This window comes from Papaver somniferum, unplaced genomic scaffold, assembly GCF_003573695.1.
Source record: "Papaver somniferum cultivar HN1 unplaced genomic scaffold, ASM357369v1 unplaced-scaffold_132, whole genome shotgun sequence".
NCBI lineage: Eukaryota > Viridiplantae > Streptophyta > Magnoliopsida > Ranunculales > Papaveraceae > Papaver > Papaver somniferum.
In genome coordinates, this window is record NW_020622381.1 from 13589157 (window position 1) to 13661245 (window position 72089).

General features: G+C 36.1%; 2 protein-coding genes and 2 pseudogenes across 2 annotated transcripts; 3 read left to right on the forward strand and 1 right to left on the reverse strand.

Annotated features, from left to right (window-relative positions):
* The first annotated feature begins 15041 nt into the window (after positions 1–15041).
* On the forward strand, positions 15042–15900 carry LOC113332837 (annotated as a pseudogene).
* Positions 15901–26388: 10488 nt separating this feature from the next.
* On the forward strand, positions 26389–27249 carry LOC113332838 (annotated as a pseudogene).
* A 4267-nt stretch (positions 27250–31516) lies between these two features.
* On the forward strand, positions 31517–32637 carry LOC113333378 (nicotianamine synthase-like). Its single transcript, XM_026579889.1, has one exon. The coding sequence runs from the start codon at positions 31634–31636 to the stop codon at positions 32495–32497; it is 864 nt and encodes a 287-aa protein (XP_026435674.1). The 5' UTR covers positions 31517–31633; the 3' UTR covers positions 32498–32637.
* Positions 32638–33489: 852 nt separating this feature from the next.
* On the reverse strand, positions 33490–37275 carry LOC113333363 (homeobox protein knotted-1-like 1). Its single transcript, XM_026579868.1, has 5 exons — positions 36585–37275; positions 36362–36502; positions 36082–36274; positions 34200–34450; positions 33490–34016 (listed from the first exon to the last, which is right to left on the reverse strand). The coding sequence occupies exons 1-5, from the start codon at positions 36840–36842 to the stop codon at positions 33804–33806; spliced, it is 1056 nt and encodes a 351-aa protein (XP_026435653.1). The 5' UTR covers positions 36843–37275; the 3' UTR covers positions 33490–33803.
* Between the last annotated feature and the right edge of the window lie 34814 nt (positions 37276–72089).

The following is a 72089-nucleotide window of genomic DNA, read 5'->3' on the forward strand; positions in this document are numbered from 1 at the left end:
AAATTCGTCCTCAATCAATGATCACCTTAAGGAATACAGTAACTCGCTTACAGGAGATTCGCGAGTGTTTCGATGGACTTACCTCTCGTACCAGACGGGGGATGAACCGTTGAAGTCGACTCGGGCCACGACTCATATGTCATGTACGAACCCGAGGGGCCGAGACGATATAGTAATCGTCGTCCTTCCCTGCTCACAGTTTATATAAATTTTTTTTTGTTTTGTTTAATAATACCCTTCCGTAGGGTTAAAAAAAAGTCCAATTGTTTAAAGTCCAAAGTCTAAAATAAATAAAAAAAAATTACAGTTTTCCTCAAACACTCTAAAAAAATTAAAAATTAAAAATTAAATCCTAAAATTGTCCTTTTTTCTTCTCTTTTCGCTTTTCGCTTTAAGCTTTTTCCTTTCCAAGTCCTTAGTGCTCCACTTCGAACCTGTAAAGTAAAAAGGAACAAATAATAAAAAAAAAACCTAAGAAAATAAAAATAAATCTATATACAAGTCCGCGTCGGCGGCGCCATTTTGTTATAGTGTTGAAAGTGGTAGTAAAAGTTCGTTGCTCGGACTTGTAAAGATTTAAAAATAAAAATATATACAAAAAATATTAACAATATGGGCAAGAGTACTGGGACTAATGATTCGGCCGTTTTTTTTTCTTCAAATGGTTCAGAAATTAATTCTAGCAATTATAGTTCAAAAACAAAACAAATATTAACTCTAGTTTATTGCCAAGATAGATTTTATAAAATATTACTTGTATTTCTTAAGCATGGCATATCAAAAATCCCTAGGACTAAGCATACTCCATCAAATGAAATCACAAGTAATTAATTTAAAATCTTAATTCAATTAAAATTTGTGCAAAAAGTAAATAAAAGAATTAATGAAATTACCACATGGATGAAATTCGACCTCCTCCGTCGTCCCAGTGTTGGGTTTAGCTCATCATGATAAAAACACGCTCAAAATATTTATTTATTGCTCAAAGGGTGTTTACAAGGATGAAAATGGAGATGAAATAATAAAACAGTGAATGTGCGACCCACAGAAAGCGTTCAAAATGAACGACACAGAAGAAGTGCTATTGTTACTGTAGCTCTAAGACCCACACCTACGACCCACGATAAACGACTGTTGGTACAAGTCCGTTCTTCGTGTTCTTGGTGTTCTTCATCAGCAGCAGCAGCAGAAAAATGGCAGCTCTGCTACTCGTGAGTTCTTCATTCTGTAGCCTCCAAAACTTCCTCAAACTCTCGACAGCCTTCTAGTCGACCCAAACATCTTATTTATACCCAACATGAGCATTTAATCTGTCACAATAACTCATAGTGATTTCTTTTTATTCGGCTTTGAAGAAAATATTATTTTCCAGATTTTCTTCCTATTTTTTGCTCCTGCACGCGTCTGCTTGTGTATATATTCCTCTGTTAATCTCCTCCACACTTCGTACAGGTCCATACACGTTCCAACATGTTCATCGAGTCATCAAAACACGTTCAAACTCTGAAAAACCCGTGAAATATTCTTCCCGAGAAAGTGTTGCTTTGTTCACTTCTTGTGAGTTATTTAGCCAAATTTGATCAACCTTTCCCGCCAAAATTCAGAATTTGAATTTTGGAAGAAGGTTGTTCTCCCCCTAATCCATTCCTGGGGTCCCTTTAGCAATTGGGGTGGAAATAGTAATTTTTCTGGATTCCTCTGGTACATTTCTGGGACGTTTCCGGTGCATTTCTGGGGTGCCTTTAGTAATTTTCTCCGGGGTGTAAAACACTACTTTTTGAGCCCATTTCTCCGCAAGGGTTTATTTCTCTAAAATTTCCTACAAACACATAAAATAACACAATAAAGACAAAATCGAGCACTAACAATACATACAATTGAGACAAATTAGACACATAAATGTGTTTATCAATACCTTATGTGGATCGGAATGACATCCAAATTACTAAGGGCTTGTTATGTTGATTTGGTCTAACAAAATGACCTAGTTAATAGTAGGAACCCACCAAATAACCGAAATTATATAACTCCCTTTGATGACCACCATGTTGAATAAATTTCCTCACTAAAACCTTTCCAGTAAAACCCAATTGGAAATATTTGGACGAAGTATAAAGAGCAAAAATATCAACATTTTGAAAGAAAATTAAACTTCAACAAGATGTTTCCTCATTAAAACCTTATCAGGAAAACCACATGGGACAAAACCTCAAACGAATGAAAAATAGTACAACTTTTGACTTGAGTATGGATGCTAACCCAACTATATATGTATTACAAAAAGAAACCATAAAAGTAGATACTTTAATCTATATCATATAGATATAGATAAGTAAAGTTTACTCGAGCATAAATTTGAATTGCAGATTTGAGAAAAACATATATACATTACAAAAAGCGTAGATGTGAGTATTTTTTAAGGACTCTTCAAGAGACCTATAAAGTTGTTATCATCAACTAATCCAGATTGTGTTACTTTGCAAAAAAAAAATTTAAAAATAAACACTTAAAGGATTGTTAAACCTGATATGATCGAGTCAGGAGTCTGCCTGAATATAATCTGAATCAGCCAAGGATTACAAATGGAATATGTTCTCTGACACATTTATTGTGTGAATGCAATATGAGTCCTTCAAAGACTACCACGCCAAGTGCATTATATAAGGAGAACAATTATTGAACCAATCCTAGGGTCTGAGAAAAAATAAAAATCTCAAGTCGTTTTTACAACGAACAAATTTCTCATATGAAGACGCAATATGAATACACCGACCTGTAATTAATGGGATTGGTATGTTTAAGGTGTTAACTTTGGATCCAAAATTGCATCAATCAAGAAATTAATCCAACCTGACATGGATTGTATTCCAACCTATCACATATGTCGATATTTCTTTGCTAAGGGATTCGAAACCACCATTATTTATTATTTCAGTAGTTATTGTAAATGAATATGCGACAATCATATTAGCTTATCATGATCCTACACAATTCACAAGTATCTTGGAAAAAAAAAAATCACAAAAATACGGGTACGAGCGCCCAAGACATTATAATCTCCCCATCTAGCAGTGAGGAGATATGAACTATGAGAATGTGAATTTTGTTTTTATAGACTCTATTGAAGTACTATCTGTAGCTTATTCTAAAATGCTACTTTTTTTATACGTGACTGGATTTGCCTTTCAAGAGGCAAAAACTTATATAAAACCAAAATGAGACATTTCACACCAATTGAGACATTTCGCTCCAATTGATAGTGACGATCCTTTTACAATTTGATCATGTTGGGAGATAAATTGATATAACTTTTAAGTTAATTAACATAAGCTTCTGATAGTGTATGATCTCCCCCTGGTGATGCTGAAAAATTTCTTTTTATCTCATATACGACAACTTCATGTTTCGTAGAGTATTATCCGGTTAATTCGAGACCTATACCCATTCTGAAATTGTGTTTTGACATAAAAAATAATGTACTCTTAATAAACATACATATTTACCATCAACCGTGGATTACTTTTGGAACAAAACCAAAATAAAATAAAAATGATATGTCAAAACCAAAAGCATTGAAAATGTGCAAACAATCTTCAATAACATCGTGACCTCAACGACCAACGAGATAATGATTTAGAATGAATATGGACATTTTCTTTATCAAAAGAAAATTAAATCAAGATCAATATAATCACCACAAGGACTATTGATATTGTCTAGCAAGTCGGGTGCGCACCCATTGATCTTTTATGTCCTACGTATTCCAACATCAAGTTGAACGATCTCAATTTTGGGGATTAATACTAAGAAGAATTTTTCTTTTTTTGCTAAATATCCCCAGGAATGCAGCAATTGGTATTTGCAATTGTGAATACTATAATAACCATATCGCATCCTTTTAGGATTAATAGAGAACGCCACTTTCAATTGACTTATATAATTCGTTTAAGAAAAATGGCTTTAGAAAAATCCACTTTGTGGTTGATGAAAGATTTCTTGCATAAATAGAAGCCAATAATTTAAACTAAACCATATTTGATGGTAAATGCTTCTTATAAAAGAATAATCCATGTTTTTTATCTAAGACTAACGGGAATTCCCAAGTTTAAGATTTCTCATGAAAGATAGAAATCTATATATTCCATGTCATGTAAAGATTCACAAAAACTGATAAGGTAGTTTAATCCTTGAAACTATATATATATATATATATCCATCGTGCTTATTTATAATTTCCTTTTAGAGAGATTCAAGTTATGGTTAACAGAAGGTTTCTTGTAATAAAGATAGAAACCCTAGCTATCAATCACATGATTGTTTCCCCAATAGACAAAGATACCAAATTCGGTCGTAGGTTTTTCAACCATGCATATGATCATTGCCATAAAGGTAATCGAGTTAGAATTTGTACCGTTTTTAGTGACGTACAATTTCATCAAGGAATGGAAATTGTACATAAACCATCTTTCGGTGGATATTTTTATTCTTTCTCTATGAAAAAGATAAGAGAAGAAAAGAAAATCAACTTATACGGGAAAATTGATTACCCCTGTCTAGATATGGATCATGTACTTTTAAGATTACCAATAGATATTCGTAGCACCAAAATAAATATTCTGGAAATGACTCATGGTCGGTGCCAAGAGATAAATAAAATCCATCTTTAGGAGATGCACCATTATGCTTTGGGAAAATGCTCGAACTCGAAGAGGTAAAACACCCTTAGGTATACATATACACCACATGAGACTAATATCCAAAGCCTAAAGTGACTTGATATTAATTCATAAAGACAAGGTGCTTAAAAAGAATAGTAAACAAACTGTAAAAATAATAATCAATCAAACTAACTTTACTGATCCAAGGCCGGGAAATGACTATTATCGTTGCTCTTACCGCGGTCGAGATCTTCAATAATAGTTTATACCATTGATTATGTAGCGTAAACAATGAGTGCCTCTTCGAAGAATGCACATAGAAAGCTATTGTGAATTGATCGACTCAACCACCACACGCATGGATATGGACATGTGGCCTGATTTATAAGTTATCAGAAAATAAAATAATATATATATAATATATATATATATATATATATATATATATATATATATATATTGTCAGAACACTGTTCGGTCAACCTTGCAAGCGTTGTTATCTCAAACTTGTTTGTCAATGTTAGTGATCAAAACTATAAGTCTTGATTTCTAGTCTACTTATAGTAATGTCTCAGACTAGGATAAATTGTGTAGTTGAGCATTAGACTTCACGGCGTTTATCATTCGAAGACGAAGAACTACTAAGGAGAGATTGTGGAACTTCATCAACAAAAGGTATATGGAGATTAAAACTCATTTATCACTTGGAAAGTCTATTTCTACTCTATCTCCTATATTGAGACAAAAGTCGTATTACTATATAGTATTCGATTATACGCATTTGAGATTTCGAGCTGAGTTTCACTAGCTTACATATTTCTCGAAATATGTGTTGGTAAGCTTTTTCTTGAACCAAGTTCATCTTAATTTCTTGACGAAAGTCAAAAGATGATCATGTGAAAATCTCCGAGTAACATCTTACATGGTTTGTGTAATACAATCATTTGATGTAGACTTGGAATGTTTCGCAATGATTATTTCAATACCTTGAAAATTGCTTTGATGCTAATAGTTCGTGAAAACAGCTATTGTCATCCTCTAAGATGTTTCAATGATTGAAATAGAGTTTAGAACACTTAACCATTAATGGATTATAAACATAGTATGTGTTCTTTCATATATTTAATCCATGTCAAGGAACCATAGTATGCATACCCGTATGTGTACCTGTTAGTTTGAGGAAGTCCGGGTACCTAAGTACACATACTGGAACGCGTACTGGCGTAAGGTAAAGGTCCGCGAATTTCTGCTGAGTTTGGAGGTATGTGTACCCGTTCTCATACTGGCGAACCCAAACTTGGTCCGACTACTTAAGTATGCATACCCGTTTGCATACTTGAGTGGTTAAAGTTATAGAATCGGTTGTGTCATGAACAAAATACATTTATATAATAAAAAATGCATTATTTGCAAACCGTGGCTATAATGTTCATGAATTAATTCGAGTGAATCAAACCGATTTTGCTTCAATTGTGTTCTTGTATACTTCTATGAGAATATAGGAATTGAACAACTCTATAGATAGTTTCATTTGAGTCATTTGAACTAGTTGTGGTTAAGATGGATGAGGCTGATGAGAGTGTTCATATAACTAACTTCGGTTAACTACTGTTGAGCCAACCTAGTGTACACGTTTAAGTACGGTTACTCAACCCTAAATGAAGGTACATTTCATTTGTGTATAACAAGTTAAGCTCGATCTAACGATTGAAAGATATTAGCTTGAGCCTAATCAGGTTTTCATCTAACGGTGAATATTGAATGCTTTGTTGCCAAGGTAACTTAGATTGCAAACCCTGATTTGAAAACTATATAAGGGAAAACTCTAGCAACTGCGAAACCTAATCCCCACACCTCCTGTGTGATACTAGTTGCGACTAGATTCGATTCTCCTTTAACCTTAGGTTTTTCACGAAACCCTGTAGGTTAACGACTTAAAGACTTCATTGGACCCAACTATTTTCTCTGTAGTTGCGTGTTCTGATCTTACTTCTACTATCGTGATTGAGTATTATCTTTGCTAAGATTTGTTTGGAATTTATCTCTGATAGGTAAGATTACAAGTAATCACAAACATCTTCGACTCATCGTTTGTGATTCCACAATATCTTGTTTCGCTTCCATACGATTAATATTATTGTGAGGTGATTGATAATGCTAGGCTGTTCTTCGGGAATATAAGTCCGGTTTATCAATTGGTTCCTGTGCACCTTGATTTATCATAAGATGGAGCAAAACTCATAGGTATTTCTGTGGGAGACAGATTTATCTATTCCAATAGACTTCAGTGTATGAGACAGATTTTTTTATCAAGTCTTCGACTTTTGGTCGTAGCAACTCTTGGTTGTGGGTAGATCATCTAAGGGAATCAAGTGCGTAGAATCATGTTGGGGTTCAGAGACGTAAGGAGCGCAATTGTACCTTGATCAATGTGAGATTTATTAGGGCTCAACTACATTCCAGTCTGAAGTTCATTGGTAGTAGGCTAATGTCTGTAGCGGCTTAATACAATGTGGTGTTCAAAGCTGGACTAGGTCCTGGGGTTTTTCTGCATTTGCAGTTTTCCTCGTTAACAAAATTCTGGTGTCTGTGTTATTTCTTTTCCGCATTATATTTTGTTATATAATAGAAATATCACAGTTTGTACGTTAGGTTCAATCAGTTCTTGAATTCGACCTTTGGGTTATTGATTGAATTGATTTACACTTGGATATTAGTTTGTGATACCATCCAAGTTATTTCTCTTATTCAATCGAGCTCACAAATTCCTATTTGTTTGATTGCGGATTGAATTGAGAAATTGAGATATAACTCTTTGATATACTTTTCTATAGATCGAGTCTGACTGTCTAGTTGATTCTCTTGAAAGTATATTGGAGTTTTTCTATTCAGATTGCCAAACGAAATATTGGGTGTGGTTGTTAGACCCCCGCATTTTCAATTGGTATCAGAGCAGGCAAACACATTTAAGACCTCATAAGTCTATGTTTGTGGCGATATGAATATGGACAAAAGTGTTATCGTTATAAACGTACCACCAGTCTTCGATGGCTCAAAAACGCGTGCCTTTCTACAAGCGCGTGATTTTCAATCATGGGTTTATGTTGTTAATGGCTATGATCCTCCGAAAGTTACAGAAGGTGATGTAACAGTTCTAATGGACATAAATATGATGCTGCCGAGATTCTTGCTGCAAAGAAAAATTCTGACGGATTAAATGCTATCATTTATGCCATTACTACAGAGCTCCCGCATCATGTGACCACTTGCACAAAGTCTAAAGATGCTTGGGATATCTTAGAAACTATATTTGAAGGGAATACCTGTGAAAAAGAAGCTAGGCTTCAAAACCTAAATTCTGACGAAGAAGATGAAGATTCATTTGATGAGTTTAATCACAAAGTGTCTGAAATTGTTAATGCTTTTTTTGCGTTGGGTAAGACTGTTCCTGAAAAGGACACTGTGATGAAAATTCTCAGATCATTGCCATCTACATATGATTCTAAGAATCATGCCATCGTTAAGGGAAATAACCTTGCAACTCTTTCCAGAAATACTCTGCCTGGGAAGTTAAAGATCTTTGATCATGAACATACATCCAAATATGGAAAGGATGTTGCTTTCAAAGCACAAAAGAATACTAAATTATTGACAAAAGTAAAAGTGTTTGTATCTCTGAAGATGATCCTTTTGAGGTTGTATCGTCAGATGAAGATCTTGACAAGTCGGTCTCTTTGATCACAAGACAGTTTAGAGATCTTCTGTTGAACAGAAGTAAACGGTTATCCAAAGATAATCCTAAGTCATCAGTTAAACCCCATAATCTTGTTCCTCCTAAAAACAGGGATATTGACGAAACTGATGACGAGGATATGCCACAGTACTTTAAGTGTAAAGGGTTTGATCATTTTGCAAATGAGTGTCTGAATCGGAGAAAATACACTGGGAACAAAGGTCTTGCTGCAACTCTTGATGAAATGTCTGATCACTATGATTCTAATGAGGGAGAAAAGTCAAGTGTTGCACTTCTTTGCGAAAATATTGATTTTGATAATTGTAGCAATACATACATCAATCTTGATATTCTTTCAGAAGAAACCTCAATCGTTCTGGAAGAAAAAATTGATTTATCTGTTTCTGCTGGAAACTCTTTGTCAGATTTTTCAGGTTCCATTATGTGTCTAGCTGCTTACACATCTCTGACGTCTGAACCATCTTCCACGTTGACATGTTCTTATTGTTTTCTCAAAGGTCATGAACTCTCAAAGTGTTTCAAGTACAAACATAAAATAAGATACGTCAACAAACTTCAACGAAGAGGAAATTGATTAGTAAACAAGCTCAAACTTGTTCAAAAATCACCTGAGGTATGTAAACTCATCTCATCTTCGAAGTTTCCAAAGAAAAGACTGGACGACTAGAAAGAAGGGTACGGTATAAAGTGTTGAAGAAACAGGGTTCTATGAATTCCTTTCAAAAAGGTTACGGTGGATAGATTATTGTTCACCCCAGCACAACTTGATTGTGTTGTTTGATGCATCTTGTCTCATGCGCCTGATAAAAAGGGACAAGATTGTGCAAACCTCGGGCTTTAGAAAAAGAGAAATGTTTTAGTCTGTCTTGTTTTTTCTCTTTTCGGTTTTTTTATGTTTTGCAAGTTTGGAATTCTTCTATGTTTTCATACTAATTGATATTGGAAGGAACTTCCATGTTTTGTCAATAAAAAAAGGGTTATTCTCGACAATTCTACCCTCTTTAGGGATGAGAATTGTGTGTGCGTGAACTTGTGTGTAAAGGTTCCGTAACCCTACATTCCTTTTTCCTCCTCTTGAAACTCTTTTTATCATAAGACTGCTTGTTGAGATTATCTTGTGATTTCCTCTCACAATTCCGTACGTATGGACAATCCAAGCATAATGTCTTCTGATGGAAAGGATGTTAATATGATTGTTAAGCCATCAATCATGAAGGGAAAACATAAATCTCCGTTACCTCCAACTTTGAAAAGAAAAATAAGGAATGTGAGGAAGCCAAGAGTTGTTCCTTCAAATTCTCAGAAGTTTTCTGATGTTCTTGAAGAGTTGAAGGAAACAAGGAAGGATATTCAGCAAATAAAGGCTATTGTTTTGAGAACTCTTTAAATTCAGAAGGCCTGGTTCGGCATCAGTCTAGAAGGTTTGTTGGAATTGACTCCTTTCTTCATGAACCCTATGTTCCCATGGCTGTTGACGACAAGGAGTTCGGGGACGATAAAGAATTTTTCAAATGTCTCAATGTCTAGTGAACTTGGTATGAGAATTTATTCTTGTGTTTTTAAGAAGGATAACTAGGGTTTGTAATGGCCATTATTGTGAGTACACATAGCTATTGCCAACGTTTTCATCTTGCAATGTTTTTAGATTTATTTATTTAAATTCTAAGTTATTTGGAAGATGATTTTTGCAGTATTAATCTTTATGGTTTCATATATTGTAAATTGTTATGGGATATGTTTTTTACGTCCGTGAACCTTGACTGTCCCATATTTGCTTAAAAGTTAACTCTATTATATGTCGGTATGAAAGTATTGATAAAAGATATAATGAACTTTTGACTACAAAAGTTAAGCCTATTATGTCATTATGCAAATATTGATGGAAGATATGATGAACTTTTGTTTACAAAGATTAAGTTTATTATATGTCATTATGCAAATAATTATGAAAAATAGAATGAATCTTTGATTATTCCACATTATTTGTCCTTCCCTGATCCACATCTTTGTGTGAATATTGTGAGGCTCCATAAGTTCTTTTATGTTGAGCATGGCCAATAGAATTGATCATTTTCCTTGTGGTTAATTCAATTGAGATTTTTGGATACAAATTCATGTTTCATGTGATTTATTAAGGTCCAAAGAAATCCTTCTTTTCTTGTAAAAGTAAGGTCGCTCTTGTTGTTCTTTCGAGAATGACATTTTATGGGGGAGAGTTCTTTTTGAACTTGTGCTTAATTTCCAAGTCTTTGTGGGGAGTGCGTCTGTGGAATATTGTAGGAGTTTTCTTGTATCTTTATAGACTCCTTGATGAATACACTAAGTTTCGACTATGTGAAATCATCGAAACAAGTTGATATGTTGTTCTCTTTTGGTCATGAAGTGTCTGTATGAAAATTTCATGAGGATCCCACTAGTTTTCTTACCTTTGCCAATTTATATTGACAAAAAGGGGGAGAATTAATGTGTATTTCACACTACAAATACATATGGTTTACTGATCATTATGTAAGGGGGAGTGGTTTCATTGTGAGATGAAGTATTGAATAAGGGGGAGTGATACATATCATCATAGTATTGTTCTCAAAGTTGTGATACAAATGGACTTTGATGCTGTGTAATAATACTATGACACTGTATAACAATGATTGAGAGCAAACGTTTTCTCATTGTTATAGCTACGATCTTCAACAACTATGATGCTGAGTTGAACATATTTAGAATCATTGGAGTACTTGGAAGTGATGAAGATTTCGAGTAATGTTGAAGAACTAAGGAGATCAAGCATTTGGATGAAAAGTTACAAAGTTTATTTATTTTGTAATCCATATGTATTGATAGTTTTGTCACTAAAATTGACAAAGGGGAGATTGTTAGAGCATTGCTCGGTCAACCTCGCAAACGTTGCTATCTCAAGCTTGTTTGTCAATGTTAGTGATCAAAACTATAAGTCTTGATTTTTAGTCTACTTATAGTAATGTCTCGGACTAGGATAGATTGTGTAATTGAGCATTAGACTTCACGGCATTCATCATTCGAAGACGAAGAATTAATAAGAAGAGCTTGTGGAACTTTATCAACAAAAAGTATGTGGAGACTAAAACTCATCTATCACTTGGAAAGTCTATTTTTACTCTATCTCCTATATTGAGACAAATGTCGTATTACTATATAGTATTCAGTTATACACATTTGAGATTTCTAGCTAAGTTTCACTCGCTTACATATTTCTCGAAATATGTGTTGGTAAGCTTTCGCTTCAACCAAGTTCATCTTATATTCTTGATGAAAGTCAAAAGATGATCATGTGAAAATCGCCGAGTAACATCTTACATGGTTTGTGTAATACAACCATTTGATGTAGACTTGGAATGTTTCGTAATGATTATTTCAATAACTTGAAAATTACTTTGATGCTAATAGTTCATGAAAACATCTATTGTCATCCTCTAAGAATGTTTTAATGATTGAAATAAAGTTTCGAACACTTAACCATTAATGGATTATAAATATAGTATGTGTTCTTGCATATATGTAATCCATGTCCGGGAACCATAGTATGCATACCCGTATGCGTACCTGTTGGTTTGAGGAAGTCCGGGTACTTAAGTACACATACCGGTATGCGTACTGGCGTAAGGTATAGGTCCGGGAATTTCTGCTGAGTTTGGAGGTATGCGTACCCGTTCGCATACTGGCGAACCCAAACTTGGTCTGGCTACTTAAGTATGCATACCCGTTTGCATACTTGAGCGGTTAAAGTTCTAGAATCGGTTGTGTCATGAAAGATACATTTATATAATAAAGAATGCATTCTTTGCAAACACAAAATTGGTTAAAAAGATCAAAATCAACAATTCCTGGGTGAAAAAGACATGTAAAATTTGATACTGTTTAAATGGACAAGAATGTAAAAATATCCAGGATGTAAACAGTTTCATCCTACCCATTTTGAAATACTTTTTCTTATTTTTAATTACCTAAGGATGTATCCAGTTTCATCCTCGCTCTTTTTTAAGTTTAAGCCAGGATGAATCCAGTTTCATTCTTACTAATTTTTTGGTGTCCATTTCACCCATACTAATTTTTACTCGTCCATTTAAACCATGTTTTAAAAATATTTGGACAAATGACCCATTTTCCGCTTTGCAAACCGTGGCTATAATGTTCATGAATTGATTCGAGTGAATCAAACCGATTTTGCTTCAATTGTGTTCTTGTATACTTCTATGAGAATATATCAATTGAACAACTCTATAACTAGTTTCATTTGATTCATTTGAACTAGTTGTGGTTAAGATGCATAAGGTTGATATGAGAGTGTTCATATAGCTAACTTCGGTTAACTACTGTTGAGCCAACCTAGTGTACACGTTTAGGTACGATTACTTAAACCTAAATGAAGGGACATTTCATTTGTGTATAACAAGCTAAGTTCGATCTAACGGTTGAAAGATATTAGCTTGAGTCTAATCAAGTTTTGCTTTCCTTCTTAGCTCAAAGTTTCCAACCTTATTTCCCCAGAAAAGTTTAGCGTGTTTTTCTGCAGAGCCCCTACTCATGTTAATATGAGTGATGACTTCCCCTATGATACTGTTTCCATATCTTTGTAAGTACATACTAAGATTGATTTGAGCAATATTAATAATTTTTCTACTATCTTCAGTGGGATCAATAGAAGCATAATCAAATTGGTTGGTGAGATGGTTGATATCTTCCGAGGCCATTACTGAATTTGATTTGAAACTATTATGAGCGAATAAGAGATTGTGAAGCCTTAAATTATTATCTTTAATGTATAACAGATTGTGAAGCCTTAATCAGTTCCCAACATAGTATTGATGCTAGCCTCAATGGGCATGTAAACAACAAACGGTCTCCTCCTATTAATAATGTTGTTAAGATAAATTTTGGTGCATCTTTTATAAGTGAGAATAACCCAAGTGAAAAGGACTAATATTTAAAAATAATGCAGGGAAATTTGAAGAAAAAAGCGAAGTAGATGAACAACAAGGTGAAGCTCTGGCTGCACTGGAAATTGTCAAATGGGCTATGGAGCAAGGCTTTAACAACCTCATGCTAGAGAGATGATAAGAATGTAAACAATGACATAAGTGACGATTTGAATTTTATTAACTGGACAACAAATAATGTAGTTCGGGAATATATTTTCTTTTTAAAAACCTTTGATAATTGGTCGTGCTCTTTTGTCAAAAGAGATGCAAACTCTGTTGCAGCACCATGGCAAAACATGCTAGAGCCAATATGGTACCGTCTTTGGTACTCTGAGCCACCGATTTTTCTTCTAAGAAGTTTGGAAAAGAACTCATCTTTTAATTTGAATCTTGTCCAACTAAAATATCTCTTATCTAAAAAAAAAAATCTTAAAAACGAGGGAAGCTAAGGATTTTAGGAATCAATTACAAGCACAATTAGCATCTTTATAATACAAAACAAAAGGGATTTTTAGCCACCTACGGCTGGATAACATTTGAGAGACAAACGGATGATCCGACCATCCCAGTTTTATCCTAGCAATAGACATTTGACGGTCATCGTGTTTGTAACCTTTTTTATTATGAATTTAATAATTAGTGGTTTTGTAGCTTCATTATAACTTTAATTTAATAATTAGTGGGTCATCTCATAACTCAAGATATTAAAAGGGATATTGAATGCAAAACCAAATAAAAAATATGTGTACCATATCTATTAATGTTACAAACACGATAATAAGATCTTTAGGATCATAATAAACCCGGTAATAAAATGTGCGTACTCTAGCTTTGAGGAAGTGCATAAATTTGCATTCTCAATACATGGTATATGTAGCGACTCTGCAGTTTTATTAATTATAAAATCATAACCTACAAACACAACTCAAATTATAAAAATGATATGTAGGTTATATTTGTGTACATGTGTGAATGTGATGAGAAGCGAATCATATGGGTTGATTTTTTGTGTATAGGTATTTACTTGATACGAATTTCTAAATTGTTTATGAATTTGAGTGATTGGAAAGAAAAAAATCAACAACTCTAATATCAAATCATGTTGGTGCTGTTACATCACGGGTTATTTCTAGTTTTCTATATAAGAACACCGCTCACCTATGCTACGACGACACTACTACGCCGAGCTACAAATACTGCATTTCAAGGGGGATTTCATTTACTTTGCTATGACGACACTACTACGATACAGACACCCATCCATTCTATTCGTTTGTTGTTGCATTACTCGTGGGGTATCATTTATGATATTGTAATGCATTTATTATTAGGTACTTCATGTTTATTCTTTTTTAGGAGTTTCATATGTCAACGGTCAACATGTGTAGGTGCTCGTTTGTTTATTTTTTCTGGCAAATTTCATTAGCCTATACAATTTTGCGGATGATAATTGTAAATATGGCCTCTATGTGGTGTCACACAGGTTACAATTACATTGTTCAAAAACCTAAAGGGAATATGTTAGCTTAACCAACTCTTCCCATAGCCCCCCAAATTGTTGTTCATAAATAGCCACCAGTTTGGAGATTGCAAAATCAAACAGTCATCTGAAATATTAAGAATTTTCTTCAAACTCAGTATACGTTGATTCTTAGCAACATTTTACTGTCAACTATGGGTTCATTAGGTTCATTGAATTCATGTAACGACGAAGAACTGTTAATTCAAAACATTTCTGAAATTTATAACAACTTATCAACCCTGGAGAGCCTCAAACCTTCAAAAGATGTAAACACTCTTTTCACTCAACTAGTCCTAGCTTGCATTCCACCATCTCCAATTGATGTCACCAAATTATCAGTCACAGACCAAGGAATCCGTTCCAATCTCATTCGTCTCTGTGGGGAAGCTGAAGGCCTCTTAGAAGCCCATTACTCAACCCTATTAGGTACTTACGATATCCCACTTGATCATATCAACATCTTTCCATACTACACAAATTACATCAAACTTGGTCGTCTTGAGTATACTATACTTAGAACTATATCACAAACCCAAACCCAAATCACATCGCTTTTATTGGTTCCGGTCCCTTGCCGCTTACATCCATTGTACTGGCTTCAAACCATCTAAGGAACACTACCTTTCACAATTACGACATCGACATATCTGCCAATGCGTTAGCTTCTAATTAACTTGGTCGCTCCAGATCCCGACTTGTCGAAGCGAATGTTATTTCATGATACTGACATTATGGATGTCACTAATGGCTTATACGACTATGAAGTTGTTTTCTTAGCTGCTTTAGTTGGTTTGAACAAAGTAGATAAATGCAGAGTTATTGATCATTTGGCTAAGCACATGGCACCAGGTTCCTTGCTGATGTTGCGGAGTGCTCATGGTGCTCGTGGGTTTCTCTATCCCATTGTTGAGCCTAGTGATTTACCAGGTTTTGAGGTTCTCGCAATTCCATCCAATGGACGAGGTAATAAATTCAGTGGTCGTTGCCCGTAAGATTAAGAACATAAAGTAAAACAGTACTAGTTCATACGGTAATTGATCAATAGGGTTGGACCACTTACCGTTGGCATAATAAGCAGGTACTACTTCATGCAGTTTTCTATCAGAAAGGGCTGGACAAATTACTGCGACTCTGTGATCTTATTGTATTTTCTTTTCTGTCAGTAGAGGTTGGTGTGAAAGTGGAGAAGGCCACTAATATAAACTTCTGTATTTTCTGTGTGTGAGATGTAAATCCTTTTTGAACTTAAATAAAATTATTGGGCTGACCCAGTGGAGGGCTTGAAGGGAGGGAGTCTCTACCACTTTTTTTTTTTAGTAAAATGATGAGTAATGCAAATATGCAATTTGATAAAAAGATTGGAAAAAATATTTCTAAAAGATTCTCGTCATAAGTAAAATTTTGGTTTTTACTAGAAAAAATTATCCCTTCCTTTTAATCCAATTACTAAAACTCTTTATATGCCATTATGAAATCAAGAAAAGTGATACTTTCACCCCCTTTTAGCAAAAGTGATACTTTCATGTTGTTTCAGGAAAATTGATACTTTCACTTTTTCAAATTAGTCTATTTTTAGGTAAAAATGAAACTGTGAAAGTATCTTTTTTTCTGAAACGTAAGTAGTATACGCTATCAATATCATTCAAACAAAAAAAGATGCATAACGAATCATGCATCCACTAAGTTGGTTATGCAACCACTAAAACGATGTATATGTCTCAAAAATAACATTCCAACAAAAAAAAGGATGTATAACGCGTTATGCAATCAGCGATGTTTCGTTTTTTTGCGGTCGGCCCTCCGACCCCTCTCCGCCGTGGCAACGGTGTTCTAGTATTCTGTGTCTTCAGATCAATTTGCAAAGTTTTAGAACATTACCCAAATATCATTGAGACTAAAAATCGCCTAAAATAAATGTAAATCGTTTGAATTAAAAAAGATCTTAAGTATCTGTTTCGCATAATGTTATCCAAACTCGCAGCCTAGTTTTTTTACTTGTGTTCACCATGTACCTAACAACCTATATATATGTCTGAGTAACAAATTTTATATGCAAGGGATTGGTACAAAACTGAAGTAAAAAATGAATCAGGATATACCTTCCTATATGTCCATCTATAATGAGTATTCCACCAATCCGTGGATGCTGTTCTCGCCTCCTTTAGCGACTTCCCTTTCTTTTTCTGGATACGAACTCCTACCCTAGACTACTCAGATATCCATTGTATTTTTACATAAGCATTTCTTTCAGCTCCTGCAGCTCCACGCCTAGCAGAGGATTGTTGGCTTTTCGGCTCCCCGCAACTTAATCCTCTTCCCAGGATGCAACTGCTCCATATGCAAAATTAAATACGTTTTACTACACGCCTTTAAAAATATGACAATTAGTCAAACAAAGGTGCTTTGGATACCCACAATGTCTACTGCTGAAAACTACCAAACAAGATAAAGAGTGAACAACACTTGCATAGGTTGCATTGTTTGTAATCAACACAAAAAATAAGCAGTTCACATGGTTTTGCAACTGAACGCTTCAGGAATTGTACTTTAGGTCACTGAAATTTGGATAAAGGGCAAAAATGTCATTTCAACATTATAGGACAAAAATCAATTCTCACGGGAGAGATTAATCCTTGGCCCTCAAGGCACCCATAACCACGATTTCCAGTATACGTCCGCGCGAGATATTATTGGTCGTGATGTCGTGATTCCTAGCGCACATCTTCGACGAGATATTACTAGGACTGCACAAAACCGAACCTAAACCGAGAGCAGAAACCGAACATTTTAAACCGACCCCAACCGAAACCATAACACAGTGGTTTTACTATGGTTTTTAGTTCTAGAAAACCGACAACAATGGTTTCAGTTTCGGTTGGTGTCCAAAACCGGACCGATAACCATCGGTTTTAACCGATTAACAAGGGGCGTTGATTTGAGTAGAATATAATAAGATAATGAGTAAACTCTTTTAACCCTAAGGCGCCTGTTATCTCCTCACTTCTCACACTCAGTTCTCTCTTCAGTTTTTTCCCATGACTCCATTAACAGTCAAACACGAGCACCAGTAACATCACCATTTTAAAACTAGTAAGCTACCAGTCTACCATATTCTTCTCCTTCTTCTTCTTTTTCTTCTTCTTCTTTTCTTCCTCATCTTCTTTATCGATTCAACCCATCATCATTTCACCACCATAACAAAAACAGTTCAATCCATGAACCATCTCCACCACACCAGTAAAAGAAATCACTGAATAAGTATGTGGTGTCACAGTTCTCTTTATTCTTATTTGATTATGACGTTATGTGTTTGAATGATACAAAATTGAAACTAGGGTTTTATGAAATCAAAAAATTTGGGGTTTTTTTTAGGATTTAGGTTCGATTGATATATTGAATTGCATGTTTGGAGATAATTTTCCATACTTATGTTCTTATTGTGTGTTCTTATTGGCATAAAAAAAGTAGGAATGGATAAATAACACATAAATCGAGGGCTATGCGGATCCTCGGACATATATGAAATGGAATAAAGATGGACCAAGCTACTTATGAATGTAACCACAATTAACATTACGACGGTCAGGCTATCGAACACGGAGTCAGAAGTGAATTACGAGTCAGACCAATATGCGAATCGAGCGAGTCCCGTGGCTCTCATTCTAATTCAGTGCTCTCTGAACCGTGCGGGAAGGTTGACCTTCACACGGCTCACCAACTTGATCTTTCTGCAGTTTGAACGGAAAAATAGGTATCGCTCTTTCCTTTGTCACTCAAGTGTACGTCATCTGCCGTTCTTAGGCCCCTTCTTCCCTGAAAGAGTCCACCGCCTATCGCCAGGCCTGTCCCTTGAGTAGGTGATCCCGAGGCTGGATCAAAGAGGATACTACGATCCCTCAGAATAAGAAATAAAAAGATATTGTGATGTAAGTCCATGATTCCTTGCATCATAGGTGTAGCTGCATCTTGAGATCCTAATTTCCATGGTTCTGCAGCATCAGAAAGAGCGATTGTGAGGAAGAGCCTTTCTACCAAAATCATTGGTTTAACTTCATTCTTTAACTTCTCTGGAAGTGAGACTTTTTATAAATAAATAAATAAATAATAAGTTAGGGTTCCTCATGTTAAGATTTAGGGCTTTTTCCTGAATCAGCTTTGTTATTGTGAATTTGATGGTGAATTTGATGATAAATGATTGAATAGGTTAGCGGTAATTTTCTCTAATTTGTAGTTTTAGCAGTTGAATTTTTTTTTTATGTGGAAACTTAAGAGTTGTTTAAGCATATGCATAGACAAGTTGAAACAATGAAATGTCAATGATGTGATTACTCTCTTTTACGCCAAAATAATTTAAACTCGGGCCATTGCCTTTGAAGGTATATCATCTTAGTTAACTGTGTTATGAATGTTCTAGGTAGATCATCCCAAATGATGACCAAATACGTAGTTATATGCAGTATGTGGTAACTTGCAATTTATGTGTTTGTTGATGCCACTGCTGAGTTATATTGTGCATCAAGGGTACGCCTGGTTTCTTGATGTGGTAGAGAAATGTGAAAAAATTGGCAGAGATTAAGGATATCAGTTCGAAAAGGACTTAATTAGGCGTATGTAGATAAATTTAATAACGGTGAACAAGGTTTTATTTTTTCTCTATATTGTTGTTATATGCAGTACCACTATGAAATTATAATCCCCTGCTTTTGGTTTTTACATTAACTATAAAGATATATGAAAAATTCTGATTTTTTATTGTCTTTACTCATTGTTTGTCACTTATTGTATTCTTGCAGAATTTTTAGGTTCTCTTGCAAATTCTAAGTTTATCGGCATTGACATAATTGAAGAAGAAGAAGATTGAGTTATACCGTAAGTTCTCTGAACTGCCATTAAACACATTGAACTTTACTGTTGTTGTTAGAATAGTTATGCATTCCTTTATAAATTAGTTTCCTCAGATTTGTTTCACATATAGTATTTATTTCAGTATTTGTTGATGGAAATCAGATCAACACCAATTATATATTTATATTCTCCACTAACTAGGAATTTCAAGTGTACCAATCCAGACAATGTGATCCCAAGAACTTTTAGGACTCTTGTCTAGTTATAATTTTCTAGCCATAGATAATCATTGATTTCTTTTTCCAAACATGGTTTTTGTTACTGTGTGCCTATATGTTATGTTTGTGTGCGTGCGTGCATGTATGAAGTTTAAACAATGGGTTGCTAGATTTATGCTTTCTATTTTAATTTAAGTGGTATAGTTTTGAACTCCACAATGACTATAGGTTACATTATGTACCATTGTACTGATTTGGTTGAGAAATTCACATTTAACTCGAGTTTGCGTATGTGCAGGTACCATTACAACCTCCTATTGAATACGGAACAATTGATTTTCTGTTGATCCTCTCAGGAATGGAACCTCTAGGTTGATTGTCCATATAAAGTCTAAAGATATGTAGCCACTTGAGAACTAACAACCAGTTATAATCATGAATTTTTTTATCAAGGAGAAAGTAGACTCTTTAAAATTTAATGTTTATGTTAATAGTTAATATGTATTGGGAGTTGAACATCTGATGTATTTGAAACTTTAACGGCAAGATGTGAAAATTTACCTGTCAGTTTTTTGGGACTGACAGATATAAAAAAATTCTTGTGACTAAGTTGGTTAACCAAAAACCGAATGGTTTTATACAAAACCGAGTAGAAACCGAACCGAATGAATCCGAATAAGCTTAATGGTTTCACTGGTTTTTATATTGAAAAACCGAGTACTATGGTTTCGGTTTTTGGTTTTGCCAATAACCGATAAAAAGCTAACCATGTGCATCCCTAGATACTACTGGTCACATAGGTTCTGTAGACTTAGGAACCAGAACAACCACAATTCCAACATGTCTTCGGGAGACGCAGCTGGTTGTGATGCCATGATTCCTAGTATACATCCTCGACGAGATACTGCTGGTCATGTAGACTCTGTAGATGCGTAAAAACGTTCCTGGCGAACTTATAACCCAGAGCAGAGATATACATGTCTCCTTTAAGCACGACTCACCTTATTTGAGATGAAGGACTGATTCCTAGCACATTGTCGCGAGATACACTGGTCATGTCTACTCTAGGCTCTGACTCGAATTACTGAGGCTTCTGAATAATTCTTAGCACATCCCCGAAATATACGCTGGTTACTCTGCCTCTAGGACCTTTTGACAGACTCCTAGAAACATCCTTTCGAGATACACTGGTCATGTCGGCCCCAGAATACAAACACTATTGACTCCTAGCACATCTCTGCAAGATACGCTAGTCAAAGGCAAGTGAGACGAAGTCTCGCAAAGACATTATTAGGCGTCCAAGTTTTCTTTCTCTCCCGAACATGTCCCAGCTGACTTTGGAGAGACTCAGTCATGTCGTCCAAATATCAGACGGCCTCAGTCGTGTTGGCCAAATATCAGATGATCTTAGTCGCGTCAGCCAAGTTCTAATGGCCTCAGTCGTGTCGGCTAAATCTCAAATAGCCTCATTCGCGTCTGTTAAATCTCAAACAGCCTTATCCGAGCAGAGCCAGCTTGTGTGAAGAGTCTTATACAGGCGTAAGACTCAGGCAGAAGTCTCACCTAGAGCTCAAGCCTATTTCTCAGTGTCTCAAACACACTCACAGTAGTAAATTGAGCCTGAACTGTACATGTCTATCCAAAAACGTGGATAAGCTTATTTGAGCTCCGCATGCTCAACAAAGGGACCCACAAGCAATAATACGATCTTCATGTGAAATATGTGACAGGCTATGGAGAGAGGGAGAACCGCAACTTTTCTCACACTCTACACACGATTTCTGAGGCATTCCATGTCCTTTCACATGACTTATCCTAATCATTCTCACAAATCAGAGAATATCTCTCTCTCTTGGCCAACCCGGCTAAAGAGAATGTTTTCCTCTCAACACATCATCACAAAGGCTGACTCAGCTTTATACAAATGGGGGATATTGATTAGGGTTTTGGTCTGGCGGTCTACGACACGTGTGAGAAATACCCGACATATTTCTCATCGCAGAAGAGACTAAAGGCGGTGGAATAATGAGATACAATACCTCCAATATTACTGAGTATCTCTTTTTTGCAAAATTTCTATAGGGGTGTACCAAATTACATGGGGTGTACAAGTCCACCAAATTCCGTATAGTTTTGTTTTACATGGAAGTGGTACACCCGTAAACCCGTAGGTGAAATGTGCCCATTTCACCTACGATATAGTTTTGCACATTTCACCTACGATATGTTGGCGTTCACTCGAGTCTTTATAGTCACACAATATGAGAGGAAAAGTTATCTTTCTTGTCCAATTGAGCTATTTAGTAAACTACATGGGACGATTAAAAGGTAGATATTCTTATCACATAGTGGTCTCCACCAAAAAAAAAAAAAAAGTGGTGCCCAAAAAATGGTTCCTTATAATCCAGAGCAGCCCAAGTCCATTTGTGTTGCAGCCCCAACAATAGTAGTGGGCACTCTCGTCATTCTAATTATTCCACTATACAACTCAAAATTAGTACATAGTGAGGAAGTTTCATTACTAGAAGCCTACCTGCTATATTCTAAAGTTTGTTTCACATATAGTATTTGTTTCAGTATCTGTTGATGGAAATCAGATCAACAACAATTATATATTTATATTCTCCACATACTAGGCATTGCAAGTGTACCAATCCAGACAATGTGAGCCCAAGCATTTAGGACTCTTGGCTAGTTATAATTTTCTAGCCAGAGATAATCATTGATTTATTTTTCCAAACATGGTTGTTGTTACTGTGTGTCTATATGTTATGTTTGTGTGCGTGCACGTATGAAGTTTAAACAATGGGTTGCTAGATTTATGCTTTCTATTTTAATTTAAGTGGTATAGTTTTGAACTCCACAATGACTATAGGTTACATTATGTACCATTGTACTGATTTGGTTGAGCAATTCATATTTAACTCGAGTTTGCGTATGTGCAGGTACCATTACAACCTCCTATTGAATGCGGAACAATTGATTTTCTGTTGATCCTCTCAGGAATGGTGCCTCTAGGCTGATTGTCCATCTAAAGTTTAAAGATATGTACCCACTTAAGAAGTAACAACCAGTTATAATCATGAATTTTTTTATCAAGGAGAAAGTAGACTCTTTAAAATTTAATGTTTATGTTAATAGTTAATATGTATTGGAAGTTGAATATCTGATGTATTTGAAACTTTAATGGCAAGATGTGAAAATTTACCTGTCAGTTTTTTGTGACTGACAAATATAAAAAAATTCCTCTGACTAAGCTGGTTAACCAAAAACCGAATGGTTTTATACAAAACCGAGTAGAAACCGAACTGAATGAATCCGAATAAGCTTAATGGTTTTATTAGTTTTTAATATTGAAAAACCGAGCATTATGGTTTCGGTTTTGGTTTTTCCAATAACCGATAAAAAGCGAACCATGTGCAGCCGTAGATACTACTGGTTACATAGGTTCTGTAGAGCGTAAAACGTCCCCGACAGACTTAGGAACCAACCATAATTCTAACATGTCTTCGGGAGACGCAGCTGGTTGTGATGCCATGATTCCTATTATACATCCTCGACGAGATACTGCTGGTCATGTAGATTCTGTAGATGCGTAAAAACGTCCCCAACGAACTTATAACCCAGAGCAGAGATATACATGGCTCCTTTAAGCACGACTCACCATATTTGAGATGAAGGACTGATTCCTAGCACATTGTCGCGAGATACACTGGTCATGTCTACTCTAGGCTCTGAATCGACCTACTGAGGCCTCTGAATAATTCTTAGGACATCCCCGCAATATACGCTGGTTACTCTGCCTCTGGGCCCTTTTGACAGACTCCTATAAACATCCTTTCGAGATACACTGGTCATGCCGGCCCCTGAATACAGACACAATTGACTCCTAGCACATCTCTGCAAGATACGCTGGTCAAAGGCAAGTGATCTGAAATCTCGCAAAGATATTATTAGGCGTCCAAGCTTTATTTCTCTCCCGAACATGTCCCAGCTGACTTTGGAGAGACTCAGTCGTGTCGGCCAAATATCAGACGGCCTCAGTCGCGTTGGCCAAATATCAGACGGTCTCAGTCGCGTCAGCCAAGTCTCTGACGGCCTCAGTCGCGTCGGCTAAATCTCAAATAGCCTCAGTCGCGTCTGTTAAATCTCAAACAGCCTTATCCGAGCTGAGCCAGCTTGTCTGAAGAGTCTTATACAGGCGTAAGACTCAGGCACAAGTCTCACCTAGAGCTCAAGCCTATTTCTCAGTGTCTCAAACACACTCACAGCTAGTAAATTGAGCCTGAACTGTACATGTCTATCCAAAAACGTGGATAAGCTCCTTTGAACTTCGCATGCTTAACAAAGGTACCCACAAGCAATGATACGATCTTCATGTGAAATATGTGACAGGCCATAGAGAGAAAAAGAACCGCAACTTTTCTCACACTCTACACACGATTTCTGAGGCATTCCATGTCCTTTCACATGACTTATCCTAGTCATTCTCACAAATCAGAGAATATTTCTCTCTCTTGGCCAACTCGGTTAAAAAGAATATTTTCCTCTCAACACACCATTACAAAGGCTGACTCAGTTTCATACAAATGGGGGATATCAATTAGGGTTTTGGTCTAGCGGTCTGCGGCACGTGTGAGAAATACCCGGCCTATTTCTCAGCGCAGAAGAGAGTAAAGGCGGTGGAATAATGAGATACAATTCCTCCAATGTTACTGAGTATCTCTTTTTTGCAAAATTGCTATAGGGGTGTACCAAATTACATGGGGTGTACAAATCTAGTAAATTCCGTATAGTTTTGTTTTACATGGAAGTTGTACACCCGTAAATCCGTAGGTGAAATGTGCCCAAAAAGGCACATAGGCTACAAATAGCACAAGGAAAGATTAGTCCAAAAAGATACAGTTTACATGTGTGTTGTATCTAAACAAAACGATCTGATAGTAATCTCAAAAAGTTAAGAAGTGGAGATTTGTAGCTAGATGCTGTAATTTTCTCCTGCATACAAACCGAAACCCTTAGGCTAAGTCCAATGGTCTTCTAATCTAGCAGTTTATCTAGTAGTCCACGTCAGTTACGGTAACCTTCTAAGTCTTATGAATTGGCTAATCTAACAGCGAAACGATGAATAAAACAATGTTGGACGCTGAATGATACAAACATCAAACAGCACCCAGTCAACATCATTGTTCAGTTGTCACTTCTTGCATCCAGGACACGACGTCATCCTACGATTTTACCGCTACCCAAAACAACTAGATGAGGTATGGGCCCAATAAATCATCTTTCACTTTTAAACGGACGATCCAAAATCATTTTGAGATGTAATCTTCTCTTTAATTCGTGTCCATGTGCGCCACCTGTAGATAGATATTCAGAGATTGTTCCCATATATTCTCTTCAAATTCCATATCTTTGACTTCGATTAAATTAAGATATTTTTCTACTTGGATGTCCGATTTGTTCCTTAGAAAATTCGTCTACCGCCAAATTGTTCACCGTTGAGATCATTTTTCGAGCGTTGAATGATTCAGCATTTCAATCTCGTTGCTAGTTGAACTACGAGCACTTGTTATAAAGAGAACTAGTAAGTACTAGTGTTAACTTTTAGACACACTTTTTTTTTTTAACTTGTAACACATTTTGACCAATCTAACAGCTCAATCTAGCCCCTAGGACTTAGCCTTAGAATCATTTGATTTTTCATGTCCGCTTGGTCCAATCATACCTCCAGCTTCACTCAAAATGTTTAATCCGGATAAATTCACGGCCTTTATCAGTTTAGTAATATTCCTGTGTAGGTTACTGTTCGTCTTCATTTTCAATTGTGATCATTAAATTTAATCAAACAAATTCTTTAGGACAGAGGGAAGTTGCGGTTTTTAGATCAGGGGGAAGTCGATCATGAGCACAATTAGCATTTTCAACATAACAACACTGCTCTGCCTCTACTCCACGCTAAGCTGAAGGTAAATGCATTTTTTTTGAAGTGGTTTCAATTGCTTTTCTATGACGACACTACTACGCTACATCAATTCAATTCATTTCTTATTAGCATTACTTCTTAGGTATCATCTATGATAAATTTGCATTTTCTATTAGATACTTAACAGTCAACATGTGTAGCTCCTCTTCTTTCTTTTCTTTTTTTTTTCTGGCAAATGCCATCAGCGTACATAATTTTACATATGATAATTGTAAAATATGGCCCCTATGTGGTGTCACAAAGGATACAATTACATTGTAGCAAACCTCAAAGGGAATATATTAGCTCAACTAACTCTTTCGATAGGCCCAGCAAATGTTGTCCATAAATAGCCACCAATTCGGAGGTTGCTAGTTGCTACATCAAACAGAGGCATCTGAAAATAGTAACAATTTTCTTCAAACTCATTGTATCTTCATTAGTATTCTTAGCAACATTTTACTGTCAACTATGGGTTCATTAGGTTCACTGAATTCATGTAACGACGAAGAACTGTTAATTCAAAACATTTCTGAAATTTATAACAACTTATCAACCCTGGAGAGCCTCAAACCTTCAAAAGATGTAAACACTCTTTTCACTCAACTAGTCCTAGCTTGCATTCCACCATCTCCAATTGATGTCACCAAATTATCAGTCACAGACCAAGGAATCCGTTCCAATCTCATTCGTCTCTGTGGGGAAGCTGAAGGCCTCTTAGAAGCCCATTACTCAACCCTATTAGGTACTTACGATATCCCACTTGATCATATCAACATCTTTCCATACTACACAAATTACATCAAACTTGGTCGTCTTGAGTATACTATACTTAGAACTATATCACAAACCCAAACCCAAATCACATCGCTTTTATTGGTTCCGGTCCCTTGCCGCTTACATCCATTGTACTGGCTTCAAACCATCTAAGGAACACTACCTTTCACAATTACGACATCGACATATCTGCCAATGCGTTAGCTTCTAATTAACTTGGTCGCTCCAGATCCCGACTTGTCGAAGCGAATGTTATTTCATGATACTGACATTATGGATGTCACTAATGGCTTATACGACTATGAAGTTGTTTTCTTAGCTGCTTTAGTTGGTTTGAACAAAGTAGATAAATGCAGAGTTATTGATCATTTGGCTAAGCACATGGCACCAGGTTCCTTGCTGATGTTGCGGAGTGCTCATGGTGCTCGTGGGTTTCTCTATCCCATTGTTGAGCCTAGTGATTTACCAGGTTTTGAGGTTCTCGCAATTTTCCATCCAATGGACGAGGTAATAAATTCAGTGGTCGTTGCCCGTAAGATTAAGAACATAAAGTAAAACAGTACTAGTTCATACGGTAATTGATCAATAGGGTTGGACCACTTACCGTTGGCATAATAAGCAGGTACTACTTCATGCAGTTTTCTATCAGACAGGGCTGAGCTGACATATTACTGTGAGCATCTGGATGTGTTTATTGTCGTATTTTTCTTTGGGATTTTTAACAAACTGCCACACTTGCAAATCCCGATTCAAGAAAATGCCACCGTTTTTTTCAGAGTTTATTAAATGCCACAACCGTTAGTTTTTCCGTCAGGACCCACACACTTGGTCTTTTTCGCTGACTCGGTCAAAAGAATCTTTCGTGATTTACATATTTACCCTTGAAAACCCTATTATACTAGTCATGGGTTCACCGTCTTTATCACCGGTAAACAAAAAAAGAAAAGAATAACAGGAGGAAATGTGTTGCTTCCGTGAATCATCTTTCAGAGCCTACAATGGGTATTTTCCAGGGTCTATCAAGAGATTTTATATCTCGACTTCCAGGCTGAAATGAGTTCGAAATGCTGAGCAGTTGATGGAGTTTGAAGACCAATTAAACCAGTGAAGATAATGGTCTTGTTGGTTGATAATTTGGACTGGATTTGGAGATTTATGATTGTTGAATAGTTTCTGAACTATGGGTTTGTTGTGAATTGAATTTGCAGGTGTTTCAGTGAGTTTAGAACCGCTAGAAATTTCAATGTTACACCAAGATGAGAATGGCACATTAGGTGTTCGATAAAAGTCCTAAATGGATTTTTCTTCACCTCTTCAAGCTCAGTTTCTACCAGTTGAGCCTGTGTACAAGGGATGTTGCTGAAAGTTGTTGAATAGAAGATGAGTTCAACTCGGATTCGAGTTTTGAGTGATTTTGGGGATGAAATTAATATCGAATTGAATTTTAGGGTTCAGTGAAGAACATCTTCAAGGAAAGGAAGTTGATGAGAACAAGGGATAAGAAGACACTCCTGCTACTGCCATTGATGGTACTTGAGGAAATGATGTTGCTGTTGATATTATAGATGAACTGAAGATAGGTTTGAGCTGGAATTGCAGGTGTGTTTTGCAGTGGTAGTTGCAACAGAATTGAAGGTGGTTTGTGCTTGGTTAATGTCACAGGAGCTGCAGGGAGTTGTTGTAGGCTCTTGAGATGAAGCAAGAGAAAATGACTGCGATGGTTGGTGATGAATTGCCATGGAACTGAAGTGTTGCTACAGAGTTCCATGGGTATTTCGTGACTTAGATGAATGCTAGGACAGGTGACATGACAGTGTTGATGCTGGAGAGTTTTACTGGTGGATGTTGCAGGTGCAGTGAACCCAAGAACAAGGAGGAATCGGTGATGGATTACGGATGGGTATGATGCTGTTGAACTGGACATGGCGAGATTGCAAGCGAGATGAGTAACAGATTTGCTGGTAATGAAATTGAATTGGCACTGGAAATGGTATGAGGAGATGTATGTTTATGAGATGAAATGGTGCAGCTGGTATTGTTGCCGCTGCAGTTTGGTGGTAGTTCTGATGTGTTCGCAGGCAGAGATTGTTGGAAATGAAGAAAGGAGGTTAAGCTGGTCGTGGTCCTGGTGAAGCTGAGTATGCCAGATTACAGGGTGATGGCTGGAGTAAATGGAGTTGAGATGTTTAAGCAGAGATAGAGCTGTGACAGATTTGAGGGTGTATATGTCTTTTACTAAGCTGGATAAATGCCACCTATGCACTAACTGATGGCAACAGTTTTTTTGGATGGAAAAGGTCAAACGTGTGGCATTAAATAAACTCTGAAAAAAACGGTGGCATTTTCTTAAACTGCAAATTGGAAGTGTGGCACTTTATTAAAATCCCCTTTTTCTTTTCTGTTAGTAGAGGTTGGTGTGTGTGAAAGTGGAGAAGGCCACTAAAATAAACTTCTGTATTTTCTGTGTCTTCAAGTGTGTGAGATGTAGTTCCTGTTTCAACTTAAATAAAATTATCTTCTGTGTCTTCAAGAACGAATCAGGATAGACAGTCGTTTATGTCCACAATGAGTATTCCACCAATCTGCCGATGTTGTTCTCGCCTCTTTTAGCAATTTAACTATCTTCCTTTGTGTAAGAAGTCCTTCCTTTAATTAAACAGATATCCACTGTATTTTCACATGAGCATTTCCTTCAGCTCCTACAGCTGCACGCAGAGCAGAGGATTTCGGGCTTTCCAATGCGTCAGAGTCCCTGCAACTTAACCCTCTTCTCTGGATGCAGCTGCTCCATCTGAAAAAATAAATAATTCTTACCATACGCCTTCGACAACATGACAATAAGTCGAACAAAAGTACTTTGAACTCTACACCCACGGTGCCTACTAGCAAACAAGCATAAGACTGAACAAACACCTGCACTGTCTGTAATCAACACAAAAATAGGCAGTTCACAGGTTCTTGCGTTGGGAATGCTTTAGAAATTGCAATTTAGGTCACATGTAACATGACAACACGTATATAAATATGTATATATTCAGGCGGTGGTCTTACAATTACAAGCACAGTAGCATGCTTACACATAAGCATCACTTCCCCGCTGAATGTTTCAAAACCAAAAAAATAGAAAATACATAAGCTTCACTTTTTCTCAGTTATAAAAGATTTCATTTTTCACCACAAAATTGTCTTCATTCAAAGTCCTATGAACAATCATTTGCGTTGTTAGGAATATTTTTTGACTAGCATTTTTCATCTTCCCCCAAATGCCCAACCATTTTGCTCATTCCCATATGTTTCAATACTTATTGCATAAGGAAGAAATACATTTGTTTTATAAAAAGAAAAAGGAAAATGGGCGAAGCACTAAATAGCAGACATTTTAACCAACTCAAAGCAACATCAAGACAACTCAAACGCCAACTAACTAAGAGCAAGTCTTATGGTGGAATCCAACCTATTCCAAGTGTGGAAAAATTGTGGAATGTCAAGTCCAGTGGCTTTCAAGTTGGGGTCTTCCATAATTTTTCCAAGCCATGTTCCATAATTTTGCGGGATGGTCCGTGAAATCCATGGAAGTGCTAATCAGATTAGCATAAAACGCTATTCAGAATAGCGCGCTAGAAGACGGAAAACGTCAATAAAAATAACGTCCAACGCTAATCTGAATAGCGTAAAGCGCTATTCAGAATAACGCTTTATTTGCAGATTTAAAACGAGTCGTTGAAAATCTAATGGCTGAGAAAAAACGCTAATCTTAATAGTGTTTTGAATAGCGTTTTTCTAACGCTATTCTTATTAGTCTAAAACGCTATTTTGAATAGAGTTTCTACTATTCCACCGCTATACTTCCACTTCCATCCACAATTCAAAATGTCGAGGTGGCGTGAAAGATGGAAGATGGAAGATGGAAGTTCGAACTCTTCCACCGTAGGACTAACTCAAAATGGGTCAAAATTCGTTGGCAGAAAATGTAAGTACATTTTGTGTGCAAGAGGAAAGCAGAAGAAAACAACTGCTACTTTTGCCTCTATGTCAATGTTTAGTTAGCAAACATCAATTGTTACACCTACATGAATGAGTGAGAAAAACATATCTTTTACGAAATTTAGGTATTACAGTCACAAGTGATCTTTGGATGTCACATAAGCCTAAATCTAGGTATTTTTATCACAAGTGATAAACCTAATCATAGTGACAATGACATTTGTAATTAAAAACTTGGATTACAAATTGAATACAGGCATACAGCAATTCGAGATGAAATTAACATTACTGTTGCGATACGTTTTGATGTGTTTGTGGCTTCCTATGATAACACAGCTACTACTAGTCTACCAAACATCAATCCGTTGTTCGTTTTCTTTGCAATTGCATTACCAACAGTATTGGCGTATTCCTAATTTTGTTGTTAAACTAAACAATCAGTTGTTAATTATTTTTCTGCTTTGTTTGTTTGGTTTGTTATATGTCAACACATATAGCCGTTCCATAAGATATGAGGCCATATAGATTATAAATCACTGAATAAGTGTAGTTAGTTTAATCAGTTAAAGCCTTTAAACGTGGCGAAGTGAACTGTTAACCGTAATTAAGAAAGTTCTTCAAGCAAATTCTCCCAGTCTCTACTCTCTAGTCTACAAGAATTGACCCGAAAATGACTGTCAGGACCCTATAATTCTAGTCATCCAACTAGTGTGGTGCACACTCCAATTAGGTAAAGCAAACCAAAGGAGCGTGTCTTGCTCATGCTCACAACTAACTATATTATATTGTGTGTTCACTGGGCTGCAAATGCTGTCCATAAATAGCCACCACATTTGGAGGTTAAAAAATCAAAAACAATCATCAGACAAAAGTAAGAATTCTTTTCAGCATCAATAAATCTTTGTAGTGATTGATTGGTCAAACTGTTGCTCTTAGTTTCTTGTGATTGTCAGCCATGGGTTCATTGGGTTCTTTGGTTTCTTGTGATCAAGAAGAAGTGCTAATTCAAAATGTTTGTGAGATCTATGACAACCTATCAACCTTGAAAAGCCTCAAACCTTCAAAAGATGTTGACACTCTTTTCACTCGACTAGTCCTAACTTGTATACCACCATCTCCAATTGATGTAACCAAATTATCTGGAAAAGTCCAAGGAATCCATTCCAAACTCATTCGTCTATGTGGAGAAGCCGAAGGTCTCTTAGAGTCGCACTTCTCAACCCTGTTAGGTTCCTTCAACGTCCCACTTGATCATATTAACATTTTTCCATACTACACCAATTACATCAAACTTGGCCGTCTTGAGTATACCATACTTAGCAATTACATCACAAATCAAAACCCAAGTGACATCGCTTTCATTGGATCCGGACCTCTGCCTCTCACGTCGATAGTATTGGCTTCATACCACCTGAGGAACACTATGTTTCACAATTATGATATTGACCGGTCAGCCAATGCTTTGGCTACTAACTTGGTCGCTGCAGATCCCGACTTGTCGAAGCGAATGTTGTTTCATGATACTGATATTATGGATGTTACTGCAGGTTTAAGCGACTACGAAGTTGTCTTCTTAGCTGCCTTAGTTGGATTGAACAAAGAAGATAAACGCAAAGTCATTGATCATCTGGCTAAGTACATGGCACCAGGGTCCTTGTTAATGTTGAGGAGTGCTCATGGTGCTCGTGGTTTTCTATATCCAATTGTTGAGCCTAGTGACTTACCAGGTTTCGAGGTTCTCGCTATCTTTCATCCGATGGACGACGTCATAAATTCGGTGATTGTTGCGCGTAAAAGTAAGGATAAATACCAGTACTAGTTCATGGAGTAACTGATTTGTGAGAATTTGGATTTATCTGTCCTCAACCTGCAAAAGTGAGAGATGCCCGCTTAATAAAAATTCCTTTTGTGGATGTTGTGAGTGTGTGAAGTGTAAGTTCTATTTTACTTCAATAAAATGACGTTCAGTAAGTTCTTTTTAGTTGTTTGTTTCTACCGAGTAGTATAAGATGAACATGATCTTCATAGACAAATAACATCACATTTCCTAATCATTGAACTCCTTTTTAGTTGTTTGTTTGTTTTTAGTTGAGTACTTAAAAAAAAAAAAAAAGGTCTCTGATTGAGTTCCTAAGAGCATCCACAGTGGGCGGGTATAATCAAAAATTTGGGATGAGATCGTAACACAGTGGGACGGAGTAAAGATCAAATCCCAACCAAAGATCAAATTCCAGACCAAATATGGTCGCGACCAAATCCCAAATTCTAATATAATCGGGCGTAAATTTAAAGTACGCTTGTTGCTGGGCGTAAATTTAAAGTACGCTTGTTAACGGGCGGAGATTTAAATTACGCCCGATGAAAATTCATATTAAAGTCCGCCTGATGAAAGTTACCAAAAATGGGGCGGACTTTTAAAGTCCGCCTGATGAAATTTTAATGGGGCGGACTTTTAAAGTCCGCCTGATAAAAGTTACAAAAAATGGGGCGGACTTTTAAAGTCCGCCTGATGAAATTTTACGAAAAAAAATGGGGCGGACTTTTAAAGTCCGCCTGACGAAATTTTAATCATGTACCGTTGCGTCACAACACGGACTAAACCCAAAATTTGGTCTTTTTTTTGATCTTTGATCTTTGGTTTTGATCGCACCACTGCAGTTGCTCTAAGGTTGGATTTTAGGCCAGATAACATACATCACCGTTCCTGCTAGGAATGCTGTAACGAAAATCTGGTAGTTCAGTTAGTTACTTAGTTTACGTCCATTGAGCTTTTCTTGAATGGATAGCGTTGGCAATTACATATACACATGATCTAATATTATTCAAAAAGTTGGATTGAAAACTACATAATCTACATTTTTATCTACTCTGCGTACCATGTTTCCCTTTCTCAATCACAAGTGACGAATATTGTGTCAGATAATTAAGCTCAACACTTGCAATGTGCAGAGAAGTAAAAGAAATCACCGTATACATAAATGTTATTTTCCTATGTATATTTGCAGGTTGAGATGCACTAGGAGATATGTATTGCCCTAAATAAATTTGACACAAATTTTTTGGCCAAGGATATGGAATAGATACTAGGAAAAAGGATAATTGACGATTTTCAGAGTTATATTTCATCAACACAAGTCATTGATATCTGCTGGTCCTTTTCCACTGGATTCAAAATACACTGGAGCTCCTCCGCCACCACCACCACCAACACCTTCCATTAGAGCAAAGCGCATGTCTTCGGACGGTTTCCAGTGCCGCTTTCTTTGATTAATAAACCAGTTGTTTATCTGCTTCTGGTCTAGTCCAGTCACATCAGCTAACTTCATCTTCTCCTCTTCCTGTTGCAATTATGCAACCAATTTTCATTTAAGCTAAAAAGATCTCAAGTATCTATTTGCATAATAGTTTCAATCCCAGCAAAAACGGATATTAACTAGTGCATTAACTTCTGTTGAGATATACCAATTAACTAGCTATGCAATGGATTCTTGATAAAGAATGTAAAGGATGAATTGGGATACCGTGGGATATGGCCATCTACAATGAGTATTCCACCAATCCATCAATGTTGTTCTTGCATCTTTTGGCAACTTCCCTTTCTTTCTTTTCTTCAAGAATTCCTTCCTAAGACTACTCAGATATCCACTGTATTTTCGCATAAGCATTTCCTTCAGCTCCTGATCGGCTGCACGAGGAGCAGATGATTCATGGCTGTCTGATGCTTCTGCCTCCCCGCAACTCAACTCCTCTTCTGAGGACCCCGCTGCTCCGTCTGTAAGGAGGAATAATCTTTACTACACACGTTCTACAACACAATGATAAAACCAGATGGAAGTGCTTTGAACCTTAAATTTGTAGAGTGCCAATAAGGTGAAACTGAACAAACATAAGAAGGTATACGAGAGTGGATAGGCATTGACGCTGGCCGTATTAATTAACACATAAATAGGCAGCTCATAAGTTATCACATCTCAAGACCTTCACAAATTAATTTGCAATTCACATGAATATAGAAAATGTGCATGAATGTATCATGGTGGTGGACAGAACTTAAACATCGAGATTTTAGAAACTGTGAAATGCACTTAAAGAACATTTCCTTCAGTTACCTAACTATACTAAAACATTAAAGAGGCCTGGTGCCAACAAAAGAAACAATTGACTACAGGCTATATAAGTAACATGTGTAACAACACATCTCTAAAACATTATAGCTTGATGTGTGGCCTCTGCATTTTGCAAAATATAATTGGATGACATGACAGGGTTCATGAAAATAGATAAAAATAGCATGTTTATGGTTGGCTCGACCAATAACATTGCTGCTCATAACTTAAATGGTAAAGGATGTCAAGAATCATCAGTCAAACAATTAACTGTGAGAATCATACAAACAAACAAAAAATACTCCGTTATTTTTTGCAATCTCACAAGGAAGAAAAGCAGAAAATTAGACAATGGAGCAATACTGGATAACCGGGGTGAATAGAAAACCGGAAATAGTAAAGGGTGTGTACACAATCCAAACTACAGAAAGAAACTTTTAGTCGAGGACTTGCTAACTAGCTAATGGGTAAATGCTCCAATTGTGGTTGCCATTTGATATAGATCGTACTATTATTTTGGCATCTAGCTAGTAGTTGTGAATACTCCAAGAACAAATGCTTAATTTGGGGAAAAGAGCTGTGTGGTGCAACAGGTTAACTACATACGGCAAGGATGATAAATATTACTAGTAAACCAAGGACTACATATATAGCTACCATTTCAGTATAGTTCAGAAGAAACTAATAGTTTTACTGTTAGCTGCTGTATGCTGGTGATGGTGCTTGAGCACAAACCTATATCCCTCATCCCTTTCTGAAATTAAACTCCCCCAACTAAAAAACCTTGACCAGATTTTATATCTCTACAGCTAGTTTTACAATTTCATTCTTAGTCATAACTACTCAGAAAATTAATATCGCCTCACACCAACAGTAAGCCTATATTCGTAATTCAGGGTTTATACTCACACAGTCACCAACAATTATGTTCATAGTTTTCCTAAATATCTACTGAAATTCTAGTGCTGGATTCATTAGCTGGATGGAGTAAAATTTTCATTTAGTGCTGTTTTTGTCCTTAAATTCACAAGACTAGGTCTGCAGGTCATAGGTACAATGCAGAACTCAATTCCTCCCTCTGGCCAACAATCTCAGTATATTAAAGGCTACTGTGATGAGTCTGAATTCCATAACCCTAAATTTAGAATAATCATCATGCATATGTATACATGTCTATATATACATAAATCAGACCTGCGCGAACAAATGAACCTAATAAAATAATAAAGTTGTTAACAGTAAAAGAAAAGTGAATTAGAGACCTAATAGTGTAGATAATGATTAGATAAAACTGTACCAGGTGAGTGATAACTTCCACTTCCAGTACCAGAGGTTGTAGTAGTAGCTGTATTAGTAGGGGTTGAAGAAATTCCTTTAGACAATAACAAATTACTGAGCTGAATCTCTATGTTGTTTAAAAACGTCGTTGCTTCGTCGAATGGCTTAGATAACTCCTCTTTATATCTTAACAAAACCTTACAATAAGATTCCTGTATTAAAAATTCATAATCAATAACTGAGTTTTTTTTTTGTTTTTTTAGTATCTTGTTCTACAGAGATAAAATGACCAACTATACCATGAATTCATCTAGTTCAGGATCAGTTCCGATTTCATGACTAGAACTACAAACACCACCACCACAAAGCAGCGGGTTGTTAGTAGTTTGATCTCGCCCTATTTCTTCTAAAAGCAACGCCATTTCTGGTGGTGCTCCAACCTGTAGTAGTAATAGAGAAAATGTTAGAACTAATACACTACTAGTAGACGATGATGATGATGACGATGATCATAATATATACCTGTCTACACTGGATATAAGCAGAAACAAGGTCAGGATAAAGAGGATGACTAGCGATCTGAGCTTTGATAACATCAGACATCTGTTGATGATTATGGTGATGATGATGATCCATAGTACTATTATGTGTTTCATGAATATTATCTCCTTCTGTTGCTTCAAATTGACCATGAAGAAGTTTTTCCAGTACTAGTTGTGGTCCTTGGTGATGAAATCCAGTACTAGTCGTTGCAGGATCAAGACTGTACATATTTTCCATTGAAGCTATAATTATTCAGAGAGGAAGAGAGAGAGACAGAGGCCAAATGAGAAACAAATTATTGAGCAGTACTAGGGTTGATCCTTAAAAATGTAGAGGAAATGAAGAAAACGTGTCTCAAAATCAGCCATTAGCAACTGAGCTTTCATAAGGATCCATCTTTTTCTTTGTATGATATCATTGTATCATCACCACCCAGAGAGAGAGATTTGTGGGTCTGCAACAAGCAAAAGAACTCTAGTAATAACGGGAATTGAATCTTTTTAGTCACTCTCTCCACTACCGATAGTGATCATGAAAGTAGTTGGTGGTGCCATTTTACTACAAATTACTCAAACAACAAACAACTGGAAGGATTATGCTGAGTGTGATATTAAGATAGAAATAGCAAGTTCCCCTTCGCTTTAGCTGAAAATATCAGGAAAAGGGTGAAAAAAGAGAAACAAGAAAATAATACACAGGAAAGACTTAAAAGAAAAGGAAAAGGTTTAGATGTCCCACAGCTGCATCAATCTCGATACGCGATATGGGCACCCAACAATTCTACTCCCTCCTCCAAAGTTATATAGGCGGACAACTTGTTTTCAGTTGTCCATCCACACAGGCATAGTTCCAGTTTCTAGAAAACTTTTTTGAAATAAGCCCCTATTTAGACATTAATATTTAGGTCTGAACATGGTTTCGGTTTTCCGCTGGAACCGGACCGAACCAGACCAATTAGGAAGAAACCAAACCGAACCATTTACTAATGGATTGGTTATGGTGTAGAAAGTTGAAAACCGATAGTGTTGGTTTTGGTTTGGTTTGGTTTGATCTCTAAAACCGAACCAAAAACCATTGGAAAACCGATTAATTTTTAAACTTAGTTTCTACCTTGATTAACAAGTATTAGATTCTACCCATTGATTTAGAGGATAAATAGAAACCCTAAATCTAATATTTCAGTATGATATTTTCCCTCTTTCTCTTTCTCCTTCTCTCAGTCTCCTCCCTTCTCCACCCCTAACTACAGCAGTCACTGCTGCTACTCGACTTTCTTCTTCCCTTCTTCATTCTTTTTTGTTTATCACTAACTAAATTAAGATATATTATATATCTTCTTTTGATCTCTAGATTTAGAGTAAGCTTTAACTATTTTTGATATTTTTTTATTTATTTTTTTTGTCTGTAAATTTGTGTAAACCAATACTATCGGCAACTACGATTTTTTTATCTGTGAATTTGTGTATCTTTTTTTTTGTTTGAGTCGTTTGACATAACTATTGGTTAACCAAAAACCACTGAGACAAACCGAAACCGGCTGGAACCATTTAGAAACCGAACCAATGGTTAATGGATTGGTTTGGTTTAGATTTTTAGAAACAGATAGTATTGGTTTCGGTTTTGGTTTGGCTAGAAACCGAACCAAAACCTACCATGAACAGCCCTATTAATATTACACTAAAGTCAATCGGATCACCTACGATGTGGTCGGGCCACATTATTTTCTTGCCACGTCTTGAAACTTTTTTAGTTGTTTTGCTTTTCGGGAGATTTAGAGGGGGCTAGTTTTAGGACAAAAGTAGTTTTCATGCTTTTGGGGAGAAAAAGTAGAATGTGATTTTAGTTAAACCTAACTTTTTAATACGTGTAAATAAAAAAAGAGGGGCCAGTATGTGGCCCGACCACATCGTAGCCCTGACGGGGGCGAAAGTCAACCTGATATTTTTAGTTTTCATCTAAATTAAGGGGTAAAACAAGAAAGAGGATGGATATTTATAAAATCCATAAAGCTTTCTTAATTTATGAGATTTGGCTTCTCCGCCTATATAACTTGGACGAAGGGAGTATAATTGAGCTTCAAGTGCACATTTCCATCACCAGATCATGTTGTATCACAATGCTATAGAGTGTTTGGATACCAGAAGTCAAAGTGTTTCTGCTCATTCAGAAACAGTCACACCCTCAGAAATCAGAAACAACAATGCTTCACAAAAAGTTAACTCTTTGGCTTCTAGAAGTTATTCAGAAATTGTGTACCCAAATATTTTTTGCTTCTACCAATCGAAAAGTGACTTCTTCATTGGTATACGAATATGTTATTAATATCGTGAAATAATACAGATTTTTGTCCAAGTGGTTTGTTTTGGATATTGAGACCATCTTTTGCGTGAAAAAGGCAATTTAACTATACGGGGCCGATTTTACGATCGTTAATATATGATAAATTTTAAGTCACGTGGCATATTGCTCTATTTTAAATCCTATATTAAATTTTGGATGATGGGATAGATTTTGTATCATTTAACAAATTCGTAATTTGCTTGATAGTTTTTAGGGTGTTGCGGCACACTTTAGGTTATTAAGTAGAACCTCCAATCACGAGAAACATTGCAACTTACAATTACAATATTGATCAAGAAATAGATAAAATTAGGTAAAGCTTTGCCTACATGTTAGATTTTGGTTTATATAGGTAAATTTAGGGAGGATGGTGCAGATTTTGTCTGCATTGCATGACTAATTTAAGCAATGCACGAAGGATGTGATAAATTATTGGATCATGAGATAAATTTTGAATCACATGGTATATTTTTTGAAGCAAGAGTTCACCTTTTCAAACGAGGAAGATTTTGGATCGCTAAACCAGTAAATTTAGGTCAGGAGGAAATTTTTTGAATCATATGGTATATTTTGAGGCAAAAATTAGTCTTTTCAAACAAGGATTGATCGCTAAATAAGTTAGAATCACAGACCCACAAATCATATTCTAGATCACGAGGCAAATTTTGTAGCACATGCCAAACTGTTGCGTGAAATTACAAGTTGTAGATTGATGTATTCCGAGGCGATCCATATTACTTATATAATCTTGGTGAGATTATGAGTCTCAAGTAACAATTGTCAAGATATAAAATCACACTAATATATCTGGATAATCCATTAATTTTAAGATCACATCAATTGATTTAAACATGGCTACTAATAGGGGGTACTGGTTTGCTTGGGGTGTAGCAATTCTAAGGCAAAAAAATGTTTTGTCTTATAAAAATTTGGTACATTTCTAAATAAATTGGTGTCCTATGTTAGGCCAAGCACAATGGTGCTGGATTTTTCTTCCCTATAGCTTAATTGTAGCGAAATCCAATTAAAATGGTCATGTGTTTCGTTTTAATGTGGCGAATTCCCTTCGCTACTCTAAATAGTTGATCAGCTCTGATACTGGCTAAGGGATGGGATAAGGAAACCCAGTTTCTGTTTGAAAGTTACTTTACGCAAACAGAATTCCGGTGCAATATTTAACGGATCGGCATTCGTTTTTGGTTTTCATTATTTTACACGAATACTTCTCTTTTTAACTTTTTTAATTATCAAATCTCTTTTTTTATTCTCTAGATTATCTTTTAGCCTATCACAAATATTTATCCAAATCCAATAAAAAAATATTTAGAGAAAAAGAAAACAAAAGCTAAATTTTTGCTCTGTTTGCACGAAAGCTCAGTTTCTATGTGGTTAAAATAAGCGACGCCCCTCACCCATAATTAGATGCACCTCATAAGCATTTCGCTTAGCTTCAATTAAGTTATAGCTAAGGGAAATGCCGACCATTGTGTTTGGCCTTAGCAATCTTGGTTTTAAGGTTGTGATGTACATTTTTGGATCAAGAGGTAGACTTTATGATAAAGCGACTACCATAGGTTTATGTTGTCTGTTTCATGTCACCAGTGTATATAATATACCTATGCACGGATTATACTCTCTTCAAGTTTAGCTTTTTAGAAAGCGTAACAAAAGCCAAATCAGAATCATAGTTTAGCTACAAAATTAGTATTTTTTTGTATCATATGCAATAAACAAATTTAGCAATATAAAATTGCAACTGTTGCGCTTAGTTAGAAATAGTAACTTGAATGCATATGGGATTTTTATGATCTCTGTAAACCAAGTGCTCCAATTGAACTCTTGAATTTCTTGATATGGAATCTCTAATGTTTCCATTTGGATGCACTAAATTGTATAATGTACACCCCCACTGTTTAAGTGTTGGATACAAAAACTGAAAAAGAGGGAGAGAAGATTATAGGAGTTTGAGTAGAGACTGAAGAGAGAAGAATATATGTTCACTGGGGAAATGAGAAGAAGAAAGACTGGTCAGAAGACAGGAAGACCAGAGAGGTTGGCACGTTCTTGAATGAATGCAGCTTTTCATTCCTTTCTAGCTTTTACTAGTTGCACCACCGCCATCCCATCTATCAATCAATCATTTTAAAAGTATTGAGATGACATTCCTTCACGTGTTCCTCCATTATTTGCAGAGTTATGTAGTAAAACCATGGCCATGAATGGGGTCTATCAAAATTCAATGTGAGAGTGTTTTCCTACTTCCTAGACCAGGACAAGTAAAGGAAGAAAAAAAAAACAGACAGACTTACTTACTTACTTCAACCTTGACTGATGAGCACTGACTATTCAGCTCCTGTATTAATGTGCCCACATAACTAGTAGTAGTACTTGTATAACCTATGTATCCATGATCCTTCCTTCCCATACTGTCCTCTTTTACTTACTGGCGTTTCTTTCGCTTTTTAACTCTGTACAAAGACAGTAATGTTATGTTTACTCGATTCGAAAATTTTAATGGTTTTCTTCGTGTTATGAGCCTGCCCGACAGTGAGAAAGAAAGAGAGAAACTGTGGAATATACAACCCGGTTTCTTAGGGTGAAAAACCAAAGGAGTTGGAGAAAGCGTTGTATGATAGATATATGATGGTTGGTGTAATGTGGTCCTGTAACCCTACTTTCATTTGTATGTTTTTGTTGCTGTTTTGGCAACATCTCGCCAAATTAAAGTGTTGACTTTGATATCTAGCTAAATGTTCTTACTTTGGAAGTTGGAACAAAGCCAATGCTCAGGCCCCAGTTGGCTAGCGGCTAGGTACTAGGCAGTAGCATTCGTCATTGTATCAAAACATGTCGATTTTGTCATCTCACCGGAAGCAACCTTTTTTTAAATGGAAATATATCTTACCGTAGAGTAATAATAAAACAGTGACGCCTATATTCAGTAATATCATTATCTAACATACGTGGAAAGCCAGATGTGATAAGGTCATAGAACAAGAAGAAGGAAAAAAAAAAAAAAAAAAGATGATAGTTAACTCAGCATATGGAATTGTAGGGGTTAAGAGATTTTCCTTTAAACATATGGAATTGTAGGGGTTAAGAGATTTTTCTTGAAACATAGATTTATATTTGTCTTTCAAAATTATCCCTGATCCAATCATGAGAATAGAGACCCATTTGTTGAAATTTTCTGCATTACGAGAACTTGGATTAGAGAATCAAGACTTTATCCATTGAGAGACAGTGTTACGGTTATTTCTCAATGCATTAATGTCCATTGCAATACTTTAACACTCTTTTAATTCGATGCAATCACCTCAACTCAAAACATTTGAATTTCGAATCTCTTCAATTTTACTTAAATTACTCAAAATTTATTTAAATAATCCTGCAATTTCATTATAGTTTCATCTAATTTCACTTTCATTCATCAATTTTGGATTCTTCGCCGACCTCCAACCGTGAAAGCAGTACTCGTCCGATGTATATGCATGACTTAAATTTAGACGATTTTTTTGCACCTACCGAGAGGAATCCATAATCCAAAGTTTATCTCGTAGATACTTTTCATGGTGCTGATTGATTTAGGCCATGAGCGCCATAGAAGTTGGCACTACAATTTTAAAGAGTTTTTGTTTTCATAACCCCTTTTATCCTGACCAATTTTTACTATCAAAAATTCGATCCACAAATTATTGAATAAGCTTGGATTCTGGCTTTTGAAAATTCTCATGCAATAAACATTGTAATGACCCGATTCTCCACCGATATTTTCTTTGTAGAATCCAGTAGATCCGTAACAGGGAAACACTACTGCTTGTTCATCTCGAGTAAGATGTTCTAACGATTAAACACAATATAGAGAAATAAGAAGAATCAAGAAACAATTCGACAAACAAAAGATTCGCTAATTCTTTGAAAAACTCTTACAAAAGTGTTTACCTCACAAGAACTAGTCACACAAAGTTCTATAACAATAAGAACCCTATCTGCCCTTTTCTTATCTCACAAACAGACGCTTATAGCTAGACTCTCTAAGAAAAAGATATTTATAACTCTAATCCCACAGGTCCTTTTATAGATCACACAAACTTGTCCCCCAAGAACTTCCAAGGTTAGTTTTCTACCTGAATTAGATAAACGAGTCAACTAGGAAACCACATAACTTGGGAAACACCTCAAGTAATGTTTCTGACGCGTTTGGGAATATTCCGGAACTTATCAAACAAAACCTAACAATCACCACCTTTTGTTACGTGAACAAAACGAGCAGCTGTCTTCTTACTTCTTCACTTTGACGTACGAAAAACTTCTTTTGTCTCGCCCTTATTCAGGACCGCCCTCCCATAAGGTCCTCAATTATCAAGGTTGATAATTAAGCCATGTCCGATAAGGACATAGCCACTAACATCTTCAGTTGAGTTGTCTTGAACTTTCGTCAGGATGCACCACCTAAGCCTAACCTCTTCCTTGTTGCTTCAGCACCACCGGAACAGATATTTATTAAACTTCTAGTATCACCACAAACAACTCTTCCACACAATCTATACAAGTTCATGCGTCTCCTTGCCATCAAGATTACATTGTTGCCATAATATAAACTCATTACTCCATCTTTAATATAATATCTCATTCCAAGTGACTCTAATCTAGGTAAACAAATTATATTCCACTTCATCTCCAGCACATGTCTAACATTTGTGATTGTTTGAACTGAGCCATCAAACAATTCCAGGCAAACTTCACCGACTCCATGAACCAACAATTCTTGAGCCATTCCCCATTTAGACAAACTTGTTGCAATCTTCATAATTGATGTATAATAGACGATTGTTGCAAACATGCACAACGACACCACAGTCTAATACTCATCCTCCCTGATTTTTAAGATTTGCAGGGGTCGGTAGGACCTCATCATGATCACAATCTTCCGATAACATCGTTAAGGCTGCACTATCTTTAAGAAAGTTACTGAAACTTTCCCAAAGCCTTCATTCTTCCTAGGACAATCTCTAGCACAATTCCCTGGCTGACCATACTTGTAATAATCACCTTTGAAAACAATTCGTTTTCCTTTGTTGTTACCAACTTTCTTCCCATCATCTACAAACGTATCTTCATAAATATTACTAACCCGATCTCTCTTTCTCATCATCTCCTCCGCAGCTAAAGCATTGCAGACTTCTAATGTAGTAAACGACGATCAACTCCTAAAATTCTGAGACAATGTTTTGTATGATTCAGGAAGCGTCCAAATCAGTTGTAGGGCTTTGTCTTGATCATTCAAGTTGTCACCAACAACTTCGGATTTCGATATTAATGAATGGAATGCAAAAATATGATCTATCACCTGAGTATTCTCTTTCATCCCCATATCATGTAAAAGACCCTTAATAAAGATCTTATTACTCATTGTTTTTCCATGAACAAACTTTCAAGAGAGACTCATAGTTTTTTTTGCTGATGTAGCATCCTTGATTGCAGCATGACCTTGTACCTTTTTAATGAGATGAATCTGAATCACCGATAAACATTTTTTATCCATCTTTCTCTATGCATCCGTAACATCTTCTATCATCTCCATCTCACCTGAATCTCTCTATTTATGATGCTTCATCGTTGGACCTTTTAGGGCATCATCCAAATCTAGCACGACAAGATAATATTTCATATTCATCTGCCAAATACTGAAATCAGAATTCCCATCAAACCTTTCCACGCGATAAGACTTCAATTCTCCGTACTTTTCCATCGTAGCAACTCCTTCTTGAGTATCCACGCTCATCGCACCAATTGTGGAATCCAATAGAGAGTTTACCCTTAACAGGGAAACACTACTACTTGTTCCTCTCGAGTAAGATGTTCTAACGATTAAACACAATATAGAGAACTAAGAAAAAACAAGAAACAATTCGACAAACAAAAGATTCACTAATTCTTTGAAGAACTCCTACAAAAGTGTTTACCTCACAAGAACTAGTCACTCAAAGTTCTCTAATAATAAGAACTCTAGCTTCCCTTTTCTTGTCTCACAAACAGACGCTTTAGACTCTCTAAGAAGAAGATATCTAAAACTCTAACCCCACGGGTCCTTTTGTAGATCACACAAACTTGTCCCCCAAGAACTTCCTAGGTTAGTTTTCTACATAATTAGATAAACGACTTAACTAGAAAACCACATATCTTGGGAAACACACCAAATAATGTTTCTGACCCGTTCCGGAAGATTTCGGAACTTAACGGAACAAAACCTTACAGTTTCAACTTAGTCATTGCGGTTATATAGCGGTATGTGATTTTTTGTTGGCACCCTTGTGGTCATCCGAAAACAACTTCCCAGGAGGTCACCTGTCCGTGGGGATTACTCTCACGTGAGCACGCATAACTGCAGAGCTTTTTACCAACGTTTAGATCTTATTGTGTTGAAAATGTTAGAGCACTGATCCGTCGAACTCGCAAGCGTTGCTATCTCAAGCTTGTTTGTCAAGTTTAGTTTCCAAAACTATAAGTCTTGATTTCTATTCTACTTATAGCTAAGTCTCGGACTAGGATAATAAGTGTAGTTGAGCTCTAGACTCCACGACGTTCTTCATGAAAAGACGAAAAACTACTCAAGGAACTTGTGAAACTTCATCGACAAAAAGTTATGTGGAGACTTGAACTTATCTATCACTCAAAAGTCTATATATTTTATATCCTATCTTGAGACAAAAGTCGTATTGCTATATAGACTTCGATTATACATATTTGCTATTTCGAGCCGAGTTTATCTCGCTTATCTATTTCTCGAAATATGTGTTGGTAAGCTTTCGTTTTGGCCAAGTTCATCTTTACTCGTGACGAAAGTCATGTTGATTATTTCAATAACTTGAAAATTGCTTTGATGAAAAACAGTTTGTGAATAACAACTATATAACATCCTCTAAGAAAGTTTCAATGATTTAAATGAGAGTTTAGAAACATGTACCATCTTTGGATATAAACATGGTGTGTTCTCACATTTGTGTAAAAGTCCAAAACTGGGAACCCAAAGTATGCGTACCCATACGCAACTGGCGGTTGTTGGAAATCCGGGTAAATATGCGTACCCGTACGCATACTGGCAGAAAGTTCACGTCCGTGAATTTCTGTTGGAGTTTGAAAGTGAAAAAAAAACTCAATCCAGTTACTTAAGTACGAGTACCCGTATGCATAATTAAGTAGGTTACTTTCTAAAATCGGTTTGTTCATGAACTAAAACATTTATATATTAAGGAATGCAATCTTTGCAAACCGTGGCTATAATGTTCATGAAACGATTCGAGTGAATCAAAATCGATTTTGCTTCAATTGTGTCTTGTATACTTCTATAAGATCTAAGCAATTGAACAACTCTCCAACTAGTTCATTTGAGTCATTTGAACTAGTTATGGTGAAGATGAATAAAGTTGATATGAAAGTGCTCATATGGCTAACCATTGGTTAACTATTGTTGAACCAACTAAGTGTACATGTTTAGGTACGGTTAGTCAAACCTGAATGAAGTTACATTTCATTTGTGTATAACAAGCTAAGTTCGATCTAGCGGTTGAAAGATATTAGCTTGAATCTAATCAGGTTTTCATCTAACGGTGGATATTGAATGCTTTGTTACCAAGGTAACTTAGATTGCCAACCCTGATTTGGAGACTATATAAAGGAGAACTCTAGCAAATGGGAAACCTAATCCCCACACCTCCTGTGTGATACTAGTTGTATAAGCTAGAGTCGATTCTCCTTTAACCTTAAGTTTTTCACGAAACCCTGTAGGTTAACGACTTAAATACTTCATTGGGATTGTGAAGCCAGACCCAACTATTTTCTATGTAGTTGTGTGATCTGATCTTGTTGTTTCTATCGTGTTTGAGTACAATAGTAAAATTGGCTTGAGATTTATATCTCCGATAGGCAAGATAGAAAAGTAGTCACAAACACCTTCATCTCGTCGTTTGTGATACCACAATATCTTATTTCGCTAGTCGATTAAGATTATTGTGAGGTGATTGATATTTCTAAGTTGTTCTTCGGGAATATAAGTCCGGCATATCAATTGGTTCCTATTCACCTTGATTTATCAAAAGATGGAACAAAACACGTAGGTATTTCTTTGGGAGACAAATTTACCTATTCCTATAGACTTTTCTGTGTGATACAGATTTGTTTATCAAGTCTTCGACTTTGGGTCGTAGAAACTCTTAGTTGTGGGTGAGATCAGCTAAGGGAATCAAGTGCGTAGTATCCTGCTGGGATCAGAGACGTAAGGAGCGCAACTGTACCTTGAATCGGTGTGAGATTGATTGGGATTCAACTATAGTCCAGACCGAAGTTAGTTTGTATTAGGCTAGTGTATGTAGCGGCTTAATACAGTGTGGTGTTCAATCTAGAGTCCTAGACTAGGTCCCGGGATTTTTCTGCATTTGTGGTTTCCTCGTTAACAAAACTTCTAGTGTCTGTGTTATTTCTTTTCTGCATTATATTTTGTTATATAATTGAAATATCACAGGTTGTGCGTTGAATCGATCAATTGGTAAATCCAACCTTTGGTTGTTGATTGAAATTGATTGATCCTTGAACATTTGTCTTTGGTACCGTTCAAGTAATCTCTCTTATATTGAATCGGGCTCGCAAATTATTATTTGTTTGATTGCGGATTGAATTGAGAGATTGAGAAATAACTCTTTGATATACTTTTTATAAGATTGAGTCTAACTGTCTAGTTGATTCTCTTCTAAGTATATTGGAGTTAGTCCATACAGATTGCTAAGCGAAATATTGGGTGAGGTTGTTAGACCCACGCTTTTTCAGAAAAAGCATTGATTTAACTTTAAGGTATATCGATATCTATATTCCATTCGGCCAAATTTCAAACCCCCACCCCTTAAATAAGAGCCATCCTCAGCCCCGGAAAATATACAAACCCATATATTTGTCGTTTCCTGCTACTCATTAGACCAGTACCTGACCCAACACATTCAGCGTTCTCTCTCACCCTCGAAAATTGGCCCTTCGTCAGCTCTGACACCATTTGTAATGACTTGAATCATCATCGTTATTGTTGGTCCCGACTCTCCACCGTTACTGTCCCCACTTAGCCACTACGGTTCTCCAACAGTGTGGATTTTTTACGGACACCGATGCGGTCATCTAACAGCAGCTTCCCAGGGGGAATCCATCTATGGATTAGTTCCCTCGAGCACACTTAACTATAAAGCTTTTTTCCAACTCTGGACCCAACTGTGTAGAAAAGATCTCGGTGTAATTTTAAGGTATAACATTACTTATATTCCATTAGACCAACTATTGCAGAATATTGGGGGTTACAATCTCATTCCCTTAAAATAAAGTCGTCCTCGGATCCGAAAAATATACAAGTCAACATCTCTGACGTTCCTTGCCATTTATGAGACCAGACCTAACCCAACCTTTTCAACGTACTCTCTCACCCTCGACAGGCGACCCGTCATCGGCGATACCATTTGTAATGATCTGATTCTCCACTGATATGGTACCCACTTAACTGATGTAGTTATCCAACATTGTGAAACTTTTTTACGGGTTCCACTGCAATCATCCAACAACAACTTCCCAAGAGATCACCTATTCCTAGATTACTCCAGCCTGAGCACGCTTAAATGCGACATTTTCGCCAACGCTGGAGTCAATTATGCTGAAAAGGCCTCGACAGTTTTAAGGTATATCATTACTTATACTCCGTTCGGCCAACTAATACCTAATATTGTGAGTTACACACACTAATTGCGCTCTTAACCCAAAAATAACGAACAAATTTTTGAACAAAAAAATCTATATGCTTGGATTACTACTTTGAAGGTCCATGTTAGTAGTATTCCATAATGAATATAGTCTTATAATTTGGTTATTGTTTGGCTTGATTTTATTGTATAATTATTAGTGCATGACTGCTAGATATAACTAAACCAGATTAACTAATTTAATATTTTGACATTCCTGTAACGTCAAATATAACTGAAAAAGCGGGGGTCTAACAACCACACCAAATATTTCGCTTAGCAATATGTATGAACAAACTCCAATATACTTTCAAGAGAATCAACTAGACAGTTAGACTCGATCTTAAGAAAAGTATATCCAAGAGTTGTATCTCTGTTTCTTAATGTAATCAACAAATCAAACAGATAGAAATCCGTGAACCTGATTATTATAAGAAACAACTTGGACGGTATGAAAAACCAATATCCAAGTGTCAATCAATTTAATCAACAACCAAAGGTTGGATTCACAATTGATTGAACTTACAGACAAGCTGCGATATTTCAATTATATAGAAAATATTATGCGGAAAAGAAATAACACTGACACCAGAAATTTTATTAACGAGGAAACCGCAAATGCAGAAAACCCCGGGACCTAGTCCATATTTTAACACCAAACTGTATTAGGACGCTACAGAAACTAGCCTACTCCAAGTTAACTTCGTAATGGAATGCAATTGATCCCTAACAAATCTCACATTGATCAAGGTACTGAAAAGCGGGGGTCTAACAACACCACCCAATATTTCTCTTAGCAATCTGTATGGACAAACTCGAATATACTTTTAAGAGAATCAACAAGACTCAATCAATTAAAAGTATATCAACGAGTTTATCTCTCTTGTTTTGATTTCCTCAAACAGAAACTGCGAGTACTAATCAAATACAAGGAACAACTTGGATGGTACCAATGACCAATATCCAAGTGTCAATCAATATCAATCAACAACCGTTAGGTCTCTCCAATTGATTGATCTAACACACAACCTGTATTATTTCAATTATAAAGATAAAACAATATAATGCGGAAATTGAAATAACACAGACACCAGAAATTTTGTTAACGAGGAAACCGCAAATGGAGAAAAACCCCGGGACCTAGTCCAGATTGAACACACACTGTATTAAGCCGTTGCAGACACTAGCCTACTCCAAGCTAACTTCGGACTGGACTGTAGTTGAACCCCAATCAGTCTCCCACTGATCCAAGGTACAGTTGTACTCTCTACGCCTCTGATCCCAGTAGGATTCTGCGCACTTGATTCCCTTAGATAATCTCACCCACAAATAAAAGTTGCTACGACCCAAAATCGCAGGCTTTGACAATAAACAAATCTGTCTCACAAAGACAAGTCTATCAAAGGATCAATCTGTCTCCCACAAAAAAACCCTAAAGTTTTGTTCCGTATTTTGATAATAATCAAGGTGAACAGGAACCAATTGATAATCCGGTCTTATATTCCCGAAGAACAGTCTAGATTAATCAATCACCTCACAACAATCTTAATCGTATGGTAGCGAAACAAGATGTTGTGGAATCACAAACAATGAGACGAAGATGTTTGTGATTACTTTTTATATCTTGCCTATCAGAGATATCAAATCTCAAGCCAATCAATCTGATTGTAATCGTACGATAGAAGACGCAAGATCAAATCACACAACTACGATAACAGCAGTATCGGTCTGGCTTCACAATCCCAATGAAGTCTTTAAGTCGTTAATCTGGTTTTAGAAGAAGAAAACCAAAGTTTAAAGGAGAACAGACTCTAGTACGCAAACTAGTATCACACGTAAGGTGTGGGGATTAGTTTTGCACAATACTATATGTCTTCTTTATATAGTCTTTCAAATCAGGGTTTTGCCTTGGTAACAAAGCAACCAATATTCACCGTTAGATGAAAACCTGATTTAGATTCAAGTTAATATTTCTCAACCATTAGATCGAAAACTTAACTTGTTAGACACAAATGAACTGCATGCTTCTAGGTTTGTTAACCGTACCCAAACGTGTACATTGTTGGTTCAACAATAGTTAACCAAAAGGTTAGCCATATGAGCATTTCATATCAACCATGTTCTTCTTCACCATAATTAGTTCAAATGACTCAAATGAACTAGTTAGAGAGTTGTTCAATTGCAAGGAAATATTATGTAACTACACAAGACACAATTGAAGCAAAGATGATTTGATTCACTTGAATCGGTTCATGAACTTTTATAGTTATGGTTTGCAAACTACATTCCTTAGTATTTTTAAAGTTTAAGTTCAGAAACCATCTTCAGATATATAACCTTCTTAAGTTCGCACACTAGGTTCGCGGACTTAAACAACCGGCAGAGTTACAAACTCCGGCAGAAAATCTCGGTAAAAGACCTTCTGTCGATTTGCGGACTGGGTTCGCGGACTTAGCTCACGCAAGTAGTTTGTCAACTCCAGCAGAAATTCTCGGGTTTGAGAACTTCGACAGTTCCCGGACTGAGTTCGCGGACTTGGCAACAAGCCATTCTTCCGGTTTCTCTTGATCAACAAAGTTCGCAAACTTTGGTTCAAGGAATATGACTTATACATAAATGTGTTTCCACAACAATGCTTATTCCCATCATTGGTTATGTAATCTAAACTCTCATCCCAATCATTGAAACATTCGTAGAGGACGTTATATAGTTGTTACACCATTTCTCGTCAAAACAATTTTCAAGATGATTGAAACATATCATGACTTTCGTCACTAGGTAAAGATAAACTTGGTCGAAGCAAAAAGCTTACCAACACATATTTCGAGATATAGATAGGCGAGGTATACTCGAATCGCAATACCAAATATGTATAATCTAAGTCTATATAGCATACGACTTTTTGTCTCAAGAAGTAGGAGATAGAGTAGACAGACTTTTGAGTGACAGATAAGTTCAAGTATTCACATACCTTTTTGTCAAGAAGTTCCACCGGTTCCTTGAGTAGTTCTTCTACTTGTATGATGAATCGCCATGAAGTCCTTGAGCTTGATAAGCACATAAGTGCTACATTTTATACCACGTTTATATTAGATAGGACTCAATATTTTGGCTAACAGTATTATTTTAGTGCTTTTGTAGAAAGTACTAGTGAACTCGATCATTCAAGAAATAAACACCTAAATTACAGCTTAATTGGCGTTTACGACTTACAATGCTAAAGGCCAAAGGAGTTTAAATAGAATTATTGGGATGGCAAGTCAACAACTCATGTGCGGCACCACCTTGCCATCTCATGGCTAGAGATATCGATTTCACAAAACAAAGAATTCCTTCTCTTTGTTCAGGCACGTGACTTTCTACTGGGAGTATACAATTAGTAGCACGTGGCTAGTTATCAACCACACTTCTTTTGTGGTTTGTCATCACTCATCCGGCATATTTATTTAATTGTCATCCAAGAATAAGAAACCTTCATTTCTTATTCAATCCGATGGCTTGCATTTGGGAGAAGATAGATATGTTGTCTGGGATAGTCAGTGAGTTGAGAAGAAGGGAGAATGCTCAGGTGGTCCGGAAATAAGGTTGGTGTGTTCAAAGCGGATGGAGCTGTTATTACCGGTAGTAGTTGGCTGAGATGATTCGCAAACGAGGTAATGCTCAGATGGTGAGAAAAGTAGAAGTGCTGCTGTGATTGGAGCTGGTGGAAGTGAAGATGTTTCCTGGTACTCATGTTATAGAGCTCGGTGCTAAGATGAAGTTGCAAAAAGGCAGCAAACGAATGCTCGAGAAGGTGGAGACTTAGAAGCACAGAAGATGGGATTCGCTGGTTGTGGATAATTTCCATTGAAGGCAGTGATGGTGCTTTTTAGTGTTTAACAGTGGCATCAATTCTTGAGTTCCCGTGAGAATGAACGCAAGGGGAAGATATGGGCATTGACTGGCTTGAATTGATTTGGTTTTGTTTAATGATGAAACTGACTCGATGGTGTTGAGAAGTGAAGTTCTTGTGAAGTGTAATTGCAGAGAAGTTCAGGTGAAAACGATGGCTTAAATTAGTGACAATGGGTCGAATTTGAGCTGACATTGTATGAACTGGTGGTGGTAACGTTAACAACAGCAACGAGAATAGACATGTGGTGTTGTGTGACTGAGATTAAGATGTTGTTTGAATTCGTAAACAATGGAGCAAAGAGAATAGGTACTGGTTGCTTAATGATGTTGTCTACATATATATAATAGAAGCTGGCTTGGTCATGTTCGAGATGGAATCAGATAGGCAACAGTCGACAAGATTGGAGCGAGCACTGAAAGAAGACAGAAATCAAGATGCATTGTATGAGCTGTATAAGAGAGCTTGGACAGAGAGAAGAACTACAACAGTTGCAGAATCGGTGAAACGAAACAACAGTTGAAGCAGTCGACGGAGCTGATGTTGCTGCTATTATTTTATCGCTGCGAACAAGGGGCTAAGAGAAATTCTAGAAGACAAGACTAGCTGAAGTTAGACGGCGAGAAGATGAATCAAGCTGACGGTAAATGGAGTTTGGGGAATAATTTGCATGGTGTTGTGGCTTAATGGGAGTTGGATATTGGCTCGAGTCTGGAAGACGTAGATGGAGTCTTACTGGTGTACCTGTTGTCATTGGCCTTGCCTGCATGCGTGATGCAACGAGAATCAAGGGCAACAGAGGGACCGAAATTTCTGTAGCCAGTTTAGAAAGGAGCTGAAGTTAGATGGTCACACTAGCCGGAGTATGGAAAGAAATCGAATATGGAAAGAGTATATTTTCATGCATGCACATGCATGGAGTAATTTCTTACCTTGATGGGAAATGCACAATGTATACGAGGAGTTATAATTGGATGGCGACATAAGCATAGATCACATCTATATTTAGTAAGAAGTGGCGCTGGAAGGGATGAGGTGGCATTCTCTCATTCGTTGGTGATACATTTGTGACGTTAGGAAGAAAGAAATAAAAAGAGAACCGAAAATCTTCAGAGGGGGGTCCGGTTTGGAGAGCTTTGGAGACGGCCACAGCGCCACATGCAGCCGTGAAGAGGAGAAGAGAAGGGTTTGCTGTTTTGAAGAGAAGGGTTTGCTGTTTTGATTTTCCTTTATCTCCATGGTTTGCTAAGTTGTTTATTTGGGGTTTAGATAGAACCCAATTTAGTTATACAAACTCTACGATGATATTTCTAATAAAGATTCATTGATTAGTAATTTATTTTCATAAAAGCTTGGCATCTAATTGTTTATATGATTCTCTTGATTATTTATGCTTTTGAATTGATATTTCGTGCTTCGGTTGAATCCCTAGACGTGGTATGCAAGGATAGATAGATGATGCTTTAGGATCGCTACATACAAAGCGAAGGAAATTACAGCTGAGAAACAATATATTTTAGAATTTAATATACCATCTTCCGAGATATGAGATTGATTTCGAAATTTGTCTTGAGTAATAAATAGAGATTAGTTGAGTTTTTCATAATTGAATTGGTGGAAATCGAAAACCCTAACAACCTATTCCTATTTGTTACTAGTAGAATTATTATTATTTCATTTGTTCTGAATTCCTGAAAATCGTTGAAACATTATCTATTTGATTATTCAATTCTTGGTATTAGTTAGTAGAAGAATTTCACACTCCTCGTGGGAACGACCCGCATTTTCTATCGATACTACAATTGACCTGTGCGCTTGCCGATATAACTAGGTTTCATTTAATCATTAATTTTGGTTATCTAAAATCTACATCAAGTTTTTGATCACTAATATTGACAAACATCCTTGAGATAGCAGCACATGCGAGTTCGACCGAGCAATGCTCTAACAATCTCCCCTTTTGTCAATTTTAGTGTCAAAACTATCAATACTTATGGAATACAAAAAAGATAAAGAAACTTAAGTAGATCACATTCCACATGTCTAATCTTCAACATTCCTCGAAATCTTCGTCACTTCCAAGTACTCCAATGATCCCAAAGGTTGTAAGTTTAGCATCACCGATGTTGAAGATCCGTAGATATAACAATGAGAAAGCATCGGTCTCGATCATTGTTACACAACGTCATAGTATTGTTACACAGCGTCAAAGTTCAATTGTATCACAACTTCAACAATAATACTATGGTGATATGTATCACTCCCCCTTAGTTAATACTCCATCTCACATGGAAACCACTCCCCCTTACATAATGACCCGAAGACCATATGTATTTATAGTGTGAACTACATATTAATTCTCCCCCTTTTTGTCAATAAAATTGGCAAAGGTACAAGAACGGGATCATAATGAAATTTCTGTAAGAGACATTTCATGACTAAAAAGAAAGAACATACATCATCTTATTTAGATGCAATCATATAGCCGAAGATAATAGCATTCATCAAGGAGTTTAAAGATACAAGATAACCCCTCTAAAATTCCACAGCCGCACACCCCTAAAGATATGACCATTAAGCACAAGTTCAAAAGAACTTTCCCCTATTTGATGTCATTCCCGAAAGAACAACAAGAGCGACCTTAATTTCAAAAGAAAAGAAAGATTTTGTTGGACACCAAAAACCATAAGAATGATTTTTTATATCCAAAAACTCAATCAATTTAATCACAAGTAAAACCTATGACTAATTTAATCGGTATACGAAATCAAATCAAACACAAAAAGTGATCAATTCAATTGTTTGTGCTCAACATAAGAAAACTCATGGAGACACAAAAATACTCAACTAGATTAATTACAAGAGAACCCATAATTAATCTAATTGGAATACACAACCAAACTAATTACGAAAGTAATCAATTTAATTGTCAATAGTTTTGCTCGACGTAAGAAAACTTACGGAGCAATAACTAAATAACCAAACAAGATGATTAATTTAGTTCAAAATACTCAACATAAAGTACCTTACGGAAAAACCAACAAAGCTAATCAAAAATAATCAACTTGGTTGTATCATGCTCAGCATAAGACACATTACAGAGCCTCACAGTAATACATACGAATATGGATCAGGGATGATCAATACTGCGGAATACACAAGGATTCATTCTATCTTCAATCATTATTTGCATAACAACAATAATAGACATAATACTTGAAAACAAAAGATTTTAACCTATCTTCCATCAAAATCATTGACAATATAGGCTTAACTTTTGTATTTGTCAAAAGTCCATTCATTCTTTTACCAGTACGTGAATACCGAACACGAACGACTTTACTCTTGACAAAGTATGGGACCTTCAAGTTCACGGACGCATACATACATATCCCGTAACAAGTTGCAATGTCACAAATCATAAAGATTAATACTGCAAAAACATCATCCTCCAAATATTTTTAGAATTTAAAACCAATAAACCTAAAAGATAATACAAGAAGATGAAAAATAATAGCTATATGTAGTCATAATCATTGCTATTCAAGCACTAGTTATTCTTCCAACTAAACCAGAAAGAAGACATACTAGGCAACAATTAAAACAAGCTAAAGGAAAACAGACTCCAGTACTATTCTAAATACGAACTACGATTATGTGGACGGTTCAGAATCTCCACGAGACAACAGGTCTTCGAGCTTGTGATCAACAACATTCATTGCAACATCGGAGAGATGATTCTCTTTGCGAAGATCATTGATGTGAGACTTTATGAGACCAAGGTCAGAGACAACCTTTTCCAACTCAGTTTTTAACACATCAAGACCTTTTAGAGAATCGACAAGCTGTTGTTTTTCTTCCCCAAAGTACTTAAGAAAGTCATGAACAACTTCAGCAGAAATCATATCATCCTTTTCAACATCCTCATGAACATAGGCAAAGTAACATGAAGCATTCAGATGATCTTCATCTACAAGGGTTCTCTTCTTCTTGGACTCAACAAAACTTTCTCCAAGGAATCCTCTTGCAAAACCACCATATCAAGATGAAGAAGAAGACATTCTTGACAACCCAGAAATCATCCTAGAGTATGCGTACGTGACGTTTGTAACTCAATAGGTGAGTATATAAGGGTTTTCTGAGAAGGGGATTTTAGGGTTGAAAACAGTTGACCCGTGCCAGAACATGTATCCGTTCGAGTACAACATTTACCCCATAAAATATAGCCCAAACACGTTTGCATACAACCAAACAAACACTCAACAATCAACAGAAAATAATTTCAGAGAGGTTGTAGCAAGGACTAACAAAAAAAAACACTTTTTAGACAAAAACTAATACTTTAAGTATCGCAGGTCAGTAAACAAAAGTTTAGCTATGGACGATAAGAAAATATCTCAACTTAACAGATGCAAAAACCAAAAGTATACCTAATTATTAACACATCTTACTCACAAGGATTTTTATGAGTAAGCTCTTTAACCTTGTGATTAATTAGCACAAGTATGAGCTACACGCTCATCAAGAGATTTGTGTTTATGGTCAAGTATCTTTTTCCTCCTGAATATAGAGAGGGATCCCTTTTGATGTGAGAAATTATCATAAAACTTACTGTCATCAAAATACGAGACATAGTTTGAGTTCTTACCAGAAGAATTTTGGTTTGAGGAGGAAGACAACCTGTTGACGAATTCTTCAATTTTCCTTTTCAGATTATCTCTCATTTCAACAATTTTTCTTCTTTCTTCTGAACTTCCTTTCTCATCAGGGGCAGCGTTATTTCCAGAGACCATGGCACGATCTTCCTTTAGACGATGTTTATTAAGACGTCTGTTTTGTTCTTGAGCGTTTGAGGAACTCACTGAACTGACTTTCCTGGTAACATACACAGGGTAGGTACGAAAACCAATTGGTTTAGTCATACGAATGTCAGTTACACCTTTAAGAATTAAATCTAAGGTGTATTGAAGTTGAACCAAGCTTTTCTTCAACCTAGAGGTTTCCTTTTGCTTAACAAAACTCTTTGTCTCACAGACAAGACATACTTTCTGATCATCATAATGATTAGATAGTACAGTCTTAATATCATCATTAGAAGACTTCTTCCTTCCATTTGATGTGCAACATCCTTGAGTGATGTTGACTACAGGCACATCCGGTTTACTAGAAGGGGCTTCCATTTTTACTTCTGAGCATGAACCATCTTTAGTTGTGTCAGAAGTACTTGGCATATTATATTGCCTTGATCATCCTTGAATAGAGAGTTTACTCAAGCGATGTTCAATTTCCAAGGCATCTCTTCTGAGACTAGCTTCAAGAGTCGTACACGAAGAATGAACTTCAGTATTACCTTTGGGTTTGCAATCTATTATTACACCAAGTAGAACATTGACATGGTGCTTCAACCGATTGAATCTATCAGCTTGGATTCTAACAAGATTCAGAACCAATTCACTCTCTTCAGCTGAATCCCGTTCATTAATGGAAAGGTTCTCATTTGAAGGATAATCGGGAATACACATGTCAGTATTAGTCTGTCTCGTCAGTACAGAAGGTTCATCTATATTCGAGATTGTAGAACCCTTCTCTTTAATAGAGTTAGACGAGATACAACTTTTATTTCTGAAGACGCGTTTATCAGAGATAGTACTCTTGTCCATAGAGTCAGATCACTGCAAACACAGACTTATGAGGTCTTGAACGTGTTTGCCTGCTCTAATACCAATTGAAAAAGCGGGGGTCTAACAACACCACCCAATATTTCGTTTAGCAATATGTATGGACAAACTCGAGTATACTTTTAAGAGAATCAACAAGACTCGATCAATTAAAAGTTTATCAACGAGTTTATATCTCTCTCTTGATTTGATTTCCTCAAACAGAAACTGCGAGTACTAATCAAATACAAGGAACAACTTGGATGGTACCAAAGACCAATATCCAAGTGTCAATAAATATCAATCAACAACCGTTAGGTCTCTCCAATTGATTGATCTAACGCACATCCTGTATTATTTCAATTATAAAGATAAAACAATATAATGCGGAAATTGAAATAACACAGACACCAGAAATTTTGTTAACGAGGAAACCGCAAATGGAGAAAAACCCCGGGACCTAGTCCAGATTGAACACACACTGTATTAAGCCGCTGCAGACACTAGCCTACTCCAAGCTAACTTCGGACTGGACTGTAGTTGAACCCCAATTAGTCTCCCACTGATCCAAGGTACAGTTGTACTCCCTACGCCTCTGATCCCAGCAGGATTCTGCGCACTTGATTCCCTTATCTAATCTCATCCACAAATAAGAGTTGCTACGACCCAAAATCGCAGGCTTTGACAATAAACAAATCTGTCTCACACAGACAAGTCTATCTAAGGATCAATCTGTCTCCCACAAAAAAACCCTAAAGTTTTGTTCCGTATTTTGATAATAATCAAGGTGAACAGGAACCAATTGATAATCCGGTCTTATATTCCCGAAGAACAGTCTAGATTAATCAATCACCTCGCAACAATCTTAATCGTATGGTAGTGAAACAAGATGTTGTGGAATCACAAAAAATGAGACGAAGATGTTTGTGATTACTTTTTATATCTTGCCTATCGGAGATATAAAATCTCAAGCCAATCAATCTGATTGTACTCGTACGATAGAAGATGCAAGATCAAATCACACAACTACGATAAAAGTAGTATCGGTCTGGCTTCACAATCCCAATGAAGTCTTTAAGTCGTTAATCTGGTTTTAGAAGAAGAAAACCAAAGTTTAAAGGATAACCGACTCTAGTACGCAAACTAGTATCACACGTAAGGTGTGGGGATTAGTTTTGCACAATACTAGATGTATTCTTTATATAGTCTTTCAAATCAGGGTTTTGCCTTGGTAACAAAGCAACCAATATTCACCGTTAGATGAAAACCTGATTTAGATTCAAGTTAATATTTCTCAACCGTTAGATCGAAAACTTAACTTGTTATACACAAATGAATTGCACGCTTCTAGGTTTGTTAACCGTACCTAAACGTGTACATTGTTGGTTCAACAATAGTTAACCAAAAGGTTAGCCATATGAGCATTTCATATCAACCATGTTCTTCTTCACCATAACTAGTTCAAATGACTCAAATGAACTAGTTAGAGAGTTGTTCAATTGCAAGGAAATATTATGTAACTACACAAGACACAATTGAAGCAAATATGATTTGATTCACTTGAATCAGTTCATGAACTTTTATGGCCACGGTTTGCAAACTGCATTCCTTAGTCTTTTTAAAGTTTAAGTTCAAAAATCATCTTCAAATATATAACCTTCTTAAGTTCGCACACTAGGTTCGCGGACTTAAGCAACCAACAGAGTTTACAAACTCCAACAGAAAATCTCGGCAAGAGACCTTCCGCCGGTTCGCGGACTGGGTTCGCGGACTTAGCTCACGCAAGTAGTTTGTCAACTCCAGCAGAAATTCTTGGGTTTGAGAACTTCGGCAGTTCGCGGACTTGTCAACAAGCCATTCTTCCGGTTTCTCTTGATCAACAAAGTTCGCAAACTTTGGTTCAAAGAATAGGACTTATACATAAATGTGTTTCCACAACAATGCTTATGCCCATCATTGGTTATGTAATCTAAACTCTCATCCCAATTATTGAAACATTCTTAGAGGACGTTATGTAGTTGTTACACCATTTCTCGTCAAAGCAATTTTCAAGATGATTGAAACATATCATGACTTTCGTCACTAGGTAAAGATAAACTTGGTCGAAGCGAAATGCTTACCAACACATATTTCGAGATATAGATAGGCGAGGTATACTCGGCCCGAAATACCAAATGTGTATAATCTAAGTCTATATAGCATACGAGTTTTTGTCTCAAGAAGTAGGAGATAGAGTAGATAGACTTTTGAGTGACAGATAAGTTCAAGTCTTCACATACCTTTTTGTCGAGAAATTCCACCGGTTCCTTGAGTAGTTCTTCTACTTGTATGATGAATCTCCATGAAGTCCTTGAGCTCAACTACACTTTCTATCTTAGTCCGAGACTTAGCTATAATAGACTAGAAATCAAGACTTATAGTTCTGATCACTAATATTGACAAACATTCTTGAGATAGCAAGGCATGCGAGTTAGACCGAGCAATGCTCTAACAGGTACAGTCGCGTTCCTTACGCCTCTAAAACTACGCCGGATTCTACGCACTTAATTCATTTAGCTGATCTCACCCACAACTAAGAGTTTATATGACCCAAAGTCGAAGACTTTATAAACCAATATGTCTCACACAGAAAAGTCTATTGAATAGATAAATTTGTCTCCCATAGATATACCTATGAGTTTTGTTCCGTCTTTTGATAAATCAAGGTGAACAGGAACTAATTGATATACCGGACTTATATTCCCGAAGAACAGATTAGAAATATCAATCACCACACAATAATCTTAATCGTACGGTAGCTAAACAAGATATTATGGAATCACAAGAGATGAGACGAAGATGTTTGTGACTACTTTTTATCTTGCATATCGGAGATTAAATCTCGATCAAATCTTAGAGAAGATAGTACTCAATCACGATAGAAAACAGCAAGATCAGAACACGCAACTACAGAGAAATAGTTGGGTCTGGCTTCACAATCCGAATGAAGTATTTTTAAGTCGTTAACCTACAGGGTTTTGGAAAAACCTAAGATTAAAGGAGAATCGACTCTAGTCGCAACTAGTATCACACATGAGTGTGGGGATTAGGTTTCCCAGTTGCTAACGTTCTCCCTTATATAATCTTCAAATCAGGGTTTGCAATCAATGTTACCTTAGTAACAAAGCATTCCATATTTACCGTTAGATGAAAACCTGATTAGACTCAAGCTAATATCTTTCAACTGTTATATCGAACTTAGCTTGTTACACACAAAAGAAAAGTGACATCATTTAGATATGAGTAACCGTACCTAAACTGTACACCTTTGTTGGCTCAACAATAGTTAACCGAAGTTAGCCATATGAACACTTTCATATCAACCTTATTCATCTTAACCATAACTAGTTCAAATGACTCAAATGAAACTAGTTCTAGAGTTGTTCAATTGTTTATATTCTCATAAAAAGAATACAAGACACAATTATAGCAAAATCGAGTTGGATTCACTCGAATCAATTCATTAACATTGTAGCCACGGTTTGCAAAAGATTGCATTCCTTGACTTTCGTCAAGAATATAAGATGAACTTGGTTAAAGCGAAAGCTTACCAACACATATTTCGAGAAATATGTAAGCGAGTATAAACTCAGCTCGAAGTCTATATAGCTATACGACTTTTGTCTCAAATAGGAGATAGAGTAGATAGACTTTTGAGTGATAGATGAGTTCAAGTCTCCACATACCTTTTGTTGATGAAGTTCCACAAGCTCTCCTTAGTAGTTCTTCGTCTTCAATCGATGAACGTCGTGAAGTATAATTCTCGAGACTTGGCTGTAGGTATACTAGAAATCAAGACTTATAGTTTTGGAAACTAAACTTGACAACAAGCTTGAGATAGCAATGCTTGCGAGTTCAACCGATCAGTGCTCTAACAATAACCCTTATTACTATACTCACTCACATAACAAAAAAACTAATAAATTCAATCTTGTTCCATTGATCTCTTTCTTAAACCATTATTATTTTTTTGTTTCTATATATTGACGGTCAATGAATTTAATACCTTTTTTACTAACTCTTAGCCTGACGTTATTATTGGCAAAATATTATTTTTCACCAATTTCTTCTAATTTTATTTTGTTTTGTTCTAGAAACCTAATACGAGAGACAGTTTGATTTTTCACGAGTCTCATCTAACGTTATTACTGGGAAAACTTGATTTTCACCAATATTACTGATAAAAACTTAATTTTCACTAATATTACTGGTAAAAACTTGATTTTATCCAATCTCCTAATGTCATTTCTATTTGTAAAACTAGATTTTCTAACCTATGTTTTAAGAGAGATACAAGAGTTACTTGTGTGATAAATAAGAAATAACCTATATTTTGGGGATATGGATTTTGCATGATTTTTTTCTCGATTGTTTTGGCAGAAAATTTGAAATTAATTTATTTATTTGAATTAAAAAAAAAATCTTGTAGTCAACTTATACTATACCTAATTATGGCTTTCTGATGTATTCATATCTTATTGGTAGGTTTCTAGTCCAAACAAACAAGTAATTAGACAAGATAAAAGTTTCCCCAATTTGATATTAGAAAATTACTTTTATTTTCAAATCGAATTTACCAAATCTGATTTCTCTCTCAAAGAAAATTACCTTTTTTTTTGTACGAACTTTTTTACGTCAATTCAGAATTGCTGAAGAAGGCTTTCAAAATTCAATCTATACTCGATCTGGAAACTACTTTAAATTAATCATATCTCTTGTGAGATCGATACATCAAATTTCAATCAGATAACTTTATTTTTTATTCTTATAATTTTTTTAATTCATCCACTTATTAAAAAAAAAAGATTTGACTTTGCCTGCTAGTTTGTTAATATAATAGTATCAACTTTTCCACTTAAATTTTAATTTTGGACTGAAATACACTTACCGAGAAAATTTAGGAGGATAAAGTTCACAATGATGTATTTAATATAGGGTTAACTTTTTTTGTTTAAAAGAACCTCTTTCTAAAAGAAGAAGTTTGCTACTTACAAGCTCAAGTAACTAAGCAAAGAGAAAGAGAAATCCCCTACCCCGATGTAAGTGGAGTTTGAACACCGTACATCTTGTTACAACGACCAAATGTCTAATAACTAACTCAATTTTTGTACATTACGTTAAAGAGATGAACTAAAAAACCCTTAAATTTTTTATCGAGATGTATCTTTTCACATAGATTTTACACGTCCTCTATTCCCGAGAGTGTCCTCATATAGATGTAACAATTAGACGTGTCTATTAGTAATATCACTCTTCTTATACGAGATTATTGCACAACCTCGAATGTGGTATTCCTTTCTTGTTACACATCTCTCATCCAAAAGACGTATTTATTCATTTAATTGTCGTATGACACTCTGATTTTTAGCATTGGTGTGAAGAGGGATGAGGTGCCGTCATGTCACCCTAAATGATTGTCCTTTAAATATGCACTTAAGATGCACTCTTATTTTTCTCAAATTTTTTCTCCAACTCTAACATCTTAGACTAATCGGCGGATAACATGGTATAGTTTTGGATAAAAATCCTCTAGGAGAATCCTCTTGTTCCAAAAGTTCACCAAGAGGATCTTTGTCCATAATTTTAAGTATTCTTCCATTTTTGATAAATCTGATAAAATAAAATAAGAAAAGCCTAGCACTGAGTCCTTTGAGGATGGGACGTGCATAACTATCAATTGATTTGAAACCCCAAAAAAAACCTCTTGAGTCGGGTCCGAAATATCACTGACAACGCTGACATCAACTAAGTAAATGAGTAAAAATGTCTAGGATCTTTTTGGCAGAATAATTAATTTTTCTAATTAAAAATAAAATTAATTTTGTTAGAGGACTGTTTTTAATTACAAATTACCAAGTCTAATTTTTCTCAGAAAAAATAATCTTCTCCCTTATTTTTGAAAAATTAATTGGGGGATAAAAAAAGGAATTGGGGGATATTGATTACTTCCCCCAACCCATGGTGTGTGCTAAGGGGTGATTTTTGGGTATGAAAATACTAAAATACCCTTTGATTAATTAAAAAACATTATGAAAAGACCATTATACCCTTTCTACTAAAGCTTAAAATCAAAAACCAAATCAAATATCCCCCATTTCACATCAGTTCCGGCACTGACCTAGGGTTAGGTTTTGAAAAAAAATATTCTTCGTTCTTCATCGTTCTTCATCCGTTCTGCATCGATTAATCGTGGATTCAAAAATTTCTTCGTCGATTAACCTACCCGAATCATAAACAATGCCTCCACGAAAGAAAACGAATGCCCAGTCGAACTCAAAATCGATTGCTCAACAAAAACAGGAACAAAGAATTGCTAAGATTGCTCAAGAGCAAGAAGAAGAACAAGCAGCGGATCCGGACAATCAACCTCTCGCAACCATGGCTTCTGCGAGAAGGTAAGTGATTTTAAACTACTTTATGAGTATTTTAATCGATTTCTAGCAATGGGTTTAGGTTAGAATCGCAAACCCTAACTGAAACAGTTGAGTTTCAGTGATTACCGACACTGAAGTATGTATGAATACGGTGTCGGCTTTACCTTCCGGCATTCAATCTAGGATGAATGCAATGCCGGTTTCACTCCGCAGATTCACCAGAAACTGAATTTTAGATACCGGCATAGAAATTGGGTCGAATTCCCTGCTGGTTCTTGGTACCGACAGTCATTTATAACTATTCTTGTATGCCGGTAGTGGTCTAAAAACATACAGGAGAGTTTATGAATTTGTCACCAGTACCGGCATAGACATTTGGTTCCATTGTATGCCGGTTTATAGTACCGACATTTTCTTGTGAAAATTCGAGCATGCCGGTAGTGGACTTAAACCATACATGAGAGTTTATGAATTTGTCACCAGTACCGGCATAGATATTTAGGTTGATTCGAATGCCGGCACCAGGTTACGGCGTGGAATTGATTTATTTCGAGCATGCCGGTAGTGGACTTAAAACATACAGGAGAATTACATATGATTACCGGCATTGTCGACAGTCATTGTTTAATGCCGGAACAGACAACTGACATTCTTTGTTTCAGTAAGTCAATGCCGGTGGAAAAACTGAAAGTGAGTTATCTCACATTCATTTCGTGTGATTTTATGATATAGGTCAAAAGCCAAGGAGGCTAACAAAAGAAAAACTAAAGATGTTGTCATTAAGAAAAGAAGGAAGGACGGTCTTGATACTCCTCAATCTCTCCCTCCTCGAGGGAAAGATGAAGGTCGTAAAAAGCGTTTGCGGACTCAGACAAGAGGGATAATTTGGGAGAGTGGTGGTGACCGTAGTCGAGCTGTAATCCGTGATCACGATGATCAAGATGAGAAAGATGAAGAGGAAAGTGAGGATGAAGATAATGTGGTTCCTCCGAGTCAATTAGCAAGCCAAAGCGAAGTTGGTGGGCCGAGTCAACAACCAACACAAGGCAATGGAAAGAAGGGCAAAGGCAAAGTGAAAGTTAAAGGTTCCCACCTTCCTCATATTAATGACATGATACCTGACCTTCAACGCGGTAGAATTTGGGGTGAAGCTCCGGAACCGAAAACACTATTTGGATACAAGCACTCGTTGGCTCGTACTATCTATCAAACCTATGTAAGTATTTTTTATCTTGTGCATATGTATTGTTGTGTATTTATGTAAAATATCTTAATTGTATTGTCTCCTAATTGTAGGATCATACGAAGGCTGTGCGTGTTTTCCGAAACCAAGCCGCGGATTGTTGGAAATTGTCCGATGAATGTGAAGAGGTCCAACAAATAGTAATGGAATCTGGTCTATATGCTTTGGTTGAAAATTATGTGAAGCCTGATTCCGTGACTGTCAACTGCTTCGTCGAAAGGTATCATGGTGAAACCGATACCATGCACTTCCCTTTTGGGGAGATGACCTTCATCCCTGATGATGCTTAGAACATTCTAGGCTTGAATGTTACCGGCAAATCAATTGCAGAAGGAGTTGAGTCTCTGGACCTAGAATGGTCGAAGTTGCACGCTATGACTAAGAAGCTATTGGGTTGGGACTACGAAACTTCTGTGGAGAGCTTTTATGACTCCAAGTATGGTAGGACAAAGACAATCAAGTTGACGTTGCTTAAGAAGAAGTTTGAAAACACAAAGCAAAGAAGTTTGGAGGATGGATGGGACCCTGAAGAAATTCGTTATAGTGTCGCTGCGTACCTGTTATACATCTTGGGCATTAGGGTATTCCCTGACACTAATGGCAACAGGGTTAGTGCGAACTACCTTCTACTCTCACATCACTCACCCAAATTCAAATAAAACACACACTAATCATTTATCAAAAATCTTAAGATTTTATTAATTATTATTAATCACTAATCCTGATTAGTGAGGGGTAGATTAGATAATACGTAAAATACTTAGATAAGGGGTGATCCCGAATTGATGTCTGAAACCAGTTTTTATCCTTTTCTTATATCCCCAATTCCTTTTTTTATCCCCAATTAATTGTTCTTATTTTTTCGAACAAATATTTTCCTATTCCTTTTTTCATCCAGAACCACCGAAGATGTTTCAAAGTTCAAATCATACTATCCCAAAACTACTTAGAATCAATCATATTTCTCATAAGATTGACACATCATCTTTCTATTATGGGTGCCAAGATGAATCTTTTTCTCATAAATTTCACAAGTCTCTTATGCATGGGCATGTGTGCATGCTATTTTCATATTAGCATCTCTGAATAATTAGATGTGCGTATTGACAATATCACTTCTCGTATACATGTTTATTTCTTTGTGTGGAAGGTCTCAAATTTGGCATTTCTTTCGTACTTCACATTTCTCGTAAAAAAAAAAAAAAAAAAATTGTGTATTCATTTGACTGTCCAATTATCACTCAATTTATTTAGAATACGTAATTGAGGATAAAAAAAACTAATTGGGGATAGAGGAAAAAGACAAAAACTGGATTTAAATATCAAATCAGGGTCACCCCTTATCTAAGTATTTTATCTAATTCCTAATCTACCCCTTACTAATCATGTTTAGTGGTTAAATATAATTAGTTAAGTTAATAGATTAGTTTGATAATCATTAGAATAAATCATTATCATTGAATTTGTTGATGCAACAACATCAAATCAGGATATTTATGATCATGAAGGTCTAGGTGAAGAACCAACCCAGGAAAGTAAACTAGCTGAACATATAAGTGCCCCAATTACTCATATATAGGTATTAATGTATTGAAATTTGATTTTTTTTCCATTGAATTCGCCATTGTTGCGCCTGAAAAACTCAGTGTCGTCATGGTAAAAGTATGAATACCATGCCGGAAGTGACCAGACCGGCATGGTATTCATACTTTCACCATGCCGGTACACAATATCCCCCAATTTTGAAAATTGGAAGTACACTACCGGCATAGAAAGTTCATTATCGAGCATGCCGGTAGTAGTACCGGCATGGTTGATTCCCAAGTGTACCGTGCCGGTTTGAGGACAAAAACATACAGAAAACTTGTCTGAAATAGCAAGTATCGGCATGGTATTCATCTTAAAAAACCATGCCAGAACTAGTACTGGCATGGTATTCATCCTAAAAAACCATGTCGTAACTAGTACCGGCATGCTATTCATCATAAAAAACCATGCCTGCACTAGTACCGGCATGGTATTCATCCTAAAAACTACGCCGGAACAAAAAAAATAGTAGGGTATTCATCATAAACACAAGCTGGGAGTGGATTGAAAGTTTATGATTCTAACCCAAACGAAGTTTTAAAACAACAACAACATTTTAAATATGATTAGGTATCATGTACCTTCTCAATAAAGCCATTTCTTCTTCTTCTTCTTCTTCTTCTTCTTTTTTCTCAAGAACAATTCAATTTAACCTATCTTTAAGAACTTGTTAGGGTTTGATTTTGATATTTAGTTTTAAATTTTAATTTAGATGGAAGGGTATTTTAGTATTTCCGCCCCCAAAAAACACCCCTTAACAGATATTATTGGATGGGGTTAGTAATTCATATCCCCCAATTAGTTTTTTTATCCCCCAATTAATTATTCTTTATTTACCTGGCTAATTAAGGGTATATGCATTTTATTTGGGACCTATCACCAAAAGACAAAAACGGGTCATTTGGAAGTAAAATAAAAAACCCTTAATCATTTATTTTCGTTAATGGCTAATTTATCCTGGAGTGATTGTGTTAATTAATAGCTTTAATTGTTAATTAAATGTGTTAGATATGAAATTAACTAATACTAATCGAACTTGAAAACATCAAACAAATGAAAAAAGTTAAATTTTTTTCTCTAAACACCAACACAGATTCGTGGAATGTTCATGCACTCATAGACCGATTCTTGGTTGATGTTTTAAATTCACGAAGAACACAAGAAATCAGTTGATGAATAATGTAGTATAAATCGATTACGACAAAGAAAAGTTTCATTCATACTCATTCATTTCAAGTTAATCTAACTCGTTTTTCGTAGGCATCACATATGCACTTAGCACGTGCAACAAGCATTTGAACCTCTAGATGATCCTAGTGGACGAGTCATAATCTCGTAAGGGTTTACATAGAGATCTACCCACCATATGTACACTAAAACTTCTAAAAAACTCCACCTTCATCGGAGGAATCTCCTTCAGGAACATTGAGTGACATATAATTCTGGAATTTTGGACTTCATAAATATGAATCGTTCTCCTTTTTCCTGCAAGTAGTGCCTTTTTGTGACTTCTTCCTACACAAACAAAAACACAAACTTACTTTCATAGTGTTGAAGCGGAAGATCAAACAACCTAGCTTATGTAAGAGAAATTCAAAAAATACTTACAAATTCTCGGATCGACAAGCCAAATTTGAAGCATGCATAAACTCATTGTACTATAAACCTATTACATACCATAATTATATTTAAACCCATAAGTTCATTGTAGCAACGCACCCTTGTGCCATAATTAAAGATAACCATCAACCAAGCAAGTCTTTCGATAATTACAAACCACTAAAGTCTTAAAAACTTAAACTTATAACTAACTATCATAATAAAGCATTAGGGAGCATCAATATCATGGAGCTGCAACATTTGGAGCAGTAGCATCACTATCGGCAGCAGCAACACCGCCACCAACATTAGCAGCATCAGCAACATCAACTTCTGCTAAAGCTTCATTACCAAGTTGATACGGCTCCTCCATATCAATCAAAGTTCTAATTTCTCTTCTCTTATTTCTTCAAAGTTGTTGAGCTCCTTAAGTTCTTCATAAGCAAGTTTATCTTCTAGTACCAATGCGTTCTCTAGTTTGATCTCTCGACCAAACAAAAACTTGTATTGGGTCCTCATGATTACCTCTGCCCTCATGTTAACGTCCTCTAGTTGGACATCTTGGTTGAAAAATCTAAGGGGGATGAAATTCATGTCTACACAAAGGAAAATCAAAACAAAAAGGTATAAGTATGACTAAAGAAGAAAAGATTCCAAACTAAATCTTCATAATCGATGGATGATACAAAAGCTTATATACCTATTCTGACTGGAAAAAAATTTAGTAAAATCAAACCCACACAATCGATTTATAAGACACGTATATGTAATCCGATTATGTCTAGCAAAAACTACAGAAAACTGAAAGCTTAGGAATCAGTGGCTAAGACATATGAACATATATTGATTCTAATATGGGAATCTCAAAACACGTATAAACCACATGAAAATGAACCGATTAAAACAACACAAAATCCAAAAAAAATAAATCATGACAGAGTCGGTCAATGATAAAGTAACCTATAAACCAATTCTGGTAACGTAATTTAGATATGAAGAACATCAATAGAATCGATGTTTGTATACGTATCTTATGAATCGATTCTGTTGCATGATCTTCATGGACAAGGAGAACAATACAGGAATCAATGGATACGACCGATCTACAGTTTTCAGAAATTTAGATTTGCAAAAATCGAACTTTAGATGTGTAAATCAATGAAAAACTATGATATTGATATATCGGGTTGATGGAGAATTACCTTAAATAAATAAATCAGTGGATAGAAATGGAAGAAAAAAATTGAAGTCAGAAAAAAAAAAGATTGGATTAGGATTTTCCGGAAAGATTTGATGGAAATGGGTTGCTTAATGTTTTAATCTTTTTTGTTGTTCGGAAAAAGTGATGAAAATAAAAAGAATTTTCTATTTATAGTAATTAGAATTAGAGATAAATAGAGGATAATTACGTATTTTTGCTCAAATTAGACATCTGATATTTTCTTCCGACGTAAGCAGAATTTAATAGGTCCCAAATAAGATGCATAAGCCCAAAATTAACCGGATTTATTTAACATGTTGCCGCCTCAGCCTAAAGGATTCTTCTTTAAATATATGCAGTACTGAATGAAATCTCCACCGGAACAATGAGCGGTCTAAAGAATAATACTCCCTCCATCCCTAATTAGATGACCTATACCATAAATAAGTGGAGTGATAGATTAGTATTATTATAAGAAATATGTAAAATTTGATAGTCATATTTATATTCATTAAATAGGTGTTTTAAAATGCTTTCCGATGATACAAAGTTTACGAAAATCCGTTGTGTAGTTTGAGAGATAAATCATTTCTAAATTTACTAGTAAATTTTAACTAGGTCATGTAATTAGGAACGGAGGTAGTACAAGACTTCATTCGAGTTAAACTAATATATTAAATATGTTGAATTGATGATCAGCGAAAAAGCATGATCAGCAGAATCCGTAAAATAAAAGGCAGACTTATGGAGATCTTTGACCAAAAAGAAAATGTCAATCCTTTTTCACGACCAGGTGGGAGATTTCAGATTTTCTTTACATGAGGGATTTTTTTAATCCTGATTTTTGTCTTAATCATGTGTAATAATTAACCAGAAGGATTACCACTCACACATATTATAATCAAACCTATGCTTTTGATTGTCAAGAAAAACACAATAACTTTTTGAATGGGGAAGGAAGGATAATAATGTTTTCATACTTGCGTCTGTAGAGATAGTAAACGATCAGTAATGCATGGCCAATTACTGGAAATGCGCAAATTAGTCTAGTATCTTGCTTCATATTAACAGAGTCGTCAAAAAAAAAAACATATAGGGTACGGTGAGTTAAGATATGAACATAACGTTTGAACTCTTTGAGATGAAAATCTCAGTTGACTGTACTTTTTGATCAACATCAAAATTAAATGGTGGAAGCTACTCTTTACCTAAAAGAGTTAAACATGTTTGTGAACATAGGCCAATCACTAGGAACCATTTTGATGTGCAGAGAAAATGAAAAAACAATATGGGTCCCATTTTCGTAACTTTAAAGAGATAGAATGAATGAACGGTCCTTGTGGATCCCACCACTGGAAATAGACCCCATTCCTACACATGTATGGTCCATAACTTTTCCTATCTTCTCAAGCAAAAAAATAAAGATTTTGTTTCTAATAATCAGTTCGGTACTCCTTATTTGAAACTTGAAAGAAGGGCATCATGGAAAGAAAGATGAACTTCACGTTCAAATAACTCTATCAACACCACTCAAAGATTGATTTTAGTATGGAGCTGCCTTCACGAAAGGAACCCTAAAAGAATGTTTAAGCAATGAACAATTTGTTGTTGCCTTAAGAAAAGACAGCACCACCTATTCTTTTGAAGTCCATGAAGAGCCTATCGGAAAAAGTCTATAATGAAAATCAAGGGGTGAAATCACAAGGCTGCTAATGGGGATACCATTTTGTTTGGGGGTGTACCAATTTACATATAGGACAAAAAAAGCAATTGGCTTTGGGT

Bases quoted from the DNA above. Each gene is read 5' to 3' on its own strand.
- LOC113333378 (XM_026579889.1), top strand. From the start codon at position 31,634: ATGGGTTCATTGGGTTCTTTGGTTTCTTGTGATCAAGAAGAAGTGCTA.
- LOC113333363 (XM_026579868.1), bottom strand. From the start codon at position 36,842: ATGGAAAATATGTACAGTCTTGATCCTGCAACGACTAGTACTGGATTT. The intron at 34,451-36,081 runs GTACAGTTTTAT...TCCTCCTTACAG, and splicing joins TGGAAGTTATCACTCACCTG to ACGGAGCAGCGGGGTCCTCA. The intron at 34,017-34,199 runs GTATCCCAATTC...TAATTGCAACAG, and splicing joins GTAGATGGCCATATCCCACG to GAAGAGGAGAAGATGAAGTT.